Source organism: Nicotiana tabacum, chromosome 5, assembly GCF_000715075.1.
Source record: "Nicotiana tabacum cultivar K326 chromosome 5, ASM71507v2, whole genome shotgun sequence".
In the NCBI taxonomy this organism is placed as follows: domain Eukaryota; kingdom Viridiplantae; phylum Streptophyta; class Magnoliopsida; order Solanales; family Solanaceae; genus Nicotiana; species Nicotiana tabacum.
In genome coordinates, this window is record NC_134084.1 from 37,651,242 (window position 1) to 37,723,330 (window position 72,089).

The following is a 72,089-nucleotide window of genomic DNA, read 5'->3' on the forward strand; positions in this document are numbered from 1 at the left end:
CTTTAACAAGAAACGGCTTCAGAGCTAGAAAATTTCCCGAACACTCAGGGACTAACGCCAAAAACTCGAGGCCACATGACCTTCGGGTCGGAAGCTTTGAACTCGTAAGCCCTCAATGAGGCAATACCAAGTTTACAAGCAACGGCTCCAGAAGCCAAGAAACTGTCGATGACTCAGGGACTGTAGCCAACTATCACCCCCCATCAATTAGCCTATAAGACCCCATGCGGGCAACCTCGGGCTTATAGAACCTTCACAATGCAACACCAAATCTGTAAGACGTCAAGCAAGGCATGAATTATACTTGTGCCAAGTAGCCAAATCTGTAAAACCTCAAGCAAGGCATGAGTTACACTAGTACCAAGTAACCAAATTTATAAGACCTTGCAAAAGGCATAATCCCGATCTTAAGGCTAAGGCTATATATTCGAACTTGTAAGACCCCTAAAAAGGCATACCCTCGATATAGACGTCGAAGTTACTTCACTCGAGGACTAAAAGGCTACGGCCAAATACAATGACTACGGTCACAAGGTTGTACTAGCCAAACTAACGCGACTCGGGGACGCCCGACTATCGCTATAAAATCACAGGCCTTCAATTACTTCGAAAAAACTTTGAAAAGAACTGGTTAATCAGGCTACCCTCGTCATAAGAAAAAGAGCTTCAATCATATCAGCTCCAAACAATAGGCTTCGAAACAATTCAGCCATCGAGCAAAACCTCCTGAGGTGCTCATTTATCGCTACATAACAGCTCACAATTGAGGCTCTTATCGAGCCGTCGAAGAGTCGGGCGAACACAAAAACTTCAAAAATCTCTAACGAGGGAAAATAAAGCCTATATTAAAGGGCATACCAACCCTATTCATAAGAGCCACTGCCGTCAGCCAATAATTAAGGTCGTACCGACCCAATGCGTAAGAGCCACTGTCGCCAGCTTAAAATTAAAGGTCGTACTGACCCTATGCGTAAGAGCCTGTGGGCCAGCCTAACAAGCCTCAAGGCCAAATGGTAAACCTAAGGGTCTTTACTCGAAGGTTAATTCGCCTGGCTAATCATTGACAAACGTCAAAACTCAAGACAAAGAAAGACATGCACAAGCAAAGAGAAATCCGTAGAAGGAGAAAACCGAAAGGTTTCTTTATATATGCACTTATGAAACAATGCAAGGCTACATTTGCAAAATCTCTCTAAGAGCCTTGTACAAAGAATCAAAAAGGAAAAAGCCTAGCCTACGTCCCCCTCAGGGACTGTGGCCTGTCGGCCTCTTCCTCATTATCTTCGACATCGGGCAAAAGGAACTTGGCGTTGTATTCGTCCGCCTTGGCATGTGCCATCTCTTCTGAGAGATCGAAGCCACTAGTATGAATCTCTTCGAGGGTTTCCCTCCAAGATTTGCAATGGGTATATTCATTGCTTCTGCTCTCTCGATTGGAGGCACTTCTCAACTTAGCTCGAGCATCAGCAGCGTCTTTTAAATAAATGGACACTTTCTTGTCGGCCTTAGCCCGAATCTCTTCAGCTTCAGTCCGAGCATCCACGACCTCAGCCTTCATCTCCAAAAGGTCAGACTCGAGCCTTGCAATCCTGCTCATCTGAACTGAGCTGTTCTCACGGGCGGTCCGGAGCTACACCTCGAGCGCAAAAACCTTGGCCAGAGCATTCTTCTTGGCCACAACGTGGGCATCTATCTGAGCTCTTAGCTCGCTACACTCATGATTGGTCTGGCCGACCTCGCCCCAAAGGCGTTCCAAATCCTCTGCCTTTCTCTGCAATTGAGGTATCAAAATATTAATCCCTGAGGATAGAAGAAGAAGCACGCATTCCCTCGGAGCAAAGGATACCTGTTTCTTAAGGTGACTTTCGTAGTTCAGGCTCTGATTCGCTTCATACTGCATGTACACCAACTCATCTCCCCTCTTATCACAAAGAAGCCTGAGGGATTTCTCCCCATCCAAGGCTTTCCTCAACCTGGCTTCACATCTGAGCAGCTCGGACTTGAGCTTGTCAAAGGCCCATAAAAAGGAGCTCAATAAGAAAATGGGAGTGCGAAATTGAAAAACGAATACAATCGGCCAAAACTCACCACGGAACAGAGCCGTTGAGCCTCCTCAAAGGTCGAACACACACTTACTGGCCTAGTTCCATTGGCCCCAACAGAACCGCTCCCAATAGGAACGTGATCGTTCGAGACCTCGCTTGAGCCAGACATCCCCTAGCCTTCAACACCCCTTGAAGTTCCTTAGGCAGGAAAAGAGGACGGCGGCAAAGGATCCTTGTCCCTCGAAGTACCTTCGACAGGAAAAAAAGACTATGGCAAAGGAGGAACCATTTTCCCAAGGTCGAAAGCCTCGGGTGTTATAGGCTCAGTCGAGACATTTTCTCTGGGCCTCCAGGCAAGACTTATCTCGCTATGAGCGCCTTCGCCCTGCGAGGGTTCCTTCCGTTTGTTATTACTCCTCAGTTCTGAAGTCGAAGACCCCTCCTCCTCTCCGAGGGAGAACTATCTCACCTCAGGAAACTCTCTAATACCTGGGGTGATGAGGTTAGTACACACAGAGTGCCTTCCAAAGAAAGCAAATCACACAGCACGTACCGTGGTATTTTGCCTCCCATCTACCATTGGATAGATCTCACCACTGACGCTCGTCATAGGACAAATAGGCTGCCAGCTTCCAAGCCCAATCCGCCAGGTACTAGTTGCGTGTGACATTCCATTTCTCGGGAAATGGTAGGAACTCCACAAGGATAACATCGACAGTCCTTACTCAGATGAATCGGTTCATCCATCCTTGGTCCCCATTTTCTTCATCATCAACAATGAAGGGTCTAGTGGATCGGCATCGCAAAGCTAACATGCCTTGGTAATGAAAGGGTCAGTATAATCTGATGAGATGGCTAAGGGTGAACTCGAGCCTGGCTTCTTCCGCAAAGAACCTCATCATCAGCACTATCCTCCAGAACGACGGGTTAACCTATGCCAGGGTAGCCTGATATCTTCGACAGAAGTCAGGCACGACTCTATCGATAGGACCCAATGTGAAGGGGTATGTGTATTGTCATGGGCTGCTTTCCAGACATGTCCCATGACCCCTTGGCCGCGCCCCATGGCGGCCTAGCAAGCCTCACAATGCCTAGCGCCATGGTCGGCCCCGTGGTCTTGGCTGCGCCAAGTGACAAGCGCGCATGTGCCTCTGTCGCCCCACCGATGCCTCTCGCCAGCGCCCAAGGGCTGGCCAATGACAACAGCGCCGCGCGCCCTGACAATGCCGCGCGCGCAGATCCTGATGCCTCGCCAGCGCCCAGCTGCAGGCCCATTCCAACAGTGCCTCGCGCACAGACCCTAATGCCAAGCACCAGTGCCCAGCCTTAGGCCAGCACATCAAGTGTCGCGCGCGCCCACAGCAACGCGCGCGCAGACCCGCAAGACAAAGATGCTGCCATCGGACTTAGTTTTTCCTTGTAATAATCTAAGTCCTTTTCATTGTAATCATAGGCTAGTTTACATCATTTTCATTTCAGTGTGCTTCTACAGCTTTATTAGGACTAGTCTTGTAATGTTGGTTTATTTTTTTTAAGCATTATTAAGGGGGACCAAACAATCAAACATTTTCAAGCAAGCATTTTCTGGTGTCTCTCCCCCTCGACACCGCATCATTGTAATCAGCATTTTCATTCATCAATAAAATCATCATCATCATTCAAAACCCAATTCTCTCTCAGCTTCCGCAATTGGCTTACGACATTGGTTTTCCCGCACGGCACTGACAATCTAGTCTAGCGTGCGGCGAGGACCTCATTGGCGGACAGCAACCGCACTGACATCGGTTGCTTAGCCTTACGTTGCCCTTCCAAAGATCATCAGGAAGGCGTTGCGTTACAGCTGGTATCAGAGCCTAGGCTCGACATCGGACGAGGGAACACATTTGCCATCATCACCATTTCTGACCATGGTGAATCATGGGGAGCGTCTAGCATCCCTAGAAGAGACGGTTGACCGATTACGACCCATCGTAGAAACGGTGCCTGATCAAAGCAACAACCTAGTGCAAAGGTTGGACGACCTGGACCGCCGAATGCGGCAGGCCGAAAATGACATTACAAACATCAGTCGTGACTCTGACGAGGACCGACAAACGGCAGCCATCGAAACTGCCAATATTCATGGCAAATTTGAGGACCTCCAACAGGAGCGTGCCGACGATTTAGCCCATCAGCAACATGAGGCAGACAGACTAACTGCCATGCAGCAAACCATAAACGACTTGACAGACAAGCTCAACGTTGTCAATGCTGCCATACAGAGCCTACTTCGGGAAGGCGACCATCATATCAGGGGTGCAACAAACCTCACCCTTATTCCACAAAAGCTTAAGATACCGGAGCCAAAGCCATACGACGGATCCCGGGATGCTAAAGAAGTGGAAAACTTCATCTTCGACATCGAACAATACTTCGATGCCGTGGGCCATTTGGAGGAATCCAAAAAGGTAGCGACTGCTGCCATGTATCTTCAGGGCGATGCCAAACTTTGGTGGCGGGTCAAACACGAAGCCATCAAGGCCGGTGAAGATACTCTTCAGACATGGGACGAATTGAAGGTAGCCATACGCCTGCAGTTCTTTCCCGAAAATGTGGAATACAATTCCAGGAGAAAGCTACGGGACCTCCGCCACACCAGATCAGTGAGGGAGTACGTACGCGAATTCTCCGCACTCATGCTAAACATACGCGACATGGGGGACAAAGACAAACTCTTCGCATTCATAGAAGGTTTGAAACCTCATGCCCGTATGGAACTACAACGACAACGGGTAGACACCCTGCCCAAGGCCATTCAAGCTGCAGAATGCCTTGGCGACTATCATTTGGGAACTCAGAACGACAGGCCCCAGCCGTCTGTCCGAGGGGGATTCAACGGGCACCATCCCAGCAATGGTGGCCCAAGCAAAAGTGGGGGAGATCGGAGTGCATCCAAAACTAAGACTCCTCCCTCCAACAGCAACAGTGCTGCATCCATCAACAACAATCAGGGGAGAAAGCCTCCTTCAGAATGCCGTCATTGCGGTGGGGCACATTGGAACAATGAATGCCCAAACATCAAGGTCAATGCTCATCAGACGGTCGAGGGTGAGTTAGACACATCAGACTCATCAGACGACGACCAGGTAGGCGCCTTCAATGCAATTGTTGGCTCTATCCCTCATGCCTTAGCGGGGACCAGTGCATCTCCTCCTAAGAAAACATCAGTCCCGATCACCAGGAAAGGGAAAGAAAAGATGGACGAAGGACCTCCTAAACAAGCGAGGACCCTAATGTTCGTCGAATTGAAAGTGAACGGCAAGCCCCTTCACGCCTTGATAGACACGGGTGCCACCCACAACTACTTGTCATCAACACAAGTAGAGCGCCTAGGTCTTATTGTACAAAAGAGCAAAGGCCGCGTCAAGGCTATCAACTCACCACCTCAGACATTGGGTGGAACAGCTAAAAATGTCCCAGTGAAACTTGGCCCATACAAAGGAAGCATCGACCTGCGCATCGCAATCATAGATGACTTCGACATCATAGTGGGTTTGGATTTCATGAGGCAAACCAACACCATTCCAGTGCCATATGCCAACATGCTCCTAATGATGGGAGAAAACAGGGCCAAGCCCTGCACCATACCATGCTTTCCCATAAAGATGGCCGCTGAAAACATCTCGGCCATGCAGTTGGAGAAGGTAGTCAACAGACATGAACCTCAGGTTCAGGCTACCCTTCGCAGCAACAATCAGCCATCATGTCATCGGCCTCAAAAGACTGGTGACGCTCATCATCGTGTGAAGACTTGTCAGCCATGCCACAAGGACAAGTCGGATCACTCATCACAGCCGGGACCCTCACAGCCATTACATGTCCCTCAGAGACCATGGGAAAGTGTTTCCCTCAGATTCATCACGGGATTGCCCCAAGTCGGCAATCTTGCATCCATCATGGTTGTCATAGATCAATTTTCAAACTATGCAACCTTCATAGCAGCCCCGCAAAATGCATCAGCGGAAGATACAGCTCGACTCTTCTTCTCGCACATTGTCAAACATTGGGGCCTGCCCAAAAACATTGTTAGTAGGCGCGACTCACGCTTCACTAGCAACTTTTGGACCCATCTCTTCAGGTGCTTTGGGTCAACATTGAGTCACAACACAGACATCCATCCACCATCGGATGGCCAGACAGACCGGTTCGATGACATGCTGGAGGAATATCTACGCAACTTCGCAACCGGATCACAGAAGCATTGGGTGAAGCTCCTGGATGCTGCTCAACTGTGTTTCAATTCTCAAAAGGACCATCATACAAACAAGAGCCCTTTTGAAATTGTTACCGGACAGCAACCGCTTCTCCCGCAAACGGTGAATGCATCAACCATGCCGAAATCTCCTCGAGCTGCCAACTTCTCGAGCGAATGGGAGCGCAACATGCAGATAGTGCGGAGCTATCTCATCAGGGCCCAAGAGCGGGTAAAAAGGTTCACCGAACAAAATCTTTGCTTTGCCCAACATCAACCAGGGGACAAAGTAATGCTATGCATCCCAAAGCGGTACTTGTTTGCAGAAAGGACCCATGACCCTCGGCTGCAACAAAAATACATCGGGCCCCTGCCCATTGAAAAACGCATTGGGAAGTCCACATACCAGGTAAAAACTCCATCCTGGTGGAAGATCCATCCAGTCTTCCATGTCAGCCGCATGAAATCATTGCTTCGCTACAACAGCAAGCTCAAACAACAGAGGGGCGCAGACCTCCCATCCAACAACCATCAGAAACATCATCATCATCATCATCATCATAAGGCTCCGAGGACGGCGCCAACTCAGGTGGGGGAGAATGTCATGGGCTGCTTTCCAGACATGCCCCATGACCCCTTGGTCGCGCCCCATGGCGGCCTAGCAAGCCTCACAATGCCTAGCGCCATGGTCGGCCCCGTGGTCTTGGCTGCGCCAAGTGACAAGCGCGCATGTGCCTCTGTCGCCCCACCGATGCCTCTCGCCAGCGCCCAAGGGCTGGCCAATGACAACAGCGTCGCGCGCCCTGACAATGCCGCGCGCGCAGATCCTGATGCCTCGCCAGCGCCCAGCTGCAGGCCCATTCCAACAGCGCCTCGCGCACAGACCCTGATGCCAAGCACCAGTGCCCAGCCTCAGGCCAGCACATCAAGTGTCGCGCGCGCCCACAGCAACGCGCGCGCAGACCCGCAAGACAAAGATGCTGCCATCGGACTTAGTTTTTCCTTGTAATAATCTAAGTCCTTTTCATTGTAATCATAGGCTAGTTTACATCATTTTCATTTCAGTGTGCTTCTACAGCTTTATTAGGACTAGTCTTGTAATGTTGGTTTATTTTTTTTAAGCATTATTAAGGGGGACCAAACAATCAAACATTTTCAAGCAAGCATTTTCTGGTGTCTCTCCCCCTCGACACCGCATCATTGTAATCAGCATTTTCATTCATCAATAAAATCATCATCATCATTCAAAACCCAATTCTCTCTCAGCTTCCGCAATTGGCTTACGACATTGGTTTTCCCGCACGGCACTGACAATCTAGTCTAGCGTGCGGCGAGGACCTCATTGGCGGACAGCAACCGCACTGACATCGGTTGCTTAGCCTTACGTTGCCCTTCCAAAGATCATCAGGAAGGCGTTGCGTAACAGTATACGTGTAAAAAACCCCTCTGTATGAGCCGTAATGTTCTCTTCCGGGGAGGGTACCTGCAGTACTACCTTTTCCCCCCATCCGCAATCTCTCCTCACTGCCTCGAGGTGTTCCTCTCCTATTGATGAAGTAAACCTTGATGCATGATCCCAATGGCCTTCGACATTGGGAGGCCTCTCTAGCCAAATGTCCCTCCTCGAGGCAAAATGTCTTGAGATTGACTCGCCAAACGCCGGCGATGTACCACCGATTGAGCGGGAAAAAGAAGCGAAACCCTCTTCTTCTTGGTGAACGGACTTAGGCGTGGCAGTCATGGCTATAATAAAGCAAGAGAAGGAAAATGAAAACTCAGGCGAAAACTTTGAATTAAATGATAGAAAAGTTGACGCAAGGAAATAGAACTTTATGAAAAGTGATAGCGGCTCAAAATAGCGAAATCCTCAGAAAAGAAGGAAATAAACTCATATATAGAGAAAGTGGCGGTTGTCTGCCTACCCTACAAGGCCAATTAATTCTGCACTACGCCATTATCACTTTCGGGGAGATGTACCGACAGGATCACCTCGATCATTTCATGACCATGTCGTATGATTAACACTGACGTACGATGTTTGAGGGATCAAAACCCCCCGCATCAACCTAGCCTCGAGATGGTACCCAATCTCGAGGATCTCTGTCAAAATGAAAATAAGCTCTAAGGAGCCATCAATATCAACCTAGCCTCGAGATGGTACCCGATCTATGTCAAAATGAAAATAGGCTCTAAGGAGCCATCAATATCAACCTAGCCTCGAGATGGTACCCGATCTCGAGGATCTATGTCAAAATGAAAATAGGCTCTAAGGAGCCATCAATATCAACCTAGCCTCGAGATGGTACCCGATCTCGAGGATCTTTGCCAAAACAAAAAATAAGCTCTAAGGAGCCATTCGTATAAACCTAACCTAGAGGTGGTGCCCTATCTCAAGGGTTTTTGATATTGCAAGTGCAGGTCATCCACCTGATTCTTTGGCCCTCGAGCTACCTGAGCCCGAGCCAGTTCTCACTCGAGAATTACTAATAAAGCCTTAGAGTTGTTTTCGCCTACATATCAAGTGAAATGCTCTCTCAAGTACTTTAGTCCAGGGGCCATTCGAGTCCAGGCGTATACTCATCTGGGGTCTATCTATAACGCCATAGGGCTATCTTCACTCTAAGTTCAAATCAAGTTTTTTAGGCCGCCTGAGCTCGAGCTAACTCTCACTCGGGGACTGTCTGTGAAAGTCTTAGGGATATCTTTATTCTCAGACATTTGAGAAAATTCTCCCTCGAGGACTATCAACAAGGCTTAAAAGGCTAAATTTTGTTCTAAAATTCGAAGCCCTATTCTCACTCAATTCGAAGTCGGGGGTCCCGGCGGCCTAAGTTTGTATCAATTCAATTTGGGTTCAGTCCGAGCAATGGCAAAGGGTTCCAAGGAATATCATATTAACCAATCAGGAATCGAGGGAATACCTATGCCTGGGCCCGGTATTCGGACCGATTGGTAGAGTCATGTGCTCAGATTCTTCGCAAATGCAAATAAAGGGAAATCCAGCACAATCAGAGACAAATTGAAGAAAAATTTTTGTATTAATAAACAATGATTTCAAAAGCCCACGACGGGTCTTTACACATGATTACAAAAGCCCACAGAGGGTCCTTACAAAGAACTAAAAAATAACAGCTAAAAGTGTAATCTACTCTTGGGGGCATATCCTCGGAAGCAACATCTTCGAGAACCATTTCCTCGGGGGCCTCATCTCAATCTTCCAAACTGCGTCTTCAAGGATCTAGAAGAAGCAGAAAACGATGAAGAAAAAGCAGAAAAAGATGAAGAAGAAGCATAAAACGATGATGAAGAAACTGAAAAAGATGAAGAAGTGGCTGGGTGAAACATTTGGCGAGTATGGGTCTCGCGAGCACCACTATTGGGAAGCCACTTATTGAGACATTGAACCAGTGAGGGATGCAAAAGTTAGTAGATGGCACCACCTCACTCCATGGAAAGCAAAGGGAGTGAAGCGCCACACCAGGTGGAGGTTAAAAGAGGTGAGCAGCAGTCTACGGTCCACATATCCTCTGATACGAAGATAATTTAAGATTCCTCTCATTATTTCGGGCCAACAAGAACAACAACAAACTAGTGCGATCCCACTCAGTAGGGGAAATCTCTGAGAACGAGCCATAATATAACTGGCAAGAACACTACCGTATGACCTTACGGCCACAGGCTTTAAACAAGTGAAAAAGAGTTGGATGAGGATGAAGAGAAGAAAGGAGTTAAAGGCTGTTGAAGAATGACTGAATGAAGTTTTTATTCAAGAAAGCTTCCATTTATAGAAAGGTGGCAGCGTAACCGATGGCGCAATTAATGCCTTTGGGAAACATATCGACAGGTGCAATCAATTCTTTTTGGGGAGACGGATCGGTGTGATATTATTGCTTTGAGAAAATAAACCGGCGCTACATTGAATGCTTCTGGAAAGATGTACCGATGGGACACCTCAATTATCATAAAAGCTTATGTCATAAGCATGATGTCATCACAAGAGGCTCAAGGAGATCGGTGTCAAAATCGTTTCTTATCATTTCAATCTAAGAAACGCGGGGACTATCTGTATACGGCAAAAATTAGAGGGTCCAATTTTGTGACCGTTGAGGCACCTCGTAAAGACCTCCCCCAGAAGGATCAAAGTTCAGCTAGGGGCTTGACCCCGAGGGTTCTCTATGATTGACCTCGATGCAGTATAAATCAATGGCTATGATGGACTAACGGGAAGCTCCCAAGGCATATGACTAAAGCTGACCAAGTCTATTAGACTAGCTCAAGCCCATACTGTGGCATTAAATGGCTATATCAGCTGATATCTTTGTAATAAATGCATTCATACTATGTGGGGATTCCCCCTGATATATATAAAGGGGACCCTTGTCAATTTGTAAAAAGATATACAATATCACTTACAATATTGAATACAATACAAGAACATTCTCTGCTCTCTAACTTAAACATATTCTCTTGGTTTCACTGCTTACATTTATTGCTTACATTTATTGTGTTATATTTATTGTTCTTCATTTATTGGTCATAAAGAGCCTTCATCAAAGCTCTCAATATTGTTAGCCCTTCATCGGCTGTCCACAGCTCAGTATCAAGCTCGACCTCGAGGCCCCGTGTAATCAGGCTCGAGACCTCGATTCTCAGCCGCTCGATTTGCTCAAACACACTATCTTTAAGTTCTTATCTTGTTTCCTAGTCTCATACTTAGCATCTATTGCCTAACAACTAGCATAAAAACAGATCACGTATTTTTAGAACCACAAAATCAAATTTAATTGTAATTACCATTTTTCAGGTAAACACATGGAAACACCTTTCGTTCATATCCTCACTTTTTCTCAAGCACGTAAACACCCTTCGTGCAATGATATTGATATATGAATAAAGCACAGAAACACCCTTCATGCACAATTACTCTTTCTCACACGCACGACAACACCCTTCGTGCATTTCACTCTTCCTCACCAAGCATCACATGTAACATAGTACTAAGAAAGGTGGGAAGTATAAACAACATCAAGAATAATATTTGAACATATGAGAATTTACCAACACCCTTGCACCAACAACTTAAAGATCTCAACACCTAATATCTCAATAGGCTCAACATAAGAAATAACACGAATATGAGAAATGAAGGAGTTATACAATTTATCCAAAGCGTGGAAGATATAATACACAAAGTAACATAGTGCAAATAAGGCTAACTCTACCCCATACTTATCCCATGGCCAACGCATATACACTCTTCATCTTGTATATGCGACATCCCCAACACATAGATCGTGTAGCAAATAGACTTATTTATACACCAATTCCCTCTATCAATGTTAACCAATACATTTACCTCTTTCTGGAACAAGATCAACAATCCAACATGGCTCTACCTTTAGAAAAAGCTTCCAAACCACTCGAATCTACCCTCATACAAAAAAGGTTCAATACTTAACATAATTAGAAAAGTCAACAAAAAGTCAACTTGGGCTCACATGGTAAAATTCAAAATTAAGACCATATCCTGATTATCCATTTGTCCTCGTGTACAAATATGTGATTTCTTTCAAGATCTAACCTCAGGTCACAATTGCCGCGAGCAAAGATATCAATGACGAGGAAGGCTTTTTTGTTATGGCACTCGAGGGCCAATCTCCTTCCGGCCCGAGGAAACCTTTGCACACCTCCGTTACCTTTTAAGGTCTAAATCTCAATTTTACAAAATTCCAAGTTTCTACCCAAAACCCCCAATTTCTACTCTATGAATCTTAGATTTGATAATGAAATTCATGAAAAAGTAATGGAAATTAAATGAAAACAAGTTAAAGTTACTAACCAATGAAGTTGGAAAGAAATTTCTCTCCAAAAATCACAACTATAGAGTCTAGGTTTAAAATATTGTGTAAAATGAGCTAACCCAAAATCCAAATCATTTACCTAGCTGTAGGTATCGCAATTGTGAACTCTTGTTCGTAATTGCAATGTTCGCAAATACGAACCACTGATCACAAATGCGACCAGTGCTTGAGCCTCACAGATATCACAAATGCGACTAAACCTTCGCATTTGCGAAGGTCCAATTCCTCGCGAAAGCGAACAAAGCTTGGCACATACGAAGATATCCAACCACTATCAGTGTCGTAATTACGACACAACTATCGCAATCACAACAATCCCAGTTCGTAAAAGCGACTCAGACTTCACAAAAGCGAAGTTTCCCTGCCCTTGCCTAGCATCACAAATGCGAGGCTCGCATTTTGCAAGCAGAATCTCGCAAATGCAAGATCTGCAGTCCAGCACACTAACAATCCTTAAGCTATGCAAAAAAAGTCAACAACAAACCCAAAACTCATCTGAGTCCTTTGGGCTCCAATCCAAACATTCACACAAGTGTATTAACATCATATAAACTCTCTTGCAAGCTCAAACCATAAAAAACATCTAAAATCAAGAATCGATCATAAGTACTCAGGATTTTTCAAATTTTAAACTCAATTTTTCAATTTTCTACATAAAGCGTTGAAATGGCTTCGGGTCAACTGCGACCCCAACCAAACGTACATACAAGACCAAAATCATCTTACGAACCTACCGAAATCATCAAAATATCGATCTGAGATCGATCTGTTAAAATGTTGACCGTGGTCAACTCTAACCAATTTTAAAGTTAAAAATTATATTTTGTTTAAAAATTCACATTTAATCTATCTCTAAATTGACACAGACTAGGAACACAAGTTATAATTCATTAAATAAAGCTATGGAAGGTCTCAAAAAACAAAAGGGAAGCTAATACTCAAAACATCCTATTAGGTCGTCACATTCTCCACTTCCAAAAGAAATGCTCGTCCTCGAACTGACATAGATATGCACCTGAATTGGTAAAATATGCGGGTATCTACTCCTCATGTCAGAATCGTACTCCCAGGTAGCCTCCTCAATTGGTTGACCTCTCCAATGCATTTTCACAAAATGAATATATTTAGATCTCAACTTTCGAACCTGCCAGTCTTGAATAGCCACTGGCTCTTCCTCTTAGGTCAAGTTCTCATCAAGCTGCACCGTGCTGAAGTCAAAAACATATGACATATACTCATGGTACTTTCAAAGCATGGAAATGTTAATACTGGATGTACCCCTGCTAGGCTAGGATGCAATGCAAAGCGATAAGAACCCTCCCCAACTCTCTCCAAGATCTCAAACGGGTCAATAAACCTCGAGCTCAACTTGCCCTTCTTCCCAAATCGCATCATGCCCTTCATAGGCAAAACATGGAGAAGAACCTTTTCACCCTCCATGTAGGCCACATTGCGAACCTTTTTAGCCGCATAACTTTTTTGCATGGACTGTGCTGTACAAAGTTGCTCTTGAATCAAATTCACCTTCTCCAAAGCATCACAATTTGTTCCCAACACACTAGGCTCAAACCAACCAACTAGAGAATGACATCGCCTCCCATATAAGGCCTTGTATGGAGCAATCTGAATCCTTGAGTGATAGTTGTTGGTAGGCAACCTTTGCTAAAGTAGAAACTGGTCCCACTGACCCCTAAAATCAATAAAGTATTCACTCATCATATCCTGCAAAATTTGAATAGTTCGCTCGATCTACCTGTCCATATGAGGGTGAAACGCAGTACTAAGCTCAACCCGCGTGCCCAACTCATGTTGAACAGCTCTCCAAAGTGTGAAGTGAACTATGTTCCATGATCAGAGATGATAAAAATGGAAAAACTGTGTAGGCGAATAATCTCCTAGATGTAAATCTGAGCCAACATCTCGAAAGAGTAGGATGTCATCACGAGGATGAAGGTGGACTTGGTCAACTGGCCCTCAATGATCCAAACAACATCATATTTCCTCAAGGACTGTGGTAAGCTTACCACAAAGTCCATAGTGATGTACTCCTATTTCTATTATGATATCACCAACTTTTGAGTCAAACCACCAGGTTTTTTATGTTCATACTTCACCTAACAATTCAAACACTGAGAGACATGTCAAAAATATCTTTCTTCATCGTTTACCACCAATAATGCTTCTTCAAGTAACGATACATCTTTGTAACACCTGAATGAATGAAATACTGTAAACTATGAGCCTTCTCAAGGATTAACTCTCTCAACCCATCAACATTCAGAACACAAACCTGACCCTAAAGCCGCATAACACCATCATCCTCAATTCATAGTCGGACAATCAATATTCTTCTGAAAAACAACAAACGATGTTAGTAAAAATAATAAAGTCAAGTAAATAATATAGCAAATAGCAAGTAAGCTAGAAAAGTATGTGACAAATTCCAAAGCATAACAAATAATTGTGTGTCCTAATATGTATGGAATCTCTTTATGCTAGAGTAGGCTTAATGTGTATTTGAAAGATAAATATGTCATTATGTATCATCCCATCGCCATAAATTAATTAAACGATTTTACTTTTTTATCTTTTTTTTTTCAAAAGAAAATAAGGTACATAAATCGTTTAAACCTCTTCTTTTTTAAATATATGATCAAAAGAAAGTATAAAAGATATTTTTGTCATGTCTAAACTTCTTGTTCTGCAAGATTATGTTATTTGAAAAAACTTTATAAAAAAGTTAGTTATACTCCTTTAACTATGATTTAATTAATTTAAAGCAAATGGTCCATATAATTAGCATGTTTACCCTTCATATAATGCACATGTGTGTGATAAGGTGTCACTTGGGATTGAAAATCTATTTGACATTTAGGTAAGGTGAACTAATGGATTTAATACACCTCGAGTATTAAATCACCTAAGGTTAAAATGATGCATGCTCTTAAAGGGGATTTGGTTTAGCTCTGTAACGACCCGACCGGTCGTTTTGAGCAATTGCACTTTGTTCTGTTGTTTGAGGGCATGAGTATATTTGTATGATGCATTATGACTTATGTGAATCGTCGGTTTTGATTTTCAGGTTATCCGAAATTTGATTTGGGAGAATAATTCTCAGCTAGAAGCTTTAAATTTGAAAGGTTTGACCAAGTTTTGACTTTTTAGTATTCAATCTCGGATGTGAATTTCGATGGTTCCGTTAGCTCTGGTAAATGATTTTGGACTTAGCAGTGCGTCCGGAATGTAGTTTGGAGGTCCGTGGTAAAATTAGGCTTGAATTTGCCAAATTAGAAATTTGGAGATTCTAGGGCGGCAGTGGAAAATTTCATATCAGAGTCGCAATGGAATTTCGATAGTTGGAGTAGGTTTGTAGTATCATTTGTGACTTGTGTGCAACATTTGAGGTTATTCGGACGAGGTTCGATATGTTTCGGCGTCGTTTGCGGAATTTGGAAGTTTTTGGAATTCTTAGGCTTGAATCCGATGTAAATTTGGTGTCTTGATGTTGTTTTGAGCATTCCGAAGGTTGGAACAAGTTTGAATGAGGTTATGGGATATGTTATCATGTTTGGTTGAGGTCCCGAGGGCCTCAGGTGAGTTTCGGGTGGTTGAACGGATCATTTCATGTTGGAAAAAGTTGTAGATTTTTGTTTCAGGTCTGTTGCAGGTACTTCTTCTTCGCGATCGCGTGAGGAGGTTCGCGATCGCGTAGAGCATTTGTAGGGGCAATCCAGATTGTTCTTTGCGTTCGCGTAGTTGGAGCTGCGATCGCGTGAGTTGATCAGGTAATGAATCGCGAACACGTGGGTTAGGTCACGTTCGCGTAAGGTAAGTAGACCAGAGGTTGACCACGCATTTGTTCTTCGCAGACGCAGTCACTGGTCAGCGATCGCGTAGGTGTAAGATTCTGTGCATCGCGTTCACGTGGGAGACGACGTGTTCGCGTAGAGTAAAATTTGGAGTCAGTGAAGCTTGTGCTTCGCAATTGTGATAGATGTCCCGCGATCGCGATTAAATAATTTTAAAAGTTGGGCAAAATGTTTAAAAGGTCCCCTTTCGCGATTTTTGCCCATATTTCACCATTGTTGAGCGATTTTGGAGCTTTTGAGGAGGATTGAAGAGGAAATCAAGGGAAAACACTTGGAGGTAAGATTTATGGACTTAATACTCGATCCTAATGTGATTTCGACCTAATTGAACAGGGAATTTGTGGAATCTAAAGCCTAAAATTGGAAATTAGGGCTTGAAAATTGGAGAACTAAATCTAGGGATTTGAAGGGGAAATTTATGGTCGGATTTTGGCATTCTTGATATGCATGAACTCGTGAGATTGTAAGGATTCTAGTTTTGTGATTTTTGTCGGAATCCGAGACGGGGGCTCGGGGTCGGGTTTGGCCAATTTCGAAATTTTTGATATAAATTGGTTAGTTTCGAGTGGGGTTTGTTCCCTTAGCATACTTTGATGGTATAAATCTGTTTTTGGTTAGATTTGGAGCATCTAGAGGCCGAGTCGAGAGGCAAAGGCATCACGGGCTAAGGCTTGGACTGGATAGAGGTAGGTAATGATTGTAAATGCTATCCTGAGGGTATGAATCCCCGAATTTCACATCGTTGTGCTACTTTGAGGTGACGCACATGCTAGATGACGAGCATGGGGTCGTGCACCATTGGGGATTGTGACTTAGTCCGTCCCATATGACTTTTAAACCGCGTATTTGATTGAAAACTATTTGTTATCATTGTGTTTTGGAAAGTATTATCATGTTTTGGGTTGAATGCCAAATTTGGGCCTCGTGCCAACTATTTTGGATCCTTAGGGGATTTTTACTACTATTCCTCACTGTTTTGACTTTACATTTGTACTCAGTCATGTTGTATTTTACTGTTTTCATAACTCAGCCATATTTACTTGTTTTAACATTTTAAATGATATTTTTGGGTTGAGCATCATGTTTTACTATGCCCGAGTGGCTTGAGAAATTTCTGACTGAGTGAGGCCAAGGGCCTGTGTTGTGAGGATATTATGGGATCGGGTTACGCGTTGCAGCGGTGTTGTACTGATTCATGATTATGATGTCGAGGCCTAATTTTGTATGCCACGAGGTGGCTTGTTATGAGGCCGAGGACCTGTTTGATTATGCCACGAGATGGCTTGATATAGCGCTTGGGTCGTAGGAGCCCCTCCGGAGTCTGCACACACCCAGTGAGCGCGGGTACCAAGTGTGAGATGTGATATAGCCCACGGGGCAGATATTGTTCCATGTTATTTCCCGAGGGGCTGATACGAGTGATTGCGAGATAGCCCGAAGGGCTGGTTCTTTTGGTATTTCGCCCGAGGGACTGATTTATGTTTCTATCATTTTCTCCCTATTTTCATCACTCGTTTGAACTACTAAAAGATGTTTCAAAGAGGTTTTACTGAACTAAGGTGCTTTTACTGTTTTATTGCATTGTTCTGGTTTTATATTGTTTTGTTGTAGCATTATGCTGTGTTTTACGTGTTTTCTTATCGCTCAGCTGCCTTTACTTTTATTACTTACTGAGTTGGCGTACTCACATTACTCTTTGCACCCTGTGTGCAGATCCAGGAGTCTCGGGTCACGCTAGTGAGTGCTAATTTGCTTTTACAACAGGCTTGTTCGGAGTTGACTAGGTAGCTGCTCGGCGTTCGCAGCCCAGTGTTTGTCCTTCCTATCTTTATTTCACTTTGTACCAGCCTTGTACTAGACTATGTTGTCTTGTCATACTCTTAGACGAATTTTAGACGCTCATGACTGGTGACACCCCGATGTCAAGTTGTGTTTGTTTCTGCACTGTTCTATTCTACTGTACATTTTGGGATTTATAGCTTATTAATGATATAAATGAATTATTATAATTATTTAGTTGGTTTGGGGGTTTGTGTCGATTGGCCTTGTTTCACGAGAAGCACCATCACGACCGGGTCCAGTTAGGGTCATGACAAGTTGGTATCAGAACCTAGGTTACATAGGTCTCAAGGGTCATGAACGGGTTTAGTAGAGTCTTGTGGATTGGTACGGAGATGTCTGTACTTATCTTCGAGAGGCTGCAGAACCTTGAGGAAACTTCACATTCTTGAATTCTTATCATGTGACATTGATTCAGCTTGAAGTGTAACCCTTTGAATTCCTTCCACGCATTCGTATGCGCACATGAGCACTCGGTATCAGCTGTGCGTCGATGGCTTGTGAGTTCCATGGTTAAGGTGCAAGGTGTGATTTTGGCATGTCGATGATGGGTCGGTCTGGAGGACTTGAGGCCGGATTTTATCTATGACTTGAGTACTGAGATTTCGATTGTGTGAGCACGTGCATTTGGGACTTATATGTCCATTTGTGTCCTTATTGGTGGGATTTGAGACTTGAAGACTGGGTGAGTATGATTTGATTGCGAGATGTGTTCAGATTATTCAAATATAACAAGAAGAGTTTGGTGGAGATGTAGCAAAGACTATTGGGTGTTTGACTTCTGTCTTGAGTTGGCGTATGGCCTCGAGCTATGGGGATGTTGAAGGACCTCTCATGTAGTTTAGTTGTGGAGTGAGGTATATCTTCATGATGTGTTATGAGTTCAGACTCAGGAGGATTAAGTGATTGCGTGATGTTTATGACAGTGGAAGGGTATAAAGAGATGTTAGTTTGAGGCGAAGCAGGTGGGTTATCTCCCGCAGGGTGTCCTGAGGGTGTGTGATCCATATGTTGTTTGTTGGAAGTCCTCTTTTACCAGTGAAATATGTGTGTTGTAATTTGAGTTTGGATCGCTTATGAGAGTGGGCTTGGCAGTTGTGAGGGTGAATATTAGATTTGCAAATAATTTGAGGTATTAGATGGGTTGTGTTGCATGAGCTTATGAAGGATTTAGCTGAATCTCACTATCGCATTATGGAAGTAATAGAGTATAGGCATCGTGAGTATTGTGCGTTTTATCTATGACTTTGAGCCAAGTGTGGGGAGTCTGTTAATGATCAGTTGATTGCATGGTTATTTGTAGTATTAGTTTCAGTTTGAGGTATACTAGTGAATCAGTTGTGGCTTATAGAGGTTGAGGTCAAGGATGACTCGAGTAAAGGAAATTTTGGATAAGGTTTGTGTTATGCTTTATGGGTATATGAGAAACATTGGATGATTTAGTTGTTGTTTGAAGGGATGTAACATGTATGGAGTAGGAAATCGCTCGGCGACTTATAATAATAGGTTACTTTCTTAGGTGTTGTTTGTAGCAATGGAACATAGTCGTTCGGTTCATTTGATCAATTAAATGAGACCTGAGTAGAGTGGATGACTCTCGAGAATGGTTCTAATGAATTCAAGATTTATATGTAACAATCGGGAATCTTCAGGATGTGTAATTGGCTAGAAATTAAGGTTTACATTGGATGGTGTCAAGACTTGTGGCATTTCTATATCATTATGGATTCTAGATATCAGTATCGGGAGGGTGAAGGTGAAGGCCTTAGATTCGCAAGAAGTCTCTTCATGGTAAGTATTTTGAATGTGGTACTTTTGGGGATATTTAAGAGAGTATTCAGCGGCTTATGAGCCTAAGACGGTATGGTTTTATGTTAGGGTCTCGTGTGGTGAGTCGGGTTGAAGATTATGGTGTTATGGCGAGAAGAAGTATTTATTTAAAGGTAATTCAGAAGTGACTCGGATAGGTAGGACATCTTGGTAGTAGGTTGGATCAGCATGATAATGGGTATGATTAGTTCTTTGGTTGTGTATGAGGTAATGAGTTTCTACAGGTGTTTCGTGGCAATGCCCTTGGGTTTTTAGTGGCATGTGTAGATTGGTTGAGTTAGAAGGATTCAGTCCTGATGGTTTGGTTTCGTGCCAATGGGGTTCGGATAGTTCTTGATGGTTTCTACCACGATTAGAGATGTGTATTTTCTACTTGCGTGAGGAGCATGTGATGTACAGTGATTTTCACCTAGATGGGATCAAATGGAAAGTTCTTGGCTAGTTGAGTACGTAGTTGCTTGTGACTCGGAGTGGATTATGAAGTTCTCACATTTATCATAGGATGGCATAGTATATGCGGTATCCTGTGTACGATTGAGATTTGCATGTGTAAGGTCACAGTTCAGTTCTCAAAGGAAGGTCGTAAATTTTTAGGCAGCATGGACAGTTTCAGATGACTAGGTAAATGATATTACTAATTGGTATGGTTTGATGAGAATATACATTCAGAAAGGGGCGAAGTGTTTGAGTTATGGATACTTCATTAGTATTGTGGCACTCTGTTATTTGGTCGATTACTGGAGTTTAGATTTTGCCTTGTGGCACAGAAAAAATTTCAGAAGTATTCTTCATGGGATGACTGTATAATTAGAGAAGTGTGGACATTCAGGCGGTGGAGTTGAGACCAGAGATGGTGATTCATATTTTCTATGGAATTGGAGATTGAGAGTTTTCGTTAGTAGATTGTTTCGTGGTTGTGGACTGTGAAAATGTAGCTAAGGTTAGTCAGGGTGTAGTATGTCCATTGTGGACTTTCGGAGGGTTATTTATCTGTTGTGGGTGACCAGAGTTGATTTGGAGTTCATTGGTAGGCCCAACATGGATGTGTGTTCTGCACCGGGTCGGATTTGTTGACTCCGAACTCATATTGTTGAGGGATGTGCCATTCGATTGTGGTTGAGCTTATTCGTGTTCTGGAGTGATCTATGAGTTACTCTTCTATGTTACGAGGAGTTGTGATTCGTTGGTTATATGCACATATGGTGCGGTTCAATTTGAGCTTTATAGCAGAATTTGAGCGAGATGAGTATTTGGATATTGCATGATTGATTGCGCATTAGCTATGTTCTTTCTGGATTGTGGTATTGGGTTATTTGATCCGTAGTTATGGTAATGCACTTTGGGTACTTGATGTCGAATTTTGCGTGGTTATTGATTTTGAGCAAGGCAGCTATACAATACGGACCAGTGTTTTGATAGGATCGCCCATTGTAGCGGAGTTATGTAGAGGTACGACCCTTGTGTTAGATTCGTGAGTTTTGGTTATTCGATGAGTACTAGGCTCTTAGCATGGTTGTGTTGGTACTTGTTAAGTTGTCGGGGCAGTTTTCTTGTTTGAGTCATTTTCATGATTGAGTACATTTGGGATATTGCTATTGGGTGCACGAATTGCACAGATTATGGCCCTGGGTTGTATTGATGTGTCATGTCACCAAGGTGGTCGTGTTGGATGAGATGAGGTCATTCGACTTAGAATGAATACTATCAGAATTGACTACAGCCTAGTTAGAAGGATAATATCGAAAGTCGGCTTAGAAACCTGCTATTATTCCTATCGGAGAAGAGGGAGCTCCATGATTTGTTGATATGACGAATGGTTATAAGTTTCTGTGTGTTCCTTTTATCATTTGGCAGTATATGAAGGTGTTAGAACGAGGCTTTATTTGATAAGAGGTTTATTACCGGTATTGGGTTGTTTTGAGCAACTACTGTAATTAGAAATTGTCTCTATGAGTGTTTGAATTATGTAGTATGTCATGTGACTACACCTTGGGTTATGATTTTAGCTTGTTCAGACATATACAGTGTGTGGATGCGAGATTCTGATCTTATAGGAATTTTCGGATGTGGAAATTGGATTCTAAGGCCTATGGGCTAGGTGGGATTAAGAAATTTCAGTCATGTTGTGTTATCGGACCTATATGGGATAGGGTGACGTGGGATCACCCCCCGAGTATGTGCATAGTGAGATTATACATCGATCTAATGGCTTTTGGAACCACTCTGAGCACGTTTGAGGACGAACGTATGTTTAAGCAGGGAAGAATGTAACGACCTGACCAGTCAATTTGAGCAATTGCACTTCGTTCAGTTGTTTGAGGGCATGTATATCCGTATGATGTATTATGACTTATGTGAATCATCGGTTTTGATTTTCAGGTTATCCGGAATTTGATTTGGGAGAATGATTCTCAGCTAGAAGCTTTAAATTTAAAAGGTTTGACCAAGTTTTGACTTTTTAGTATTCAATCTCGGATGTGAATTTTGATACTCTAGTAGGTGATTTTGGACTTATGAGCGCGTCTGTAATGTAGTTTGGAGGTACGTGGTAGAATTAGGCTTGAATTGGCAAATTTAGAAATTTGGTGATTCTAGGGCGGTAGTGGAAAATTTGATATCGGAGTCAGAATGGAATTTCGAGAGTTGGAATATGTTCTTAATGTCATTTGTGATGTGTGTGCAAAATTTGAGGTTATTCGGACGAGGTTCGATATGTTTCGGTGTCGTTTGCGAAATTTGAAAGTTTTTGAAATTATTAGGCTTGAATCTGATGTAAATTTGGTGTCTTGATGTTGTTTTGAGCGTTTCGAAGGTTGGAACAAGTTTGAATGAGGTTATGGGATATGCTGGCATATTTGGTTAAGGTCCCGAGGGCCTCGGGTGAGTTTCGGGTGGTTGAACGGATCATTTCATGTTGGAAAAGGTTGTAGGTGTTTGCTTCAGTTTTTTTGTAGGTATTTCTTCTTCGCGATCGTGTGAGGAGGCTCGCGATCGTGTAGAGAATTTGTAGGGGGCAATCCAGGTTGTTCTTCGTGTTTGTATAGTTGGAGCTGCGATCGCGTGAGTTGTTCAGGTAATGAATCGCGAACGCGTGGGTTAGGTCACGTTCGCGTAAGGTAAGTAGACCAGAGGTTGACCACACGTTTGTTCTTCGCGGATGCGGTCCCTGGTCCGCGATCGTGTAGGTGTAAGATTTTGTGCATCGCGTTCGCGTGGGAGACGACGCGTTTGCGTAGAGTAAACTTTGGAGTCAGTGAAGCTTGTGCTTCGCGATCGCGATTAAGTAATTTTAAAAGCTGGGCAAAATGATTAAAAGATCCTCTTTCGCGATTTTTGGCCATATTTCACCATTGTTGAGCATTTTGGAGCTTATTGAGGATTGAAGAGGGAATCAAGGGGAAACACTTGGAAGTAAGATTTATGGACTTAATATTCTATCCTAATGTGATTTCTACCTAATTAAACATGGAATTTGTGGAATCTAAAGCCTAAAATTGGAAGTTTGGGCTTGAAAATTGGATACCTAAATCTAGAGATTTGAGGGGCCATTTGTGGTCGAATTTTGGTATTCTTGATATGTATGAACTCAAGAGAGTGTAAAGATTCTAGTTTTGTGATTTTGGTCAGAATTTGAGACGTGGGCTCGGGGTCAGGTTTGGCCAATTTCGAGATTTTTGATGTAAATTGGTTAGTTTCGAGTGGGCTTTGTTCCCTTAGCATATTTTGATGGTATAAATCTATTTTTGGTTAGATTTGGAGCATCCGAAGGCCGAGTCGAGAGGCAAAGGCATTGCGGGCTAGAGTTTGGACCGGACAGAAGTAAGTAATGTTTGTATATGTTGTCTTAAGGGTATGAAACCCCGTATTTTACATCATTGTGCTACTTTGAGGTGACGCACATGTTAGATGACAAGCGTGGAGTCATGCACCTTTGGGGATTGTGACTTAGTTCGTCCCGTATGACTGTTAAACCACGTATTTGATTGAAAATTGTTTGCTATCATTGTGTTTTGGAAAGTATTATCATGTTTTGGGTTAAATGCCATATTTGGGCCTCGTGCCAACTGTTTTGGACCCTTAGAGGATTTTTACTACTATTCTTCACTATTTTGACATTATATTTGTACTCAGTCATACTGTATTCTACTGTTTTCATAACTCAGCAATATTTACTCGTTTTGACATTTTAAATGATATTTTTCGGATGAGCATCATATTTTACTATGCCCGAGTGGCTTGCGAGATTTCTGATTGAGTGAGGCGAGGGCCTGTGTTGTGAGGATATTATGGGATCGGGCTACGCGCCGCAGCGATGTTGTACTGATTCATGATTATGAGGCCAAGGGCCTGATTTGGTATGCCACGAGATGGCTTGTTATGAGGTCGAGGGCCAGTTCCACGAGATGACTTGATATAGCGCTTGGGTTGTAGGAGCCCCTCCGGAGTCTGCACATCCCCAGTGAGCGCGGGTGCCAGTGTGAGATGTGATATAGGCTAAAGGGTTGATGTTGTTCCATGTTATTTCCTGAAGGGCTGATACGAGTGATTGTGATATAGCCCGGGGGGCTGGTTCTGTTGGTATTTCACCCGAGGGGCTGATTTATGTTTCTATCCTTTTCTCCATGTTTTCATCACTCATTTGAACTACTAAAAGATGTTTTAAAGAGGTTTTGCTGAACTAAGGTGTTTTTACGAGCTTTTACTATTTTATTGCATTGTTCTGGTTTTATACTATTTTGGTGTAGTATTATGATGTGTTTTACGTGTTTTCTTATCGCTCAACTGCCTTTACTTTTATTACTTACTGAGTTGGCGTACTCACATTACTCCCTGCACCCTGTGTGCAGATCCAAGAGTTTCGGGTCATGCTAGCGAGTGATGATTTACTTTCACAACAGGCTTGTTCGGAGTTGACTAGGTAGCTGCTCGGCGTTCGCAGCCCAGTGCTTCTCCTTCCTATCTTTATTTCACTTTGTACTAGACTATGTTGTCTTGTCATACTCTTAGACGGATTTTAAACGCTCATGACTGGTGACACCCCGATGTCGGGCTGTGTTTGTTTCCGCACTGTTCTATTCTACGCTACATTTTGGGATTTATAGCTTATTAATGATTTAAATGAATTATTATAATTGTTTAGTTGGTTTGGGGGTTTGTGTCGGCTGGCCTTGTTTCACGAGAGGTGCCATCACGATCGGGTCCAGTTAGGGTCGTGACAAGTTCTATCCTAGGTTGACTAAGAGTGGGTATTTTCTAGACCGGTCTACTCTCAAGTGGACAACTTGAGAGTGAAAATCTCGTGATTGTCAACTGCACCTCTGATCGACTTACCCACGAACTTTTCCCTAAATGGTATTTTGAGTAGTGTACGGTCTCAAACCACAAAACCGTTTAAGCGTGTGATTTGTGTGAGTTTTCTAGGAGTGGAGGAAGTGAAGCGCAATAACAATTTATATAAAGCAATAATAAGTAAGCAATTTTTATAAGACAATTTATCACATAACGGCAATTCATACAAGCATCATAAACAATTACAAACACAGAAATAAATTTTTATTATTAACCTAAGTTTGTTATGGTTTAGAACCTAAATCCCCAACAGAGTCTCCATGTTGTTATACCCCATTTTAACACGGATCAAATTAGAATATAACATATTAGTAAATCCGAGGTTTAATTAATTTTAAGAGTTGCTACCTAATTATTTTAATGGTGAATTAGCACATCAATGTTAGCTAAGTAATACTTAAACATACTCTGTTTTTATGGTCTATTTAACCTTAGAAATTCTAGATAAGGGCTCTAATTATCCTAAAAATAAGGTGTTATGCACTCTTTAAGATCCTTTAACTATGGTTAACCGGCTAAACTTATGTTAATTAATGGCTAAAAAATGTCAGACCAATATAAAATAATTTATGAAGTGTTTAAATCTTTTATAGTGATTGAAAAGGGATTAACTTAAAAAGGAATCTCAATGCACTAGGACGGCTTTTAAAAGAGGTCAGATTTCATACAAGATTGAACATTTTTGAATTAGCAAAATATCTTTATGTTCCAGAAAGTAGCTAAAATGTTTTCGTTCATATATACTTCTATAAAATACTCAATTAGACTTAGAGGGTGTTTGGATTGACTTTTAAAAAGTAGTTTTTAAGCTAAAAGCCAAAAGCCACAAGTTGGAAATATCCAACTTTTAGCTTTTAGCTTATTTTTGTACTTTTCATGCCTAAAAATAAGTGTTTTTCAGCACTTTTTATCATTGTCAAACACCACATAAACTAGAAAAGTGCTTAAAAGCAAATAATCACTTAAAATAAGTCAATCCAAACACCCTCTTAAACATCTCGTGCTTACTAAAGTCTAATTCAAAGCTATTAGAAAAGGTTTTGATGAAAGGTTTTTGGAAGCATCATTTTTTTAAAAGACACTGATTCTAAGTTCCTATATCCAAAGGCTGCATTTATGTGATTAAGAGAGTACCAAATTGATAATAACAAGATAAGATTTTACATAACTAAATACGCTATGCTAACATGAATTTCAACATACAATCTTAAAGAAATTGGAGAGAAACTTAAATCGCACAAGTCAAGTCGGATGAACAATATGGAAAAAGGAAAGAAAGACGCCATAGGCGTCCCCAAGCGTTTAGCTTGTTTTTCTCGCTATCCGGTGCGTCTAAGGAAGATGGGATGTGGTGATTCCGTGCTCGAGAAATGTTGAGTCTCGAGTGAGACTCCCATACGAGAATCTCGAATTAAGACTTCTGTAGACAATAAATTTGCGTCGAGAAAATAAAATCAAGACCGAAAAATATCGCAACAATCGTAGTATTTTATTTCGAATAATATGAGTGTACAATCTCTATGAATCCTCTGATTCTACTTTTCAATAGTAAATAAATTCAAGGGCCTTTGAGCTTGATCTTGAATATGTATTTGTTGCCTCGAAGATGATCTTGTTCTTGAGCTTGATTGCTTGAACTTGACCTTGATTTGTTCTTCGTTCTTGAACTTGCACTTGATTTCTTGAACTTGAACTTGAAGCCTGAAACTTGTGGGGGAATTTGCAGCGTTTGATCCACGAGCTCTTTCTTGCTTCTTGTTATAACTTCTGGTCTCTTTTCTGAGTTATGAAGACCCCTATTTATAGTTGTGGAAGGGAAGAGATGTGATAAGAACAAACTCTTTCCGACCAATCAAATTGAAATGTGACATGGCTGCATTTGATTGGCCAGAACATGTCACTTGCACACGTGGAGCGATTTCATTGGCCTTTTAGCGTGACTGGACATGCTTTGTCATTTTGACACGTGGCATGGTCCTATTGGCTCTTCCGCTTGACTTGGTGCGCCACGTCATTTGACACGTGGCACCAAACTGGGCCTCTAGGAAGATGACACCTTGGGCTTAATGAAGTGGGCTCATCACTTTAGCCCAATTAAATGGGCTAGCCCAATGGATTAAGACTTATTTAATCCATATATATTGGACTTATATAACTAATTCAATTACATTAGCCCAATAATATTTATTTGGACTAACATATTAAAATATAGTCCATATTATTTTATCGATTTAAATTCGATAAAATTTTAATGCTTACAAATGCCCCCTACTTCAAGACTTGTCAATGTGTAGACTTTTCGAGCTTTGAAGACAAGAATTGAAGTATATACAAAGCAATATACTTCATTTGATTGTATCCAGCTTTTGTAAATAGCTTGTAAGGAGTGCCACATTCTGCAAACGATTTTGGGCTACAAACCCTGAAAGCGGCATTGAGGACGACTTTAATGCCTCAATTCGTTTGACCGGAAGCGTTAACTCCTTTAGCATGTTGGATTGGCAATTAGATTATTCACTTTCATCTTTCTTCCTTTTAGGGATATATTGGAGTGCCGGACTCACTTTCTTGCCATAAGACGTAACATTCCCTCTATAAGACTTATTCGCGTTGGGTTGTACCTCCTTACTAGCAGCTTTGGCTTCACCAGTAGTCACCTCTTCTATTTTAGTTGAGGATTCTTTATTCTTGCTTTTCATGCCATCATCAGCTTTCAGCTCCTTCACAATACGGTTCTTCAAGTAGAACTTTGCATCGACGAAGTGTGACTCAACCTCGGTGAATGGCTCATCATCAGCAACTACCGTCTTCTCGACTTTACTCTCGTAGTATTTTAAACATTGATGGTAGGTAGATGGAACTACTTTATTCTCATGTATCCCAGGCCTCCCAAGCAAAACATTGTATGAAGTCTTCGCGTCGATCACATGCAGCCATGCACTTGATTGCATATCTTCAATAGTGATTCCCAGCATGATCGCACCTATGGCTCTTTGCCCCCCTTGGTTGAATCCTTGGATCATCACACGACTTTCTGAGAGTTCATTCATGGGAATACCAAGTTCTTTCACAGTGTGGATTGGCAAAATGTTCACTGAGGTTCCTCCATCAACCAAAATCCGATTTACCCTTTCATCGCGCATATAGCCAACCAGGTACAATGGGCGGTTATGAGGAGTGTCACCTAGCAAAAGATCGTCATTTGTGAACGTGACCTTTTCCCCACAAGCATTAACTTCTTGAGAAGTGGACTCGATGGGCTTTTTCGAAGATGGTGCCAACGGTAGGTCATCACTCTTTTCTTCCCCTTTGTCAGCATGGCAACAAGAGGCATCAATGCCCTCATGGGAAATCTTCGTGCGGAACCAACTTGGTAAAAACTCCTCCAAGGCCACTAGATTTCGTGGCTTTTGAGAATAGTGCATCTCCACTTTTGCTTTCTTCAAATGCCTAACTGGATTCTTTTTTGTTGGTCTTTTTACCATCATCTTCCTTATCGGTTGTTCTATTGATTCTTTTCGTGGGCTCCTTTTGTGGTGTCTACGACGAGTCACCAGTGTTCAACCTTCATCATCATCGGTTGATTGACTTCAGCTTTGTCGCTCTCCAGTAATTCTTCATCTTTACTTTCTTTAAAATCACATAAGTCATCCTGACTGAATGAGCCAAAGGTGAGAGAGACTTGGTTTGCGCTTGCTTTCTCATCTTCAAGCACGATCTTCTTTTCGCGAGCCAAATCCATCCTTGAAGACAAAGCACTTCTCCAGAGGGTGGCTTACAAGTCGGTGATATTTGCAGTAGTTTGGGTCATTTGTTTTCCCAGCTTCATTTGGTCGCTTCATCTCCGGAAGTTCAATGAGATTTAACTCGAGGAGTTCTTCGAAAATGACTGGCACATCAGAATCCAGGAATGGGTACTCTTTTTCCTGCATTTCTTTTAGAGTCAACTTTCCACTTGGCTTGTCTTGAAAAGAAGTGGATTTCATACTCTGCTTCTTGCTCACCTTCGTCGTGAACTTCATAGGTGACGTATTGACATTCATAGCTTCTTTGCTTTCAGACTTGGGTACGAACTTGTTCCACTTCCTGACTTCTTGCTTGTCATTCGCATTGCAAGGTTCATAGATTGGTAGCCTTTCATTTCCAGCGGAGGCCATGCTCAATTCCATGTCATGGGCACGAGTTGCAAGTTCTTCAAATGCGCTAGGCTTGATACCTTGCAAGATGTAGCGCAATCCCCAATGCATGCCTTGGATGCACATCTCTATGCTTGAAGCTTCACTAAGCCTGTCTTTGCAGTTGAGGCTTGCGTTCCTCCAACGATTGATAAAGTCGATGACTGGTTCCCCCTTTCGTTGACGAGTATTTGTAAGCTCTATCATACTCACCGTGCGTCTTGTGCTATAAAAGCGATTGAGGAATTCTTGCTCTAGTTGATACCAGCTGTCGATAGATCTAGCCTCGAGGTCTGTGTACCAGTCAAAAGCATTTCCTTTTAGCGAGCGGACAAACTGCTTGATGAGGTAATCTCCATAAGTCCCAGCATTATTGCACGTCTCCACGAAGTGCGCAATATGTTGCTTTGGATTACCTTTACCATCAAACTGTTGAAACTTCGGAGGTTGATAGCCAGCAGGCATCTTCAACGTATCGACCCTTGCAGTGTACGGCTTTGCATACGTAAGGGAGGATTTGGCAGCAACTTCATATTTGTTCTTAATGGTTCCTTCGATGAACTCATTCAGTTGATCGATTGGAATCATCCCTTCAGATGAGACAGGGATAGCCTTAGTGGATGTTGCTTGTCTTGCGGGAGAGTCACTCTCTAGAACTTCTGGGAGCTTGCCGGGTGCATGGGTAGATTCTTCTTCCATCAAGATTCTCACTCTGTCTGTTAGCTTGTCAATTCTAGCCTCTTGATTTTGCATGCATTTGGTCAAGCCAGCGATTGCTTCCATCAAGTTTGCCAACTGCTCCTCCATAGATGAAGTGTTTGTCACCATGGCTTGCATGATTGTCGTCGATGACGGAGAGTAGCATGAATTTTCACACAGATTGATCCTTGACTGGCTCACGCTATGTGGTGTAAGTGGGGAGGATCCATCGCTTGAAGCATCATCATCTTCCTTCACAGCAGAGTGCTTGGAGCCGAAGAGGTCAAGCAGAGCAAGAGTTTTCTTGATCTTTTCAGCAACATCGCTTCCTCCTTCAGATGCATTTGTGGAAGATCTTGCTCCTTTTGAGGATGAAGATCCGAAAACAGGGGTTGATGCGGACGACACTTGGGGTGCTTGTTGTCCTAAAGAGCTTGCTTTGCTCCTCGTAACTGGTCCGAAGCTTCCAAAGGTGACATCGAGGATGCTTTCCACATCAGCATAGAACCTGAAGTTAGCAGCCTTGGTGCATGTTGATTTGGAGTTGATTTTCTTCGAAGCCATTTCAATGTTCTTGAACTTTGGTGATTGAAAAGTTGAGATGAAAGGTAGAGATAATTTGCGTCGAGAAAATAAAATCAAGACCGAAAAATATCGCAACAATCGTAGTATTTTATTTCGAATAATATGAGTGTACAATCTCTATGAATCCTCTGATTCTACTTTTCAATAGTAAATAAATTCAAGGGCCTTTGAGCTTGATCTTGAATATGTATTTGTTGCCTCGAAGATGATCTTGTTCTTGAGCTTGATTGCTTGAACTTGACCTTGATTTGTTCTTCGTTCTTGAACTTGCACTTGATTTCTTGAACTTGAACTTGAAGCCTGAAACTTGTGGGGGAATTTGCAGCGTTTGATCCACGAGCTCTTTCTTGCTTCTTGTTATAACTTCTGGTCTCTTTTCTGAGTTATGAAGACCTCTATTTATAGTTGTGGAAGGGAAGAGTTGTGATAAGAACAAACTCTTTTCGATCAATCAAATTGAAGTGTGACATGGCTGCATTTGATTGGCCAGAACATGTCACTTGCACACGTGGCGCGATTTCATTGGCCTTTTAGCGTGACTGGACATGCCTTGTCATTTTGACACGTGGCATGGTCCTATTGGCTCTTCCGCTTGACTTGGCGCGCCACATCATTTGACACGTGGCACCAAACTGGGCCTCTAGGAAGATGACATTTTGGGCTTAATGAAGTGGGCTCATCACTTTAGCCCAATTAAATGGGCTAGCCCAATGGATTAAGACTTATTTATTTAATCCATATATATTGGACTTATATAACTAATTCTATTACATTAGCCCAATAATATTTATTTGGACTAGCATATTAAAATATAGTCCATACTATTTTATCGATTTAAATTCGATAAAATTTTAATGCTTACAACTTCATTTGCTCCAAAGTGTACATGTAAAGAAAGGGAAAATAAAGAAGTTAGCGATTCCAATAACAATATATACCTAAGAAGAGATGCACTTTGTCTATAGGAATACAATACTATATTAGCAAGATGTAAGACGATTTAAATTACTATATCTTATCAAATAGGCTTCAGAGTTTGGAGTCATCGAAGTTAAATCTATAGACAGAGATTTCCTATAGGTGGTGCTTCTATCATGAGAATCAAATTATTAACAAGTTATATGACTCCAAATTAATGTTGGTATAGTTAACAACAGATACTATAACATAGTTTAGCTAAACACACCTTAAAATTGCTAATCAATTTACAGGGAAATTGTAGAAGGGAACACTACAACCTATTTTTATTATTTATCAACTTTGCACCAAAGTAATTTATCTACAAATATCTAGGGTATTCCCTCAAACAAACATAGACCTAAATCTTAAAAGTGTAGACAGTCATAAGTTGGTGCCAGATTACACGAACATTCTTATCCTAAAGCTGTAACTTAAAAAAGCTTTGAAAATATTCCAAACACATAACGGTGTGCATCATATATCGCTGAGATTTCATTAACAGATTCACAGTGTTTGAATGTAACTCTTTAAAACATGATTCTTAATCATAAGATCTTATTTTTGAAGATCTTATTTTTGAAGACCTAACATAACCTCTATATCTTTCTTTAACACTGCACCCATGACAAGAATATGTATTTAAACTATTGAACATACACACATCATTTCCTTCTCATTAGAATCCTATAGATATGACATCAAGATCAAGGAGCGTAAACTACCTACTATTGTATGTTCATCAGAAATCTAAACATACTTATTCATTTGAACAGTTAGCCGAAAGTTTTCTTTCTTATTCAAATAATACATAGCCGAAATATACTAACTCTTATGCACATTATTTCTATCTCTGAGTAGTAAGCAAGTTTAAAGTACTATTTCCACTAAACTATGTCATATACTTAGATGATTTTATTAGGATATTTATTAATCATGAAAGGACAAATAAAACTCTATAACTATCTCCTACTTCCATTCATTCATTCAAACAAACAAGTGTAATAGCAGACTAGATCAAGCTTCATTTTAATTATCATTTATGAACAAATAAGCAAAGGAGTCCTAGAACTATTTTTTATATAAATAGACAGCTGCTAAACTATGGTATTGCGCAAAACAAAATCCCTAATGCATGGTCTCTAATCAAGATGATGATATAAGTACAAATAACACAAAGCATATTTGTGATATCTATAACATCTGATGAAAACAAAAGAGGAACTAACGGCACAATAACAATTAACACCAAAACACGAATTCGTCTTAAGCTTACGGAATCGAAAAGAAAATAAGACACTGACCTGCTTTGGGGCAGTGAACCGGGGCGCTTATCAAAGGCTATTCCCACGAACTCATCATTTCAGATCTAATTTAGAAAATATTTTAAAGTTTCTCTGAGTTTCCACTGAAAACACTAATGAACCAAACTGTATAGCGATCTGGTCCTATATCATATCCCACAATGCTAATTACTGAACCAGTATGTAAATGAGACGCAGAATAAGTTCCCACTGTATAGAGAACCTGATTCTCTATAAGTTCCCATTGAAAGCAACAGACTGTAACATTAACCAGTATAGGGAATCAGGTTCTCTAATTGTTCTCGCAGTAGTTCGGCAGTAAGTAAAGAACACAGAGGATTTTTACGTGAAAAAATCCCAACTCAAGGGGATAAAAACCACGACTTACACTTGTAGGCTTTCAACTTTACTAACTTGTAAACACCTATTACAAGTCACTTTGTAATGACTCTATCACAAAGAATTCAACTAACTTGTGGTACTCTTACCACAAGCCACTTTGTGACTCCCTAGTTACAAAGAATTTAACTAACTTGTGATGCTCTCACCACAAGCCATTTTATTACTCTGTGTTACAAAGGCTTTTAGTCACTCTAACTTGTAATAACACTTATTACAAGCCACTTTGTAACTCTCTAGTTACAAAGACTTCAACTTATGATTAAACCTAGTCACAACATAAATTGAAGAGTTTACAAATTTTGGGTTTCCTAAAAACAGCTTCTAAGAAAGCAAGATAGGAGTTACAATGAATAACAAATAACGAAGAGTCAACAAACCTAAGGACTTAAGATATTTCGATCTTGGATCAAGTCCTTGAGGTTGCAGCAGCTTTGTTCTTGAGAGAGGTTGTCGCAAGCACTAGAGAGAGGATTTTCGTTTTTGATTTTACAAGTCTTTAACCTGAATCTTGTGCTTTGCATAAGGTTTAAACTACAAAAGACATCATCTTAGTGATGTCAAATCTTGATTAGTACATGCCTCCTCTCAATGGGAAGTGACTGTTGCACTGTCTGCTGCACTGTTGCAGGCAGTCACTTACTGCAGTTGCTTTCCAGCTGTACTGTTGACTTATACTTCTGTCAGGGAAACACAAAGGTATCAAGTCCCTAATCTGGTTCCTGTGATCTGAAGGCACACTGCCCAGATTATCTTAAGTCGATTAACTTGAATGATTGTACCAGGCATGCTTCAGGTCCTTTATCTGGTTCTCTCATGAAGTAAGTTGTTTTATACGTGTGTGACATCACTTACAATGATGTAAGCAAGGCAGGTAAAAAGCCTTCCATAGAAAGTTGACTGTTTCTGTGCAGTAGCGTGTGCAGGCAGTAACTTTCCTACTAGAGAGTTGACTTCATACAGTTAACTCGATAACTGATACTCGAGAACTGGTAGGGACTTGTTTCCTCAGTTGCTCCTTCCTCTTTGAAGAGTTGAGTTATATCTCATGTTGGATCCCAACCTGGAACTTTGTGATCTCAAGGTCTTGTAGATGTGTAACATGTTCCGTATCTCATACGAGTGCGCCTCTCGTAGACGAATACCGACTCAGTCCGCTCCTACTGCGCGGGAGTCTCAGCCGGTCGGTGCCGGGTCAGCCCCTAGGGCACTATTCGCCTTGGGAGTGATTCGGCCATCAAGCTACTTTGTGGGGCAGGGGACCAGACTGGTGACTGCTGCGGTTGTTGTCTGCAGGGTATGTGACACCCCACAATATGGTAAGTTTGTTAGATCATCAAAGTAAAGTACCTATGCCCAAGGTACTTGTAACCTATCAAAGTGTAATAGCAGACTAGATCAAGCTTCTTTTTAATTATCATTTATGAACAAATAAGCAAAGGAGTCCTAGAACTATTTTTTACTATAAATAGACAGTTGCTAAACTATGGTATTGCACACAAAAAAATCCCTAATGCATGGTCTCTAATCAAGATGATTATATAAGTACAAATAACAGAAAGCATATTTGTGATATCTAGAACATCTGAAGAAGAAAAAAGAGGAACACAATAACAATTAACACCAAAACACGAATTCGTCTTAGGCTTACGGAATCGAAAAGAAAATAAAAGACACTGACCTGCTTTGGTGCAGTGAACTGGGGCACTTGTCAAAGGCTATTCCCACGAACTCGTTAACTCAGATCTAATTTAGAAAATATTTTAAAGTTTCTGCTATAGCTATGCCGAACAAAATCAGATATATCTTTAGAGAAAATAGAGCAGCGGGTTTAGGGGAAAGAGGTAGCTGATTTTAGGGGGTAGAGGGGCAGCTAAGAGCTTGTCCAAAATTGTTGAGGATGCTAGTATTTATAGAGGTCTTCTAGGGTTAAAAATCATCAAAAATTGAACGTTTAAATCCAAACGTTGGGGAAGAACAGACTCTCCTTTGCTCGAAATAGGCGTGCAAACTTCTGATCTCGAACTTTGAAGGTCAAAACTTTGTCAAAAATGGAGAAAAAAGTCAAAAAGAAATCTGCCATTGTAGAGGAAGAAAGAGACGATGGAGAGAGAAAGAGGGAAGGGAAACGTTGTTGGGTTAACAGAAAGTAGAATTCTGACCATTAGATTAGCTGAGTTACGGCTAAGATAAAATAAAAATAATAAAAGGAAAGTAAATAAATGCTGATATTTTGGAGCTCCCTAGAAACTTGAAGACTCGATCTTAGGGGCGTGTAGGGGCGTGTGCTTTTGACTGTTGGGAGCCTATGTGGCGATGACATGGAATCTACGTGGAGACAACGTGGAAGAGAGAATAGAGCAGGTGGGTTGGTGGGCATGGGCTTCCGATTTGGGATATGGAAAAAGCCGAATCTCTTTCTTCTTTGTATTGTATTTGGGCTTCTTAAATCTTATCCATATTATAAAAATAACAAAGCTATTAATGTGAAATAAGTAATTAAATTTCGATATGCCTACTAATAAATATTTATATTAAATAAATTTTTAGTGTTTAAATAATTACGAATTTATGTTGTAAATATCTATTTAGTAGATAGCCATTAATTATAAATGGGCATGCAACCAATATGTAAATCACTTAAATAAGTATATTATAAATAGGAGTAGGATTAATGCAATGCAGTGAAAAATATTTGTATAGAAAAATATTATTGGTTGATTAACATTGAATGGAATAATTTGAGATATCAAATCATAGTAGTAGTGGTAATAATAATAATAATAATAATAATAATAATAGCAGCAATGACAATAGTATTATCTAATGATGATAACAACAATAAAAATAATAATAAAATAACGATACTAATTAAAAAAATAGTAAAATAAATATTTTTATATTATTAATAATATTAGAAGCTCAAGTACACAATTTGGAAGAAAAGAGGGATAAAATCGGATGACAACATGTGTTAGCTTTCAGTATTTCCATACGAGATTCTGAGGAACGATATTTCTGGTTTTATTGATTTCGAGGATTGAGTTATTTTCATCATTTAACTAACTTTACTTTTTCTGCATTTCTTTCTTGTTGTTATTATTATTATTATTATTATTATTATTATTATTATTATTATTATTATTATTATTATACTGTGTACAGGTTATTGTAGGTGACTCGTCTTAGCCTCGTCATTACTTCATCGAGGTTAGGCTCGACACTTAAAGAGTACATGGGGTCGATTGTACTCATACTACACTCTGCACTTCTTGTGCGGATTTTGAAGTCGGTCCTAGCGGTCGTCGGTAGATTGCTCGAATTGATTGTCTGATGGAGACTTCAGGTACAACCACACCACGTTCGCAGCCTTGAAGTCCCCTTCTACCTTCTTCTAGCTGTTTATTTCATTCCATACAGTCACGTTTTCATTCAGACCATTATATGTATTACTCTAGTTGTTCGTGAGCTTATGACACCAGTTCTGAGATTGTATCTAGATATCGTTGTTATTATGGTTGCTCACTCTATTTCAGTTTTAGTTTAGTTTTATTCAATTTCTTGGTATCAGTTAATTGGATTTGAAAATGACTAAAAATTATTCTAATGTTGGCTTGCCTAGTAAGCAAAATATTAGGCGCCATCATGGATCGAGGGTGGGAATTCCCCGTCATGACAAGGCAGAGGGCAGGCCTAAGAAATATTGGGAAGAGGTAATTAGGCAGGACATGGTGCGGTTGCAGATTTCCGATGACATAGCCCTTGATAGGAAGTTGTGGATGTCAAGTACTAGAGTTGTAGGTTAGGAGATAGGAGGCTAGTATAATAGTATTTTATTTTAGGTTGTTAGTGGCTCCAGTTGTGTCCTTAATATTTCATTAGAGTTGTAGGTTAGGTTGTTGTGTGTTTAGTAGCCCTTGTTGTGTCCATATTATTTCTTTGCGTTTGTAGTACTGCACCTCTATTACTGCTAAGCGTTATTACTTTTCTCTCTATTTTTTGGTTATTGCATTATTGGTGTTATCTTTTTGGGTTTATTTGTTGTTAGCGATACAACGTCTCTTTCTTTCTCCTTGTGCTGAGGTTCTACCGGAAACAGCCTCTCTACTCCTCCGGAGTAGGGGTAAGGTCTACATAAACACTACCCTCCCCAGACCCCACTTGTGGGATCTCACTAAGTTGTTGTTGTTATTGTGTTATTTTTGGGAGCCTGGACGAGTATTGGGGACGCGAGTGCTATGTGGACGATGACGGCGAACTGTAAAAGGGAGGCGGCGAGATAGGTGTTAAGGGTGTCCAAGAAGGGTTACTCTGGCGGGCACAAAGGTAACTGGTGGTGGAATGAAGTGATCCAAGGTAAAGTGAAAGCAAAGAAGGTGGCGTACATGAAGTTAGTAGGATAAGAAGTTATTCTGGCTAGCCAAGGCAAGAGAGAGGAAGGCTCAGAATCTGGACCGGGTGAGGTGCATCAGATACGAGGACATTAGAGTATTGATGGGAGAAGCTCAGATTAAGTAGAGATGACATACTAACTTCCACATACTTCGGAATGAAGAGAGGGACAGGGATATTGTGCTAGGTGAATTGGGTCATTCCAAGAGTCATCGAGATTTTAATTATTGTAGTCGCATTAAGGTTGAGGAGGTCATGGGGGCTATGCATAAGATGAGTAGAGGCATAGAAACTGGGCCAGGCAAAACTTTGGTAGAATTTTAGAGATATGTGGGTATAACAGACTTGGAGTGGCTGATTGTGATGTTTAGTGTGATTTTCAGGACGAAGAGAATGCCAGACGAGTAGAGGTGGAGTACGATGGTACCGTTGTACAAGAACAAATGTGATATCTATAGTTGTAACAACTATAGGGGTATCAAGTTACTAGGTCATACCATGAAAGTTTAGGAGATGGTGGTGGAAGTAAGGGTAAGGAGGATGGTGTCTATATCCGATAACCAGGGTTCATGCCGGGTAATTCAAATATGGAAGTTATCCACCTTATTAGGAGGTTGGTGGAATAGTACATGGATAGGAAGAAGGATCTACACATGGTGTTTATTGACCTGGAGAAAACGTATGACAAGGTGCCTAGGGAGGTTCTTTGGAGATGCCTGGAGGTAAAAGGTATGTCGAACACTTACATTAGGGCAATTAAGGACATGTATGATGGAGCTAAGACTCGAGTTAGGATAGTGAGGGGCGACTTTGAGCATTTTCTGGTTGTTATGGAGTTGCACCAAGGATATGCGCTCAGCCCGTTCTTATTTGCCTGGTGATAAATGCACTGAAATACCATATTCAGGGGGAGGTGACATGGTATATGTTATTCGCTGATGACCTAGTTCTGATTGATGAGATGCAATGCGGTGTTAATGAGAGGCTGGAAGTTTGGTGACAGGCCCTTGAGTCTACGGGTTTCAAGTTAAGCACGACTAAGACGGAATACTTGGAGTGCAAATTTAACGTCGAGTTAAGGAAAGCGAGCATGGACGTGAGGCTTGAATCACAGGTCATCCCCAAGAGAAGCAGTTTCAAGTACCTAGGGTCGATATCTAGGGGGATGGGGAGATCGACGAGGATGTAGCACACCATATAGGGATTGGGTGGATGAAATAGAGGTTAGCATCTGGAGTACTGTGTGACAAGAAAGTGTCACTGATGCTCAAAGGTAAGTTTTATAGAGCGGTAGTTAGACCAGCAACATTTATAGGGCAGAGTGTTGGCCAGTTAAGAGCTCACATATCCAGAAGATGAAAGTAGCAAAAACAAGGATGTTGAAGTGGATGTGCAGGCACACCAGGATGGACAAAAATAGGAATGAAGATATTCAGGAGAAGGTGGGTGTGGGTCCTATGGATGACAAGATGCGGAAAGCAGGGCTTAGATGGTTCGGGCATGTGCGGAGAAGAAGCCCAGATGTCCTAGTAAGAAGATGAGTGGTTGGCGTTGGCGGGTACAAGAAGAAGTAGAGGGTGGCCTAAGAAGTATTGGAAAGAGGTAATCTGGCAGGACATAGTATGACTTCAGTTTTCCTAGGACATGGCCCTTGATAGAAAGGTGTGGAGGTCGAGCATTAGAATTGTAGGTTAGGAGGTAGTTGAACATTTTTTTACTTCGTGCCGGGTGTCAGGCTAGTATGATAGGGCTTCTTCTTAAACTACTAGTGGTTAATATTGTGTTCACACTATTCTTCCGCTTTCTATAATTTCGGGTGTTATTTACTTGTTATTGTTATTGTATTTTATCTATTTTCTGGTTCTTATGCATTGATGATTTCTAAGGGTTTTGTTGATAGTACTGATATATTGTCTCTTTTCGTCTTCTTGAACCAAGAGTCTTTCGAAAACAACCTCTCTATTCTCTCGGGGTAAGGATAAGGTCTGCGTACTCACTACTCTCCTCAAATCCCACTTGCATGATTTCACTAGGTGATTATTTTTGTTGTTGATTTTCTCTATACCAAACACATCCTGAACGTTAGCTCATTGAAAGCGACATTACCTTGCACCTTAACAGCTACCGATCTTTATTAGATTTTTCCTTTCCACTTTTCTTTCGTTTATTTCAATAAGATTGAGTGCGCAGTTGGAATGTGCACACCTCGAATGGCTTGATATAATTGACAAGTACAAGTATTGAGTAATTTCCTACTAATAATCAAACAAACGAGTGAAACGATAATTTGAACCTAAACATTTTTGAAATTCTATGTCCAAGTTCACACCAAAAATTAATTAGTCCAACCCTCGTAAAATTAAAATAAAGGAAGTATTAATTGATCTGATTTGGCTTAAAGATCATAAACCCAATCTATTATGCATAGAGGGGAGAGGAAATGGAAGAAGAAGGGGGGGGGGGGGGTTAGGGGAGGGTTGGTACGGGTAAAAGATGAAGGGGAGGGGGCTAGTAGGGTCGGGTTTAAATTAATCCATTATATGGCAGACACATAGAAGCTAATTTATTTAATAGTGACCATTAGTCAATATGGATAAATTTGGACAAAAACATTAAGAGGGAGAACCCAACTTCTAGCGGAGTGAAAATGTAGACCTTTTTGTAAAGGCCAAATACATAATCAGGCACCTAAATTTGGCACGACTTTTTACTTGGACCCTTAAATTTACACTCGTTCTTATTAGACACTTGAACTTCCTTCCAAGTGAGCCTATTAAACACAAAGGTGCTGACATGTCACTGTCACACCTCCTTTTTCCTATACCCCGCAGGGTATAAGGGAGTTTTTTTCAACTTAAAGTGACAATCGAAATAGAATTATTTATTTATTAAAATCAGAGTCACCACTTGGGATAATTTTATTGTGTCCCAAGTCACCGGTTCAAATTTCGAGTCGAGGAAAAGATTGACTCTGTATTACAGTCCGCGAAAACAGAAATCCGGGTAAGGAATTTTGTTAACCCGGGAGAAGGTATTAGGCATTCCCGAGTTTCGTGGTTCTAGCACGGTCGTTCAACTATTATAATTGGCCTATTATCTGATTTTAGTACATGTTTTAGCCTATAGTGCAATTTTAAACTTTATAACCGATTTTATTTAATTATTTTATTTTAGGAGGATTTCACCGTTATTAAAAACATGTATTGAACTACGTCACATAAATGCACCTGCGGTCCACGACACATTTTATCTAACGTTGTTGAGATTTGAATTTGGGTCACATAAATGCACACCCGAGTTTAGGAAAGTAATTTTTAAATAGCACACCTATAGCAACTACGCTCTTTCAACTTTGCGAGGGCCATGAAAATTCAACTAATGACACGCCTCGATTTCTAAGGATTAAATTACTTAAGTGAGGGCCATGCATTTTGAGATTTTATTTGGCACGACACGCCTCAATTATTTCAAAGGGCTTTATTATTCGAAGTTGTTATAATCGGGTTACATGAAATGCACCCCCGAATTGAGATTTATGTATCATGACCACACCACGGGAACCATACCCGTGATCACGACAATTTATTAATCGCGCCTAAAGCAACTAGTGCATTTAATTATTTTTCTTGTCTTTTAGATTGTTGTGATGCCAAATTTATGGACAAGATGTTACTACTAATGAATATTTCTTCCCTAAACTTAGAGATACAAGATCAATTTTATCACTAAGTAATAGAACAATTATTTACAATTACTTTGGGGGAAAACGTGGGGTAACCTGCTACACACAAAGACACAATTCATTTGTCTTTTTAAAAAACGCACAAGCAAACAATTAAAATAAACACAAACAGAATAATGAAAGACTAAAAATCATTTAAAAGGAATACAATATATCCAAACAAACAAATCAGTAATCCAAAGAAAGCATATCGATAGTGGCGTAACAATAGTGCCATGAATCACTGCACAAACCAACACTCCTGAGGCATTTAATGATGCCAATGTCTTTCATATCATTTAACAGGTTAATAGCAAAGACCAAGAAAAGTGAGAAACGGACCTCTATGAACTCAGGTTTGAAATGAAGCTCGATAACGAAATTCCGAATTACAGAAAACTCGCCGGAGACCTCGAATAGCAACTCCAACGTTTGAAATAAAAAAAAACAAAGAATGGACTAACTTCTCATTATATATTCTGAATTTGAAATCAAATATGAACCAACCCAAACGAAATCAAACACCAAAACCACCATTTTCTTTAGCTAATTTTCTGCCCAGATTTTCTCTTTTGTTTTTTTTTCGATTCTTATGTGTGTGTTAGTTACTCTTCTTCTCTTGTGTTTGAGGTGGCTGATGGGAGGTGAAAGAAAAGGGGTGATGCTGGATCTGTTTTGTGTTATGCCAAAACCATGGAAATGCTGCTTTGTTTTCCCAGAAGAAAAAATGATCGGGAAGGGGGGTCTGGTTTGAGGAAGACGACGACAAGAAGGGGATGGGATCCGGTCTGCCAAGCTCCAAAAATGGCGCTGCTGCTCTCTCAAAATTAGAGAATGAAAAATGATCAAAATTTTCGGGGGTCAGCATTTCCATATATCTCTTGCGGCGCTGCTCATTGTTTTATGCCTAGGGATCTAGATTTCAATTATTTTTGTGTCCTTTCTTTTTGGACGATTGTCCTTTTGTCTATCGTTTTTCTTTGTGTTTTTAGCTCTTTTCAGAGAAACGGCAGATTGAGTTTTTTTGGTGTCCGTTTATTTTAGGGGATTGGTACTATTATATAGGGGTAGGGATTAGTTTAGAGGTATGAGCCTAGGAATTATGGGTTTGGGATTTACGGGCTAGGTCCAAAACTAGGCCTAAAACTGGGTTGCTCGACCCTAAGTTTTATTCTTTCCCCACGAACGAGATTAAAATACAATCTCATTTATTAATTAGTCCTACTTAAGTAAAATAACTATTAAAATAAGACTGACCGTTAAAATAAACTCTTTTTTTGGTATTTTTCAAGATTAAAAATGACTACAACATCTTAATGAAACTATTTTTTTGTAATTTTTATTTTCTTGTAGTAAAATAAAGTAAAAGAGTAAAAAAAAAAGTTGAAATAGCTATATTAGGCCTAATAAAATATTTATGTGCTAAAATATGAAAAATCTTGAGAAGGGTCAAAAATAACATGTCTGCAGCTACCCCACTTTGACAGGAAACGCGAAGAGTTTTTAGAAAAAGAATGACTAGACATGTTTTTTGACACGACCCTTATTTATGGAGACAAAAAACTAAAAGGAAGGAGAATGTGACCGAGCCCTGGTATCTGAGCTGCCTACATATCCTTGGCTATAAAGGAATCAGGCCACGTGTAGTTCAGAAATGAATGAGGTGATGAAGTGTGTGAAGAGGATGAGAGAGTCGAGTGAGGTTCAGTCTGAGGCTCCGGTCCGTGGTCCCGTTATTACATCAAAAATCAAATTTGAAAAAACTAACTAAGCCTATTAGCTACGAGTTACAAGATTCCTATCTATGAGTCTTCTGAAGCTTGATCTTGAGTCTTGGTTGGTTCTTCATGCGGACCCTGATCTGAATCTTGATGCTTGTTAGCCGCAGGTATTGGTTCAATCTTTTTCATCTTTTCAAACCAAGAAGGGACATGCAGAGCTTGTGACCTCAGCCCTGTCTTGAACAGCTCACATCTTTCATTAACTTCTGCATTAGGATTCACTTCTTGTCTTTCCTTTTATTTTTTTTCTTCTTATTCTGGATTGTGACTAACTTCTGTTTATCATCTAGGACTGCTGGCTCGCATTCTTGATGCGAGCTTCTTTTGTTGCTGACATGAATTGCATTCTGAATTGAATTCTCTTATTTTCCAGGCGGGCGCCTGATTGCTGAACTTGAACCGTCTTCTCTTGTTACTTGACACTATTTTCCCTTTCACCTTGAACCATTTTCCCTTGAAACTTGAACTGTCTTCCTTTGAAACTGCTTTCCCTTGAAACTCGAGTTGTCTTCCTTCGAAACTGCTTTCCCTTGAAACTTGAGTTATCTTCCCTTGTTCTCCAGGTGGGCGCCTGATTACAACAAAACAGACAAAACAAAAGAAATTTTTTCTGCCCCAGTTTGCACTAGGAAGATTTGTGAGTTGTTAGCAAAATTGTAAATCACTTGTACTATTGATGCAATGATGAGAGTAAACTAAAGAATAGACTTGGAAAACTATAAACTAAGCTTGACTAAAGTAAAGACTGACCCTATTCTCCAGGCGGGGCCCCTAATTTAAAGAAAACTAAACATTGATAATTTAAGAAAACTAAAAATTGACCCCTTTCTTTTTCAAATCCAGACTTCCCATTTTTTTTCAAAATATCCTAGGAGAAAATTCGTCAGACTAGGCTTTCTATCTTAGGAGAAAGATTTATCAGACTAAGATTTCTATCCTATGAGAAAATTCATTAGACTAGGTCTATTTTCTTATCTTAGGAGAAAGATTCATCAGACTAAGATTTTGATCCTAGGAGAAAATTCATCAGACTAAGTCTCTTTTCTTATCTTAGGAGAAAGATTCATCAGACTAAGATTTTGATCCTAGGAGAAAGTACATCAGACTAGGTCTTCTATCTTAGGAGAAAGAATCATCAGACTAAGATTTTGATCCTAGGAGAAAGTTCATCAGACTAGGTCTTCTATCTTAGGAGAAAAATTTATCAGACTAAGATTTTGATCCTAGGAGAAATTCATCAGACTAGGTCTTCTAATTTGTTATCTTAGGAGAAAGATTTGTCAGACTAAGATTTATATCTTAGAAGAAAATTCATCAGACTAGGTTTTCTATCTTAGGAGAAAGATTCATCAGACTAAGATTTATATTGGGAGGAAAATCCATCAGACTAGGACTTTTTATCCTAGGAGGAAAAATGTGAAGAATAATGGCAAGATTTAATGCACAATAGCAAGACAAATAAAGGCAAAGATTTGAGAAACTTCCCTTTGTCGGCTCTTCTCGTCTTTTCTTTTTCTTCCCTTTTTTTGTTGTTTTTTTTTTCATTTTTTTTTCTTTTTGAATCACTTTCCTTGCACCGCTTTGTTCCTGTTTCATACAAAGAAAAATTTATCAGTTTGAAAATGGTGGTCGGTTTGTGGCCTTGAGTCTTGGGCAGCTTGGCTTCTGCTCAATCAGCTTGAGTCGGTCTCAAAAGACTTTTGTTCTGCACCAACTCTGATTGTTTCACACCAGTACCATTTGTATTTGCAGCTCAAACAGCCTTATCCCAATTGGAGATCTTTGCTTAGGTGACCTTTTCCGATATCTTGAATGACTTCCTTCTTTTGAGAAATTTGTCCGTCGGAGAGAATCACCAGTTATCTTTACTTGCACCAAGTAGGATGACAAGAGTCTTTAGGGGGAGCCTTTGCATGAATCCTCAAGGCATGTTGACAGTAATAACTGAGTGTGCTGGTGTAACGACCCGACCAGCCGTTTTGAGCTCTAGCGTGTCGTTCAGTAGTTAGAAGTCATGAACATCTTCATTTCAGGTATATTGACTTGTACGTAGGCCAGAGTTGAATTTTCGAAAATTCGGAGTCAAATTGGAAAGAAACTTTTCATTTCGGCAACCTTAAGTTGAAGAAAATGGCTAAGATTGGAATTTTGAGTAAACGATCTCGAAACTGGGATCTGAAAATTCCAGCATGTTCGTATGATGATTTCGGACTTGAGCGTATGTTCGGATTTGGTTTTGGATAACCCGTGAGCATTTCGGCGTATATTGTGGAAGTTAGTATTTGAGAAGAATTTCATAAATTTGGGTTGGAAGGCATTTCAGAGTTATAGATGTCCGTTTGGGATTCCGAGTCTGGGAGTAGCTCCGTATGGTGATTCTGGAGTTGGGAGCGCGATCGGAAGTGAATTCAGATGTCCGGAGGTCATTTTGAAGCCATTTGGCTAAATATAGAAATTTGAAAGTTTTTGAGAAAATTCGACCGGAAGTGGAAATTTTAATATCAGGGTCGTAATGTGATTCCGAAAGTTGGTTCAAGTCCGTAATGTCGAATGTGACTTGTGTGCAAAATTTGAAGTCATTCGGAGTAGTTTTGGTAAGGTTAGAGACACTTAGTCTCTTTTAAGGAAGCTTAAGTTGGAAAAGTCAACCGGATATTGACTTATGTGTTAGAGGGATCGAAATGCAAATTTTATGGTTCGGATAGATTCGTTAGGTGATTTGGGATTTAGGAGTGTATCCAGAATATTTTTGTGATGACTGGTGTAGAATTAAGCTTGAATTGGCAAAGTTAGTATTTTGGCAAATTCCGGTTGATAGGTGATATTTTGATCCGAGAGTCAAAATGGAATTCCGAGAGTTTTTGTAGCTTCATTATGTCATTTTGGACATGTGTGCAAAATTTCAGGTCATTCGGACATTGTTTGGTCGGGTTTTTGATCGAATGTGTGTTTTAGAAGTTTTTAGAAAATTAGGCTTGAATTCGATGAGTTTTAGATAATTTGATGTTGTTTGAGGTGTTTTGATGATTGGAAGAGGTTTGAATAATGTTATGAATTATGTTGGCATATTTGGTCGGGGTCCCATGAGGCTCGGATAAGTTTTGGAAGAGTTTTTGGAAGATTTTTACCGTTTGAGCATAAACATGTAATGATCCAAAGGTCCATTTTTAATTCTAGAGATCGAAATTTGATTTCGAGACTTCCGGAATTTTGATAATGAATTATAGGACTGATCTGGAAAGTTTGGTCTAATTTCATCAAGTTGCGATTGGGTTTTGACGCGAAACATGAGTTAATTGTTTAACGAGCGAAATGGATGAGCTCCGAATTGAGTTTCGACTGAAGGGATATGTTCGTATTATTATTAGGGACTCATAGGAAAAAGAATCATCAAATTCCGAGGTTCCAGGCTTGAGAAATGAATTTTTAAGTAAAATTGTTTTCTAAAAATATTTAAGGAAAATGGAAATGAAATTTGATTAGAAAGTGATGATATCGGGCCCGTATTTTAGTTCCGGTGCCCAGTACAGGTCTTATATATGGTTTAAGCACTTTCTGTAAAGTTTGGTTGAAAACGGACGTCATTTGACGTGTTTCGGACTCAAAATGGAAAATTTGATGTTTTATGAAATTTAAAAGAATTCTTGGATTTTAAAGCTTAATTCATGGTATATGACGTTATTTTGGCGATTTGATCGCACGGTTAAGTTCGTAGGATGTTGTTGAGTTAGTGCATATGTTTGGTTAGGAGCCCCGAGCTCGGGAGTGTTTCGGAGGTGTCTCGGAGTGATTTCAGACTTAGGAAAATTTGGAAAAAATTGCAGAAATAGTAACCAGTGAACAGTACTATGAACAGTAACCGCATGTGAACAGTAACCGCGAGGGTGAACAGTGACCCGTGAACATTAACCCGTGAACAGTACCGGATAGAATGTTAAGTTCGATTTTTTCATTTTTGACGATTTGGAGCTCGGATTTTGGGCAATTTTGAGCGAAAAATCACGAGAAATCTTGAGGTAAGTCACTTGTGATTATTTCTACTCCATAATATTGAATTATCCTCGAATAATCCGACTAGATTACATGTTTTTGAGGAGTAAATTGAAGATTTAAGCCTAGGGATTTGAAAATAAGATTTTGAAGATTTGAGGGGTCATTTGAACTCCGATTTTGGTAAATTTTATATGTACGGACTCGTGGCGAGACGAGGAATCCAATGATGTGACTTTTGTAATTTTTCGAGAAGTGGGCCCGGGGCTCGGGTTTTGCGAATTTCGTGAATTTTGATATTTTTCGAGTCTTTTCGATTGGGTTATATTCCCTTAGCCTATGGTAATGTATTCGTTGTGGTTTTGACCAGATTCGACGCGCGAAGAGGTAAATTCGAGAGGCAAGGGCATAGCGGAGTAGACGTTGGACCATCTTGAGGTGAGTAATGATTTTAAATGATGCATTGAGGGTTTGAAACCCCGGATTGCACAATATACTGCTATGTTGAGATGCGACACGCGTTGTATGATGAGCGCGGGGTCATTTACTATTGGGGATTGTGACTTGGTCCATCCCAGTTGATATTTTTACCCCGTAATTGATAAAGATTTATTGTTTTCACTATGATTAGGGCTTATTGCCATATTTGGGCTTCGTGCCAATTATCTGAAATCTTTTGTGAATTTACATTACTATTTTCCTCACGAATTGAAATATTATTTGAACTCAGTCCAATTGAATTATATTATTTTGTGAACTCAGCTACATATATACTCAACTCGAGATTTAATGATATTTATAATGTTGTTGAGCTGAGCACTATTGTTTTACTGATGCCCAAGAGGCTTATGATTATTTTCTGGACTGATTGAGGCCGAGGGCCATATGTGAGGATATATTGAGTGATGTGAGGAGGCTTTCAGGCCTTGAGTGTTAAATGAGGAGGCTTTCAGGCCTCGAGTGTTATATGAGGAGGCTTTCAGGCCTCGTGTGTGATGTGTGAAGGCTTTCAGGCCTATTGATATTGCGCTTGGGCTGTAGGAGCCCCTCCGGAGTCTGTACACACCCCCAGTGAGCGCAGGGTACCCAGGTGAGTTGGGAGTGGGCCCGAGAGGCCGTTGCTTGTGTGTGGTGAGTTGGGAGTGAGCCCGAGGGGCTGATGTTGTATGCTGGTGAGTTGGGAGTGAGCCCGAGGGGCTGATACTATACTGAGGTTTACATATTGAGCCCGAGGGGCAAGCTTTTGATTTATCCTTACTGTGGAAATTATTTGTCTTTACTGTTTTAAAAGAAGAATTATCTGATACTCACTATTTTACTGTATAACTGATTTTACTGCTTGGGATAGCGCTATAGTGTGCCGTTATGAGATTTCATGTTTTCAGTCGTTATTTATTTTTATTACTCGCTGGGTCGGAGTACTCACATTACTCCATGTACCAAGTGTGCAGATACAGGCAGAGCTGAGTTCGCTCTTGAGCGCTGATTCTTTCCAGACCAGGCGGTGACTAGGAGTAACGAGGTAGTTGTTGACGTCCGTAGCCCCGTTTTCTCCCTTATCTTTGTTATTTATGATAATTCCAGACTTTGTAAAATATTAGTAAACTCTGTAGTAGCTCATGACTTGTGACACCCCGATTTCGGGCTGAGTTGGGAGGGTTTTCCTTGTTCTATCACGTTTATTTCGCATTTAAGATTATATTGCCCATGATTTAGACTTATTCTTGCTAAGTAATTATAAAGAGATGTACTGTTTTGTTGATTGGCTGGCCTTGTCCTCACGAGAGGCGCCATCACGACCGGGTTGGGATTTTGGGTCGTGACAAGTTGGTATTAGAGCCTAGGTTACATAGGTCTCACGAGTCATGAGCAGGTTTAGTAGAGTCTCGTGGATCGGTACGGAGACGTTTGTATTTATCCTCGAGAGGCTGCAGAACCTTTAGGAACACTTCACATTCTTGAATTCTTATCGTGCGTTCTTGATTCAGCTTGAAAAGTAACTCTTGAAATTCCTTCCACGCGTTCGCATGCGCGCATAAGCGATCAGTATCAGATGTGCCTTGATGGCTTGTGATTCCCTGATTGAGGGGCGAGACGTGATCTCTATGAGTTGATGTTGGGCCAGTCTGAAGGACTTGAGGCCGGATCTTTTCCTACGGCTTAAGCACCGAGGTGCTGGTTGTGTGAGCAAGTGTTTTGAGCTTATATGTCCGGTATTGCCCCTATTAGCGGGTATGACGGCCGGGTAGCAATGTGATGGGTATGTTAGTACTGCGAGATGTTTCTATATGACTTGGAAGTGTCGAGGAAGATCTGCTGGATGATAGGTGAACTATTAAGTGTATGATTTCCATTGTGATTAGAGGTGTAGCTCCGAGTTATGGGCGTGAAGAATCTTTTCAAGTCTCCTGTTTGGAGTGAAGTAAATTTCATGTTACAGTATGAGTTTAGACCCAGGAAGACTAAGTGATTGTGTAATGTGTATGACGGTGGAAGGTATACAAAAATGTTAATTGGAGGCAAAGTAGGTGGTATCTCATGCAGAATAATCTACGTATGTGTGTTCCTTATAATGTTGAGTAAAGAGTTTCTTTTCTACTAACAGGATGTATGTGTTGAGATTTGAATTTGACTCTAATTGAGAAATTTGAGTTGATTGTCACGAGAATGAAGGTGATCTTAGTAGTGGAATTGAGGTATTTTACAGTCTATGTTACCTAAGCTTGTGAAGAAATTTTGTTGAACTAGCTGTAGTAATATGGCAATATTTCTGAGTTTAATGACCTGCGTAGCCTGGTTAAATTAGAGGAATTTAGTTCTGATAGCTTGATTAGGAGAAAATGGATTTCCAAGTGTTCTTGATGGTTTCTATTATGGTTTAAAATAGATACTTTCTACAGGTATGAGGAACGTGTTGTGTATTGTGAGTTCCTGTATATTTCTTCATTATTGATGGGGTACAAAGGTTTTGGAGTGAGGTTCTGTTTAATGTGGGGTTTCCTACTGGTACTTGGTTGGTTTGAGTGGTTATGGTGATCGAGAATGGTGTTGCGAGTATACGAGTTGTGTAGTATGTTATGCGATTATATCTAGGGTATTGTTATGGCTTGACACAGTTTGTTCGGACTTATACAGTGTGTGTATGTGAGATTCGGGTCTTGAAAAGAATTCCGGATGTTAGAAATTGGGCTCTAAGGATTTGGGGTAAGGTTAAAGTAATGTTTATTATTCACTACAATGGGTTTAATGTGTTTCGGAATAATTGGTTCCAACTTTTTTATGAATTATATGCCCTACCGGTATGAGGGTTCGTTATGTGCTATGAAAAAAAAATGTTTACGAAATTTATTGAGAAGAAGAAAGAAAGGAAATTGAAAATTGCAGTTGGCACAATGTGAAATATTTAAACCGGGCTGCAAGCCGCGGTGGAGGTTATGTAAGGACGGGGTCCTTGTGGTAAATAATTATGCGTTTAAAGTTTTCCTTTGTAAAGTTTAATTCGTACGATAATATTAAAGGGAGTCATGCCAGTTAGGTTGATTTGATAATTCTTGTATATTTTATGTTCATATTCAGCCATTTTCGTACTGTAAACATTGAGTTTTAGCTTATGAGCATTCCTGTGTGTACTACCTATTCTTCAGAGCGGTTGGCAGAGATCTATAATCCGGGAGATTGTCCATTTGCATGGTGTCCCAATTTCTATCATTTCAGATAGGGGCACTCAGTTTACTTCGCAGTTTTGGAGGTCGATGCAATAAGAGTTGGTTACTCAGGTTGAGTTGAGCATAACTTTTCACCCTCAGACGGACGGGCAGTCTGAGAGCACTATTCAGATATTGAAGGACATGTTGTGTGCTTGTGTCATTGATTACGGAGGGTCATGTGATCAATTTCTACCTTATACGGAGTTTTCTTATAACAATAACTACCAATCGAGTATTCAGATAGCTCCATATGAGGCTTTGTATGGGAGGCAGTGGAGATCTCCAGTTGGTTGGTTTAAGTCGGGTGAGGCTAGGATATTAGGGACGGACTTGGTGCAGGATGCTTTAGAAAAGGTGAAGGTAATTCAGGAGAGGCTTCGTACTGCGCAGTCAAGACAAAAGAGTTATGCTGACAGGAAGGTTCAGAATGTGTCCTTCATGGTTGGTGAGAAGGTTCTGTTGAAGGTTTCACCCATGAAGGGTGTTAAGATATTTGGGAAGAAGGGTAAATTGAGTCCTCGGTTTATTACACCTTTTGAGGTGCTTCGGAGGGTTGGGGAGGTTGCTTATGAGCTTGCCTTGCCACCCAGATTGTCGAGTGTGCATCCGGTTATTCAATGTTTCTATGCTCCGGAAGTATATTGGGGAGCCATCTCATGTTCTGGATTTCAGCACGGTTCAGTTAGATGATGATTTAACTTATGATGTGGAACCAGTAGCTATTTAGGAGCGTCAGGTTTGTAAGTTGAGGTCAAAGGATATAGCTTCAGTGAAAGTGCACTGGAGAGGTCCGCCCGTGGAGGAGGCTACTTAGGAGACCGAGCGGGAGATGCGGAGCAGATATCCTCACCTATTTGAGGCTTCAGGTATATTTCTTGACTCGTTCGAGAATGAACGTTTGTTTAAGAGAGGGAGGATGTAACGACCCGGTCAGTCGTTTCATGAGTTACCGCTCTGTTTCCCCTATTTCTGCTTCTTATCGCTTTGTTTATCAGTTCTATGTGTGATCGGGTTGGTTGGCTCGGGTTCGTAAATGTTTTGGTAAGGTTTGAGACACTTAGTCTCTTTTGAGGAAGCTTAAGTTGAAAAAGTCAACCAGATGTTGACTTATGTGATAGAGGGCTCGGATATGAATTCCGATGGTTCGGATAGCTTCGGGAGGTGATTTGAGACTTAGGAGCGTGATCAAAATATGTTTTAGAGGTCCGGAGTAGATTTAGGCTTGAATTGGTGAAATTGGAATTTTAGCGTTTTCCGGTTGATAGATGAGATTTTGATATGGGGGTCGGAATGGAATTCCGGGAGTTGCAGTAGGTCCGTTGTATCATTTGGGATATGTGTGCAAAACTTCAGGTCATTCGAACATGTTTTGGTAGACATTTTGATCAAAGGCGGAATTCGGAAGATTTTGGAATCTTAGGCTTGATTTCGATGTGATTTGGTTGATTCGATGTTGTTTGAGGTGTTTTGAAGATTGGTATAAGTTTGAATGGTGGTATGTGACTTGTTTGTGCTTTTGGTTGAGGTCCCAGGGGCCTCGGGGTGATTTCGGATGGTTGGCGGAGAGTTTGGAGTTTTGGTGAAGCTGTAGAATTTTTCTGCTTTTGTTGTTTCCGCACCTATGGAATGGGGACCGCAGGTGTGAAGAAATGTACGCAGATGCGTTCAAGGATGCGAAGGGCAGTAGCCGCAGATGCGGTGTGCTGAGCGCACCTGTGATGGCGCAAGTGCGGTTATTTGATCACAGATGCGATTTTGGGCGTTTAAGTGGAAATCACAGGTGCAGTGGTCCAGACCGCAGAAGTTGTAAAAGGGCCGCAGGTGTGAAAAACCTGGGCCAGAAGGTATAAAAGAATTCCTTCGTGATTTTTGAGTCGTTCTTCATCATTTCAGGTCGGTTTTGGAGATTTTTGGGGGATTTTGAAGAGGGATTCAAGGGATAACGTCTGAAGGTAAGGTTGTTGAACCTAAAACTCGTTTCTATGGTATTATTTCACGGATTAGAGATGTAATTATGGAAATTAAGGGTTAAAATTTGGGAAACTAGGGCTTGGTATTGGAGACCTTGACTTGAGGGTTTGAAAGCCCATTTGTGGTCGGATTTTGGGACTTTTGATATGTATGAACACGTGGAGAGATAAGGAATCTATTGATATAAATTTTATTGAATTCCAAGATGTGGGCCCGGTGGTCGGGTTTTGATTATTTTCGGGATTTATGTTGTAAATTGATTATTTTCATATGGGCTTCGTTCCTTTACCATATTTGGACGTCGTGATTCTGATTTTGGATAGATTCGATGCGAGTTGAGGCCGATTCGAGGGGCAAATGCATCGCGGGCTAGAGTTTGGACCGAATTGAGTGAGTAATGATTTTAAATGTTGTCCTAAGGGTATGAAACCCCAGATTACACATTGTTGTGCTATATTGAGGTGACGCACACGCTAGATGACGAGCATGGGGTCGTGCACCGTTGGGGATTGTGACTTAGTCCATCCTGAATGACTGTTTTATCGCGTATTTGATTGAAAACTGTTTGCTATCATTATGTTTTGGGCGGAATGCCATATTTGGGTCTCGTGCCAACTATTTGGACCCTTAGGGGATTTTTACTGATATTTTCTCACTGTTTTGACTTTATACTTTTACTCCATCATGCTACATTCTACTGTTTTCATACCTCAGCCATGTTTACTCTATTTTAATATATTAAATAATATTTTAAATGATAATTTGGGTTGAGCATTATGTTTACTGTTTCCCGAGTGGCTTATGAGATTCTGACTAAGTAAAGCCAAAGGCCTGTATTGTGAGGATACACTGATTTATGATTTTGAGGCCGAGGGCCTGAGATTGTACGCCATGAGGTGGCTTGTTGATATGAGGTCGAGAGCCTATTGATTATGCCACAAGATGGCTTGATATTGCGCTTGGGCCGTAAGGGGCCCCTCCCGGAGTCTGCACACCCCCAGTGAGTGCGGGTACCCATTGTGATATGAGATATAGCCCGAGGGGCTGGTGTTGTTCCATGTTGTTGCCCGAGGGGCGATAATTATGTGTTTATCTCTTCTAGTTGCCTGTCGTTTACTTGTTTAACTATTAAAAAGGTATTTTAAAGAAGCTTATACTGAACTAATGTGTTTTATGAGATTTCACTGTTTACTTGCATTTTACTGGATTTACTCTGCCCTTTATAGCATGTTGTTGGTTTTACGTTATTTCTTATCGCTCAATCTTCATTTATTATTATTACCCACTGAGTTGGAGTACTCACATTACTCCCTGCACCCTGTGTGCAGAATCAGGCACTTCAGGTCCCGCTAGCGAGTGTTGATTTCTTCTAGCTCAGGCAGATTTCGGAGTTCACTAGGTAGCTGCTCAGCGTTCGTAGACCAGTGCTTCTCCCCTATTTCATTTTTCTCTTGTTTTAGTTCTGTAATAGACTATGTAGACTCTTCCTGTTTTAAATCGGTTAGTAGATGCTCATGACTGGTGACACCCCGATGTCGGGCTATGTCTATTCCGCAATTGTACTGTTTCACCTTATTTTTGGATTATAATTATGTTAAAGACTTAATTTGTATTATTTTAATTGATTAAAATAAATTGGGAGTGTGTCGGCTGGCCTTTTCTTCACGAGAGGCACCATCACTACCGGATTTGGGTTTAGGGTCCTGACACTCGGTCACTAAGGAACTCTCGGAAATGCCCTTTGCTGAGTAATCGGGCTACTTCTTCTCGGAGCTGTCTGTAGTCTTCAGTCCTGTGACCGTGCGTGCCGTGAAATTCGCACACCATGTTAGGGTTCCTCTGTGACGGATCTGATTGTATAGGCCTTGGCCACTTGGTGTCTTTGATTTTATTTATGGCTGACACGATATACGAAACATTGACGTTGAAGTTATACTCGGATAACCGGGGTGCCTCTGTTGGCCCTGTGTATCTGTCGAATCCGGCTCTGTTTATGAGTCCCCGAGGATTCTAACATCGATCTGTCCTTCGGTCGTTCCGGGGTATGTTTCGCCTTGGGACGTTTCTTCGATCTTCAATATATGGTTGGTCCCTGTTACATCCCGTACTTTAACGTTAGGATTCGTCGAAGTGATAACATATGAGTTGGAAGGGATTAAGGTTATACATGAAGATAAGGATGTAAGATCGTGCAAGTTTGAAGAAATTCAGAACTACTATATATTAGCTTGATATGTATTTTCTTTGAAGTAAACCATTTTCAGTAAAAGTTAATAGATACACTTTTATATGGTTGTGATAAGTTGTAAATTAAATACATGGCATGTGGGAGTTTATAAATGATGTTTTATTTATTATAAGCGTAGATAGTATTTTATCATAAGAAAAGTTATCATTTTTCCGTTTTGAGAATTTATAGTGCAAAAAGAATTTCTTTATTGTAAATATATAAATTATTTCTCACAAGAAAAGAAGGTTATCTTTTTACCATTTTAAAAGTTAAGCATACGAAAAATTTGTACTCTTTATATGAGACTAGGAAAAATTAGAATATTGAGAAAATATATGTATTTTTACGTGGATGTTTTAATAAAATAATAATATATGTATTAATTTTATATGGTACCACATGATCATGATAATAATGTATATTATAATATGATATATAAAGTGTATTAAGAATGAGTAGTATTTTAAGTAATTTGAGATAAATTTTTAATTACGTGGGTAATTGGTTAATTTTCGGGTAACGGATCATTACCTAGTTAATTAATAAGTTAGGGGATAAGATTTAGAACCCCTCCCACCCCCACGTGGCACCAAGCCACCACCAAACCATATAACTCTTAGTCATTATGAATTATGTGGCAATCAATTAAAAGATAAGACTTTTTAATTCAAACAAAGCTATGTCTCTTTCAACAATTTAAAAAATTGCAAAGATTCCAATTATGGTGCAATCTGAAGCAATCCTCAAATCTTAGCCAGCCTTTTTCAATGCCCCATCTGGAAGATGCTTCTTTTTCTTCTTAAAAATAGAAACAATTTATAGGTAAAACTTGATCTAAAATTAGGACCCTATTCTCAATGTTCAGCAAAAACTTTTCAGAACATATAGGAATTTTTCTGGATACACAAGTGGGTCCTTACCATTATTACTTTTTAAATTTATATTCCAAGTATGGTTAACATAACCTTCGTGGTGCAGCGACAACTCTTTTGTGAGGAAGGATACGTAGAAATGGCAATGTTAACATATCAGAAGGTTTAGATAAAAGGGTTAATCGGTTTGTAGTAAGTTTCTGCGATGGTAAGAAAATGTTGACGAGGGGACTCTACTTCCTTGCTACGGGATTTTATGATTTTAAGAGAGCACGGTATAATTTTTCCCAAGAATATCATACAGATTTTTCCCTACTCCATGTATATTAAGGCTAATCCTTCTTTCTTTTGCCATGATCCAAGCAACGATACGTAAACGTAATGTTATTCCATAAGTGATTCTACTCTTAGCAGTTAATGATGTCTATGTTATTCATTCCCGTAAAGTGATATTCAAGCATGACTAAGTATGTTCCTAAGTCCCTAATGGGGTATATGATAGAGATGCTAATGTTTGTAATATAGTGATACATGTACATGCATCTTCATGCATTTACTACGATGCTACGGCCGGTCGGGCAATTACCACCGATTGGGCAGTTATGTATCATTATTTACCACCGGTTGGGCGGTCATGCATATTCATTTACCACCGAGCTACGACCGATTGGGCAGTTACATATGTACTACCGAACTACGGCCGGTCGGGTAGTTATGTCTCATGCATTTACCACCACGCTACGGCCGGTCGGGCAGTTACTAGTGATCAGTTGGGTAGTCATGCATCATACATATGGATAATAGTCTTAAAGAGAAACACTATATATATGTAAGTATGCTAAGTATGCATATATGATGGCACATCAGAGATTCAGGTTAATTTTTATATGTCTTCAATTAATGTTGACTCACTGTTATGTTTCAGTTCTGTCTTACATACTCAGTACATTATTCGTACTTACGTTCTTTTGTTGGGGACACTGCATTCATGTCCGCAGGTATAAATAATTAGTTTGACAAGACCTCATAGTAGACGAGATTGGCATTCAGTGAAGGATTGGTAAGACTCCACCTCATTCAAAGTGCAGCTGAGTCTATGAGTCATCGTATCAGAGTGTTGCTACAGACTTATGTGTAGGCCGGTAACCTATCCAATTTGATGTTGAATAATCTTAGAGGCTTTGTAGACAGATATTAATTTTGTATAGTATGTCAGAGGCCTTGACGGCCCACATATATTCATGTTTTAAGAAAAATGGTTCAGTGAGACAGTGTTGCCCACCTATAGTTATACATTATGAGTTATTGCCATGTTGGACCATAATAGTTATAGAGAAAAAAATACTTACCGAGTAGTTCGCTCGGGCCAGTGCAGCACTGGGTGCGAGCCACGCCTCCCCAGGCTTGGGGCGTGACATTATCTTTCCTTGTTTGGCTTTGGCTCCTTTGCCAAGAGTCTCCTTGTATATACCGAGCTCGAGGGGGCTCACAGTTGGTAGTCCTCGACCTTGATATTTCATTGGTATCGGTTGTGGACATCCGACCAAGTCACGACACGATATTCAACCAAATTCTGCTTTAGCTGCTTCAAAGCCACCAAGCTTCATTCGTTCAAGCCTTGGGTGAAAGCCTGCACTGCCCAGTAATCGGAGAATGAAGGTAATTCCATTCATTCCATTTGAAAGTGAGATACGGACTCCCGCAGTATCTCGTTTTCTCTTTGCTCTATTTTGAAGACTTTAGATTTCCTTGTAGCTACCTTGATGGCACCATCATGTGCCTTTATGAAAGAATCTACCAGCATGGCAAATGAGTCTATCGACTTCAGGGCTAGGTTGTGATACCACATCATGGCCCCTTTCAAAAGTGTTTCTCCAAACTTTTTTAGCAGGACGAATTCGATCTCGTCGTCCTTCATGTTGCTGCCTTTTACCGCACATGTGTAAGTTGTGACGTGCTCATTGGGGTCCGAGGTCCCGTTATACTTGGGGAGATCGGGCATTCTGAACTTCTTTGGGATGGGCTTTAGAGAGGCATTTGATGGGAATGACTTTTGTACGAATTTCTTTGAATCAAACCCTTCAGAATCGGGGGTGCGCCTGGGATCTGGTCGACCTTCGAGTTGTAGGTCTCTACCTTTTTGTCGTTGGCTTCTATCATCTTTTCGCCTGACTCAATCCTCTTTGTGAGGTCTTCGAGCATCATCATTATAGCAGGGTCGGCTGCCGATCCATTGTTGCTCGACCTTTCATCTACCTGTTTGGTTCGAGGGGCCAGTTTTGGGGCCGCTGTACTTGGGGTTTTTTGGTGGCTTTGCAGTTGAGCAATTGCCAACTGTTGTGCCTGTAACATTTCAAAAATAACGTGAAGGCTAACCTCATGTTACACCCAAGCTGGGGTTTTCTGAGCTTCTTGTTGGTCTCGTTGTCATACACTCCTATTAGTGTGAGAGCTTATATCGACGTGTTGAGCATCACGTGAGACCACATCCGCATGGATTGGCTTTGGTTGGTCCTCAGGGTTTTGTGGTGGTGCACCAATACCTGGAACATCTACACCATTCTCTCCATGGTCTTCAAGACTATTGTTTTCATATGCATTTACTGAGTTAGACATTATGACCTGAAATCAAAGATATTTGGACAAGAAAAAGCGTGAAAGATAACTTGTGTTATGTGTTAAACCAGCAAGAAAACAATCACTATTATTTTTAGCCCCACGGTAGGTGCCAAACTGTTTACCTTGAAAAAGGTAATTACAATTAAATTTGATTTTGACGAGGTTTCCTGTTCGAGGTTTCAATTTTGCTTGCGATTCTTGCTCGACTTTACTGTTGTTCTTTCCCTTGAATTTGGAAGTTAATATCTGAATTAGTTGGCCTATTTTCTAACTTCAGAACTTGTTTTGGTCCTTATTTGCTGTTAAGGTACATTTTCTTCCCAGATCCGGTGTAATCAATGTTTTAATATAAATTGTATCATGAATCTTTAGTGTTTTTATGTGCCATATTGCTAATATTATTAATATTTCTTCACTCGTTTTCATTTCAGCATTGTATCTGTAACCGTGTTATTTGGAATTGAGATCAAAATGTGTCTGTGTTTATATTGTGCTTAGTATAAACTTTGGAAAAGCAAAAATAGCAATTGCTAGTTTGGACAATTTGTTGACGTGTTAGTTGATTTAAGTATCTATTATTGTATATCTTTTTTATATGCACCCTTAAGATCATTGTTCTTTTTGATTTGATCATTTTACGCATTGGTTTTGTTGATTCATTGTTTTTTTGGCTGGATTCTCCAGTATTAAATTTTCAGCCATTATATGTTCATCTGCATTTTGTTGTTAGCATGGTTTCAACGACCTTTGGCATGTGTATTGGCTTGAACAAGGAGTTTCCATATTCGGATCTGTGGCATCTTAGGGTTCACAGTTTCATATTTCTAGATTGCATAATTGAATGTAAAAATTCATACTTGATACAATCATATGGAAGTTCAATTAGTGCAATAAAAGTGAGGTAAAGTACTTGAGGTAATATAATGTCATGTGGATTTAGAGAAGTAGATACAACTTATGAACACCTAGTTTCCTTTAGGCATGATTAATAAATCATCGTAACCATGAGTAAGGTTCCCGTGATATAGTTACGATACCTAATTCTCAATTCGGGTGTGCATTTCATGTGACCCGGTCCTAATTTTTAATAAGGTTAAATAGAACGTGTCGTGAATCACGGATGCATTTCATGTAGCGTGGCTTGTGATATGTTTTAAATAAGCTTGAATTAATTCTTTAAATAAATAAAAGCGGCTAAAAGGTTAAAAAGGGTACAATAGGTTCTAAACATGTGTTAAAATCAGAAAATAGGAAAATAATAATAGTTGAGCGACCGTGCTAGAACCACAGAACTCGGGAATGCCTAACACCTTCTCCCAAGTTAACAGAATTCCTTACCTGAATTTCTGGTTAGAGGACTATTAAACAGAGTCAAGTTTTTCCTTGATTCGGGATTCAACCAGTGACTTGGAATACCATAAATCTCCCAAGTGGCGACTCTGAATCTTTTAATAATAATTCCATTTCGATTGTCCTTTAATTGGAAAAACTCCTTTACGCCCTTCCTGATTGTTGAACTCGAAAGTATTCCCTGCTCTCCAGGCGGGCTCCTGACTACTAACTTGACATGTATTCCCTGCTCTCCAGGCGGGCTCTTGACTACTGCCTTGAATGTATTCCCTGCTCTCCAAGCGCGCTCCTGACTGCTGACTGGAAATGTTTTCCCTGCTCTCCAGGCGGGCTCCTGACTGCTGAACTTGAATGTATTCCCTGCTTTCCAGGCGGGCTCCTGATTGCTGAACTTGAAATGTATTCCCTACTCTCCAGGCGGGCTCCTGATTGCTGACTTGAATGTATTCCCTGCTCTCCAGGCGGGCTCCTGACTGCTGAACTGAAATGTATTCCCTGCTCTCCAAACGGGCTCCTAACGGCTAGACTTGAATGTATTCCCTCCTCTCCAGGCGGGCTCTTGACTGCTAGACTTGAGATATATTCCCTGCTCTCTAGGCGGGCTCCTGATAGCTGAACTTGAAATGTATTCCCTACTCTCCAGGCGGGCTCCTGACTTCAACAAAATAGACAAAACAAAGAAAATTTTCTGCCCCCGTTTGGGTATCTGGGCACACATGTAAGTGTAAAACGGATCATATTACCAAATATCAATAAGAACTTGAAAGCTAAAACTTGAATTGTACTCCCTTGTTCTCCAGGCGGGCTCCTGATTGCTGACTTGAAATGTATTCCCTGCTCTTCAGGCGGGCTCCTGACTGCTGACTTGAATGTATTACCTGCTCTCCAAGCGGGCTCCTGACTGCTGACTTGAATGCATTCCCTGCTCTCCAGGCAGGCTCCTGACTACTAAACTTGAATGTATTCCCTGCTCTCCAGGCGGGCTCCTGACTGTTGAACTGAAATGTATTCCCTGCTCTCCAGGAGGGCTCCTGACGGCTAGACTTGAATGTATTCCCTGCTCTGCAGGCGGGCTCCTGACTGCTAGACTTGAACTGCTTCTCCCTATTCTCCAAATGAGTACCTGATTTCAAATAAAATAGACAAAAACAAAGAAAATTTTCTGCCCCAGTTTGGTAACTGGGCACATATCTGAGTGTTAAACTGAATCATATTACCAAATATTACTTAAGAATTTGAAAGCTAGGTCCCATTATCCAGGAGTTCCTGACAACTCTTAACTAAACGACAATTTTAAATCTAAGCTATATCTTTTAAAGGTGCGACTTCTGCTAAATCTTGTTATCTAAGAGGGTCTTTAAACTACTTCCCATTATCCAGGAGGGTCCTAAAAATCAAAAGTCAAGTTTTATCTTAAGAGTGACAACTTTTATGGCTGAATTATACTACCATACAATAAAGTTTACGCTAAATGTTGCTATCTATCGAAATTTTAAAGCTAAGTCCCATTATTTAGGAGGGTCCTGAAAACTCATAATTGAATCCTACCTCGAACGTGCAAACTTCTAAGCCAACTTATATTCCTTTGGGATGCATTTATGCTAGATTATACTATTTCTGAACATTTAAACTAAGTCCCATTTTCCAGGAGGGTCCTGAAAGTTTATGGTCAAACCTGTATGGTGCTTGCTTTTCCTTGCGGAGGGTTTCTCCGAAACAAACGAAATTTTCTGCCCCTGTTTCACTCAACGAAAAATATTGTCAGTTTAAAATGTGGTGGTTGGTTTGTGGCCTTGACTTTGAGGGTGATTGCTTCTTCACTTCCCATGATAAGTGATTTCCACTCGAGGACCTTGCTTGCTTATGGACTAACCACTTTCTCTGTCATCCTTATCACAGAAAATACCCCTTCTCCGTTCATACCCAATTCCCTTTATCTGTTGCATTGCTCATGAACTGACATTTACCAACCTTTGTGTTTCACCGAAAATACCTTTGATCCGTCCACCTAACACCCTCCATCTGTTGCATCGTGCTCTTGTGTTGACATGAATTCCAAAGCACATTAATTGCCATCCACTTAGTGCGCATGTTGTTCCTTCCTGACTTGAATCACTAGCCTTGGCCTTGAAGTCTATTGTTCCCTCACTTGTCATGATAACTTTGATTTCTGCTTGGAATACCTTGCTTGTCACTGGTTAAACACTTTCTTTGTTGATCTCATCACAGAGAATACCTTTGACCCGTTCACCTAACATCCTCTATCTGTTGCACTGTTCACGAATTGAAATATACCAAACCTTTGTATTTCTCATGGACTCCAAAGCATGTTGATTGCTACCAACTCAGTGCACTTGTTGTTCTTTCCTAACTTATGCCACTTTGATGTGCTGGCCAGACCCCGTTTTGTGCAATTGGAAAGCTGGTGGCAAATTTTGAAGTCATTTCTCACTTATTCTGACCAAACGGACTCAGGAAGAAGAAGTAAACAAGACAAAAGGAACAGAGTAAAGGACAAAGGAAAGAGATGATTCCTAACAAGAAAACTACAAAGTAGAAACCTATCAGATATGGATACCAACTCTAATGACCATGACATGCACATGTTGATTAAGTGGCCTAATATGTCAAACAAGTCTGATGTTCAACTCTTGTTATACCCCTGAACCGTGAAACTGGACTTCAATGCTCCGATTATCCAATACGATTCACAATCCTTATTCGACTTGTAGTGCCCGAAGGGTTTTCACCATCAAGCCTCTCTCATTCTGTTCTTTCTCTCAACTTACCGTCGCCTTACGGTGCCCGTGAGGGTTTTCACCAATAAGACTCTCATTTTCATTATTTTTCTGCTTGGACCAGAATGTTGCCCTTGATATGAATTACCTCTCCTTGCTTGACTTGGCATCTCTCGAAGACTGATCGGAAGGTCTTTCTTTGGACCGTAACGTGGGCTTTTGGATAAGGTTAAAAAGAATGGATATCAAAGGCTCAAAACAATTCTCATGGGTTCAAAATTACAACTTTCGGAAACAGATTTCTTACAACAACCACAACAATCAGATTTTTACAACGTGAGCTTTTCATTCTTTTCTTTCTTTTTTTTTCTTTTTTTTTTCGATTTTCATTTTTCTTCTCTCCCTTTTCGTTCTTTTCTTTTCTCCTTTTCCTTTACTTATCTTTCATGTTTGTGTTTCTGATATTTGATACTGATTCCGAAAGAGGGGTATGAAAGAAAATAAACAAGGCTCAAATGGGTAACGAAGGATAAGGTGTTTAGATAGCAGAACAAAATGCCTTCGTCATTCCAATCTTCAAAACATGCAAAATGCAAACTACACAGTTTAAACAAACCAAGGAAAACATTTGTAACATCTTTTGATTGCACTAGACTTGATAACAATATCCACACATTTGCCTTCTATATCTGTTAATTACCAAGCCCCATCGGACAACACCCTCACTCTCATTACCACGAACGACTTCCCTAAAAATTTGGGGCAAACTTGCCTTTATCTTCACCCGATGCAACATGATGCATTCCAATAGTGTATTTTTATGTTCTACCTGCCCCAGTTTCACACGATTCGGGCTTGAAGTGATCTCAAAATGCCTTCACTTATTTTTCTCCAATGTCCCTACATCTTCAACATTGTTTCATTGCTTCGTGACTAAACTGCCTTTTAAAACTAGGCTGAGAATTACGCGTGCATGTCATGTCACTAGAGTCAACAGGAAAAGGATTATAAAAGGAAAAGAGAACTAAACAAAAATGACTAAAAATAACAGAAAACAGAAAATTACATTAGACAGATGGTGGAAGGGTTTGGACAACAAAACAGACAAACTAGACTAGGGTTACAAACCTAGAACAGACCTAGAAAACACTAAGTGAGATAATACGACTAAAGGAACTAGACAAAATAAATGATAGAAGGGTTTGAGTCACAAGACGATATCCAGATTACAACCCTGCGATAACCCAGACAACAGAAATGACAACAAACTAAACCACCAAGCTCATCTCTTACTGACCAAGAAATGGAGCGTCTTTCCAATTACCAAGCGTGGTATCTTAGCCACTGAATTCTGCATCAGCAATACTAGGACCTCCACAAGTCTTCATCACATTGTTCTTAACAAATTGCTTTTGGGTTCCTTTTGCCGGCTCTTTCTTAAGATCAACCCCTGATAGTGATGAAAGCTTAGTAGCACGTGGACCTCCGAGGCTTCCAGATGAATTCTCACATTCCTTTTCAAAATAAACCATACCCACCATATGCGTCTCATTATGCACAGGCGATGGACTTTGGCTAGTGTCTGTTGCATCTGGATTTTGCACGACAATGTCACATGCATTAATAAGCTTCTGAATTGCTTTCTTCATATTCCAACACTTCTCTATGTCATGCCCTGGGGCATCTGAGCAATATGCACACCTTTGAGAAAAATCAAACTTCTTTGACAGAGGGTTAGGCATTTTTATATGAATCGGCTTCAACATGTACAATTGCTTCAACTTTTGGAACAAACTGGCATATGATTGTCCAATAGGGGTGAAAGCCTTTTCTTTTTTCAGCAACCTCTCATTCTTAAATTCTTGATTAGGCCAGAAACTTGATCCAGGGGGTTTTCGGCAGGCTCGTGGGAGTGGGTAAGACATTTGGGGAAGTGGTGTGGGCCATCGCGGGCCTTGTGGGTGTGGAGCATATGGTGGTGCATTGTGGACAGGGTACTGGGAAAATGATGTACAACTTTGGGAGTTCTGTAGGGAGAAGTAGCATTGGGGAGGATTACAAGTATATCCACGAGGTCGACAGTGAGGCTGAAAGCATTTAGCAAGAACGACCACTGGACCCTGTCGTCGGCGGGGCTCACCAACATCTTTTCTATCAATGAGAGGACTATCCCGAGCAATTTGTTCGTTCCATCCGAGCTAAAAATCCTTAAAACGTTTCTTGGGTTTCTTTTCCATTTGAGATAGGGAGGAGCGGTCTGGGACAATGTCTATATTGTACTGGAAGTGTCGCACAAAATCTTGGGCCATATCGCCCAATATATGCCACTTGCCGACATCTTGACGATTATGCCATTCCAAAGATGCCCCAGTTAAACTCTCACTGAAATACGCCATCAACAAATCATCTTTCTCGCCAACACTTTTCATTTCACTGCAGTAATCCCTTAGATGGGCTACCGGATATCCACACCCATCATAAAAGTTAAACTTTGGCACTTTAAACCCCGCAGGCAGACGAACGTTAGGGGACACAGACAGTTCTTTGTAAGCCATGCTACCCTGGTCTCCCATTCCTTGCTTGTTCTTTAAGAACTGTTCTATGCCTTTTAGCCTCCTGGGTATCCCATCTCGCCCTTCTTTTCCTGTAACCTTTTCATTTTCAACATGAAGCTCATCCCGAGGGCTCTTCTTGTATGAGTCATGAACCTTGTGGGCAACCTTTGAGGGGCAATATTGGGCATCATGAGCTCTGAGTGGGTGTTCATTATTGGGGATAGTGGATATGGCAGGAGGACAATTTTTGGGAAAGGTAATTGGAAGATTAGTGATGGAGCTACTAGGGTGGTTGGGAAAGCCATGATAAGCGGGTGGATCTGGAGAGTATGGGGGATCATCTGGCACTGTGATCAGTGTTTGGGTAAGAGTAGCATTTAGGAAGCTAGGTGGTGGCGGGGGTGGTGCCTTCCCAGTCATCCAGACTTGATACATGTCCGCCATATGTTGTCTCAACATCTTTAACTCTTCAACCAACCTATTGTCCTGTTCAACCAACTGCTTTCGGGCCCCGATATCAACGAACTCAGTTTTGTTGTTGTCTGCCATTGTCTTTTGACTTTATGTTGTGGAGAGGAGTTACTACTTCGAGAACCACAAACCAGCCACCTTTCTGCTATGAAGATATCAAAAGGAACAAAATGGGGTCATCCCATTAGCGTTAGGACATTTAACACCAGAAATATCACATTGTGTGCAATGCACCTAGCAACAATTAATGGTTCTAGAATGACTTCGAGGGTCATAAGGTCACTTGGCATCATCCCAATCTGTCCATTTGAATCTTCTCTTTTCTTTTCTTTCCTCGCACTTCTTAGCTCGCTCATTTTCTTTCCCTTTTTCTTTCTGATTGTCGCTCTTTTCTTCCTTCTCAATTCTCACATCCCATAATTTCACCATCTTTTTCTCTCTTTTTTTCTTTTTTCTTTTCTTTTTAAAAAAAAATGATTCGATCGAACCCTATGTAGGTTGCCCACGTATCATGACGCCGCATGAATCAGATCTTTGCATAGTTCGGGAAGATTAGGAATAAAGGAAACAAACTGACGTTCTCTGTTTCTACCTTAATGACTTTGACGAGAAAAGGGAAATAAAAGAAACAAATCTATTTTTTGTTTTTAAATTTTCTAGACTTAATGTTGTATAACCTATTGCAAACTCAAGCTTAACGGGCATATATTTTGCTTTTTTCTTTTTTTGAAACAAACCCTCCATGAGAAATTATTAAGGGAAACCCTAGAAGAGAAAACAAAAATATTTTTTTTGATTCTTTTTTTTTTGTTTTTTTTGAAGAAGATCGAAAGAATAAACCACGGAAAAATATTTTAAATTTTCATTTGATATCCTAACGCAAGATTTTGAAGCAAGCAATGAAAAAGATAAAACAGAATATTTTTGGATTTCAATTTTGATTGCCTAAAGGAAAAATTCTAATGATAAACGAAAGATAAAGTATGCTTTTTTCTATGTACAATATCCTAAAGTTCTAATGAAGGTAAAAAGAATTTTTTTTCATCTTTCATTAATTTTCCAAAGAAACACCTCAAAAGAAAATCTTTTTGGATTTTTGAGTTACAACACATTTTTCAAATATAAAACAGAAAATAACGATAATAAAAGACTTGACATTACTGTACAAAAGTAGAAAGTAAAAGACGACATAAAATGAAGAACAAACTCAAAACATAAAAATAAAACAAATCTCCTTAAGCAACTCCTGAATGCGGTGGTCCTGGGGTATCTGTCATGCTCAAACTCCGGTAAGTGGATCCACACCTATATGAGAAAACTTAAACCAACACTATGTGAGACAATAACATTCCCTACTAGACACATGCAAGACATGATTGAGGCTATTTTTGCAAAATGACTTATTTGGCAAAAAAGTGGTTAGAAGTGCAAAATTTGGGTAAGAACCTGCAAAGCCAAGAACCTAAGATTTACTAGGAAGACCGGACCCTATGTGGGTTGCCTACGTATCCCTCCCCGAGAGACGAGAATCATGTTCGCGTAGTTCGGGCAAATTAAATACGGGCGAGAAATAAAATAACAACTAATTTAGAGAAAATATTTTTGTTTTCTTCTTTTTTTTTTTTGAAAAAAGATGAAACATGTAAACTCTTCTTTTTTATTTTACTTTCTTTTTTCATTGTTTTTTTCTTCATTTCTTCATTTACCCTCAGCTATTATTGGTTCGCCAAATGACCCTTTTACCCTTGAATAAATGCAACATGTAGCACATAAGATGCATCAGAATGGTCTTTTATTTTTTGGGGTATACCTGTCCTAGACGGACCCAACCCCTGTGTTGAGTCCCCTAAGTCAAGTGCACATGATGCAAACAAGCGTTCCTACTAGGGATCCGGCATAAGGCTAAGTTATTCTAGGTTCAAGACCTGAGTTTATTGTTCTAGACCTGGCTTACCCGAGCGGACAACTCGAGCCGAGGGAGGGGCAGCATACCGGGAATACAAAAGTTTCACCGACTTTGCAACTTGTCCGAACCTCGTTCTAAATTTGGAATATGACTCTAACAGAAAAGAAGTCACACGAAGTGCACACTTCTTCATGATTTAGAAGACTCATAGAGAAGAGGGATTTCACAGCAGTTTATATACAGTTCACGGAATATCAAATCGGTAAAAGCGATCAATTAGCACATAAGGCCCAAATCATGTAACTGAATCAGATAATGGATAAAGCCAACTATAACAATTATTCTAAGCTCGAATTCTTGAACCTGAACCAGAGATTCTGGGTTCGTTCCCCAGTAGAGTCGCCAGAGTTGTCACACCTTCTTTTTCACTATACCCAGAAGGACGTAAAGGAGTTTTTTCAATTAAAGGACAATCGAAACGGGATTATTATTAAAAGATTCAGAGTCGCCACTTGGGAAATTTATGGTGTCCGAAGTCACCGGTTGAATCCCGAATCAAGGAAAAACTTAACTCTGTTTAACAGTCCGCGAACCAAAAATCCAGGTAAGGAATTCTGTTAACCCGGGAGAAGGTGTTAGGCATTCCCGAGTTTCGTGGTTCTAGCACGGTCGCTCAACTATTATTATTGGCCTATTATCTGATTTTAACACATGTTTAGAACCTATTGTGCCCTTTTTAACCTTTTAGCCGCTTTTATTTATTTAAAAAATTAATTCAAGGTTATTTAAAATATATCACAAGCCACGCTACATGAAATGCACCCGTGATTCACGGCACGTTCTATTTAACTTTGTTGGAAATTAGGACCGGGTCATATGAAATGCACACCCGATTTGAGAATTAGGTATCGTAACTATGTCACAGGAACCTTACCCATGGTCACGATGATTTATTAATCGCGCCCAAAGCAAACTAGGTGTTCATAAGTTATATCTACTGCTCTAAATCCACATGACATTATATTACCTCAAGTACTTTACCTCACTTTTATTGCACTAACTGAACTTCCATATGATTATATCAAGTATTAATTTTTACATTCAATTATGAATCTAGAAATATGAAACTGTGCACCCTAAGATGCCACAGATCCGAATATGGAAATTCCTTGTTCAAGCCAATACACATGCCAAAGGTCGTTGAAACCATGCTAACAACAAAATGCAGATGAACATATAATGGCTGAAAATTTAATACTGGAGAATTCGGACAAAAAAACAATGAATCAACAAAACCAATGCGTAAAATGATCAAATCAAAAAGAACAGTGATCTTAAGGGTGCATATATAAAAGATATACAATAATAGATACTTAAATCAACTGACACGTCAACAAATTGTCCAAACTAGCAATTGCTATTTTTGCTTTTCCAAAGTTTATACTAAGCACAATATAAACACAAACACATTTTGATCTCAACTCCAAATATCATGGTTACAGCTACAATGCTCAAATAAAAACGAATGAAGAAATATTAATAATATTAGCAATATGGCACATAAAAACACTAAAGATTCATGATACAATTTATATTAAAACATTGATTACACCGGATCTAGGAAGAAAACGTACCTTAACAGCAAATAAGGACCAAAACAAGTTCTGAAGTTAGAAAATAGGCCAACTGATTCAGATATCAACTTCCAAATTCAAGGGAAAGAACAACAGTAAAGTCGAGCAAGAATCGCAAGCAAAATCGAAACCACGAACCGGAAACCTCGTCAAATTCAGAACAAAGTACCTTCAATCAAGCTTAATATTGAATTCGAAACCCGCACGCTTGGACTGCTTTGAAACTCCAGCCCAACGATAGAGCCAGCAACGGAGACTTCGACACAACAAACCTCAAACGGCTTCGACCAAAAACCAGTAACTTTGATCGTCGATAATTAATCGAAAAACTCGGGACGCGCTAGAAACTTTGTGGACAACAACGACCTGGTGATTGTTGGGTGGTCGTTTACGAGGTGAGGAGATGAAGCAGCAGCACTAGACTGGCCATTGGGTTCAGCTGATGGGAGTCGTTCAGGTCTGGTTGGGATGTGGAGAAGAAAGAACGACGTGAGGGTCGGGGTTGTTATTGTGTTACGGCGGAATTAGGGTGGAGCTCGGCAACTGACTTCTAGGGCTGAGGTGCATCGCTGGGAGGTTGCGAGTAGGTACAGTGACGATGGTGAGCTGAAGGGTGGTCGTCGACGGGGGTGTGCGATGGTAACGTTAAGTTGCTGTGTTCTTGGCTATTGCGCGTAAGCGAGAAGAAGACCTTGGGGGTCTGGTCGTTTGGCGTTCAGGCTGCTTTGGAGATGGAGTTCTTGCTTAGGGTTTTTGTTAAGCCCTCATGAAGAAGAAGGATCGAGGGTCATTTGGGGTGGGGGTCTGCGGAAAGATAAGGTCAGGGGGGTGGGTCTCGTGTATTTGCTGCGCAGCCTTCACTTGCTTTCTTCAGCTACTAGATTTATGTATATATATTTAGGTCTAGGTTATTTTTGTGTATTTGTCAATTAGTCCCTAGGTCTTTTTGTGTTAAGTCCTTAGGGTCTTTTTATTTATTTTTTGTTCTAAAGAAGAGTCTAGAAGAGTCCCTAGGCTTAATGGACTAATCTGAATTGGGCCAAGAACTGGGTTCTAAAACTGTTAAAATTATGATCCAACACCTTAATCGACTCCTTTTAAAATAAGATAAAAATACTACACAATGCGAAAGCTAACATGAAACTATTATATATATTTTGTATTTTCAAAATTATATAAAGATAAAAATAAGTACTATTTTTATTTAAATTTATGAAAGATACGTAAGCTAAAAATATATTTTTTCGTAATTTTCCATTTTTATGACGAAAATAAAGTAAAGAAGTTAAAAATAGTTGAAATAGCTATATTAGGCCTAAATTAAATATTTACATGCTAAAATATGAAAAATCTTGGGGAGGGTCAAAAATCACATGTCTACAGTTATTAGGCAATAGATGCTAAGTATGAGACTAGGAAACAAGATAAGAACTTAAAGATATTGTGTTTGAGCAAACCGAGCGGCTGAGAACGGGGCCTCGAGCCTGATTATACGGGGCCTCGAGCTCAAGCTCGAACTGAGCTGTGGACAGTCGATGAAGGGCAAACAATATTGAGAGCTTTGATGAAGGCTATTTATGACCAATAATGAGCAATAAATGAAGAAAAATAAATAGAACACAATAAATGTAAGTAGTGAAACCAAGAGAATATATTTAAGTTAGAGAGCAGGGAATGTTCTTGTATTGTATTCAATATGGTAAGTGATATTGTATAGGGTCCCCTTTATATGTCAGGGGGAATACCCACATAGTACAAATGCATTAATTACAAATATATACAGTTGGTACAACCATTTAATGCCAGGGTATGGGCTTGAGCTAGCCTAATAGACTTGGTTAGCTTTAGTCACATGCCTTGGGAACTTCCCATTTGTCCATCATAGCCGCTGATTTGTACCGCATCGAGGTCGATCATCGAGAGCACTCGGGGTCGAGCCCCGAGCTGAACTTCGAGCCTTTTGAGGGCGGTCTTTACGAGGTGCCTCAACGATCACAAAATCGGACCCTCTGATTTTTGCCGTATACACCATGCTTGCTATTATATTATGATGTGAGGATGTGAGTAGAAGCACAAAGAGTGATAATGTGTCGTTTGATGGTTCCATTGTTCCTTACTTTGATATTCGGATTGTGGACTTAGCTTTCTTTGTGGTTTCTTAATTCACTTTTGAAACGCTGTTCGGAGTTGTTATAACAGCTCGAGTTATGCTTCACTTAGTAACACTTTCCTCTATTTTCCCATTTATCTTCCTTTACTTATGTATGCATCATCTCTCGCACATGTTGATAACCTGTTATCTTATTTGATTCTTTACTTGTCATCTTGATATTTCAACAACAACAACAACAATAACAACCCAGTATAATCCTACACGTGGGGTCTGGGGAGGGTAATATGTACACAGACCTTACCCCTACCCCGAAGGGTAGAGAGGCTGTTTCCAGGAGACCCTCAGCTCAAAAAACAACAGAAGCCGATATATTAGTACCATAAAATGCATAATAAAATAACAACGATACAATAGATATGAAATACAGAATACGAAATACGAAAAAGATGGCTGGTATAGTAAAACTAGCAGGTAAAGCCCTGCATCAATAGACGACCAATGACCTTCTTAGTCTAACTCCTAACTGGCTAGTCTCACTCTATTGTGCTGTAGAAATATTCACAACTCTCCCCTAATCTACAACCTTAATACTCGACCTCCATAATTCCCTGTCAAGGGCCATCTCCTCAGTAATCCTAAGTCGCGCCATGTCCTGTCTGATCACCTCTCCCCAATACTTCTTAGGTCGTCCTCTACCTCTCCGCGTGCCCACTATAGCCAGTCGCTCACACCCCCTCACCGGTGCATCAGTGCTCCTCCTCTGAATGTGCCCGAACCATCTGAGTCTTGCTTCCCGCATCTTGTCCTCTATGGGGGCCACGCCCACCTTCTCTCGAATATCTTCATTCCTAATCTTATCCATTCTTGTATGCCCGCACATCCACCTCAACATCCTC

The 72,089-nt window shown here is 40.5% G+C and overlaps 1 protein-coding gene across 5 annotated transcripts; it reads right to left on the bottom strand.

The window, feature by feature from the left end:
* Positions 1-12,752: 12,752 nt before the first annotated feature.
* Positions 12,753-35,388, bottom strand: LOC142181138 (uncharacterized). 5 transcript variants are annotated; one of them, XR_012709462.1, is made up of 3 exons: positions 34,825-35,353; positions 14,428-14,488; positions 12,753-14,348 (listed from the first exon to the last, which is right to left on the bottom strand). XR_012709462.1 is itself a non-coding variant. In XM_075253489.1 (2 exons), the coding sequence occupies exon 2, from the start codon at positions 30,460-30,462 to the stop codon at positions 28,732-28,734; it is 1,731 nt and encodes a 576-aa protein (XP_075109590.1). In that variant the 5' UTR covers positions 30,463-32,809; positions 34,825-35,371; the 3' UTR covers positions 26,493-28,731. The 5 variants fall into 5 exon arrangements, 3 of the variants coding, with proteins under 3 accessions (XP_075109590.1, XP_075109589.1, XP_075109588.1); XR_012709461.1 differs by having other exon boundaries at positions 12,753-14,488; positions 34,825-35,388; XM_075253489.1 differs by lacking the exons at positions 12,753-14,348; positions 14,428-14,488 and adding an exon at positions 26,493-32,809 and having other exon boundaries at positions 34,825-35,371.
* Positions 35,389-72,089: the final 36,701 nt, after the last annotated feature.

Bases quoted from the DNA above. Each gene is read 5' to 3' on its own strand.
- LOC142181138 (XM_075253489.1), bottom strand. From the start codon at position 30,462: ATGGCTTCGAAGAAAATCAACTCCAAATCAACATGCACCAAGGCTGCT.